The sequence below is a fragment of the Pyrus communis genome, chromosome 9 (genome assembly GCF_041283825.1).
Source record: "Pyrus communis isolate YQ-2024b chromosome 9, ASM4128382v1, whole genome shotgun sequence".
NCBI classification, from domain to species: domain Eukaryota; kingdom Viridiplantae; phylum Streptophyta; class Magnoliopsida; order Rosales; family Rosaceae; genus Pyrus; species Pyrus communis.
In genome coordinates this window covers 16,815,357-16,887,445 of record NC_142573.1, presented here as the reverse complement: position 1 = coordinate 16,887,445, position 72,089 = coordinate 16,815,357, and the positions used below count along the sequence as shown (strand labels likewise).

The 72,089-nt window shown below is 36.4% G+C and overlaps 2 protein-coding genes, 1 non-coding gene and 1 pseudogene across 7 annotated transcripts in view; 2 read left to right on the top strand and 2 right to left on the bottom strand.

The window, feature by feature from the left end:
- The window catches only part of LOC137740882 (pentatricopeptide repeat-containing protein At1g80150, mitochondrial-like), a 4,105-nt gene extending 3,624 nt beyond the window's left edge, over positions 1-481 (top strand). For all 4 annotated transcript variants that reach the window (XM_088700784.1, XM_088700781.1, XM_088700782.1 and 1 more), the window contains one exon: positions 1-481. This exon is cut by the window's left edge and continues 54 nt beyond it. The gene's annotated coding sequence lies outside the window, so the exon portion shown is untranslated.
- A 21,532-nt stretch (positions 482-22,013) lies between these two features.
- LOC148694345 (small nucleolar RNA R71) lies at positions 22,014-22,124 on the top strand. The gene has a single exon (XR_015967092.1). It is a non-coding gene; the product is annotated as a small nucleolar RNA R71 (small nucleolar RNA).
- A 14,164-nt stretch (positions 22,125-36,288) lies between these two features.
- LOC137739691 (thaumatin-like protein 1a) lies at positions 36,289-37,659 on the bottom strand. The gene is made up of 2 exons (XM_068479357.2): positions 37,502-37,659; positions 36,289-37,126 (listed from the first exon to the last, which is right to left on the bottom strand). The coding sequence occupies exons 1-2, from the start codon at positions 37,566-37,568 to the stop codon at positions 36,447-36,449; spliced, it is 747 nt and encodes a 248-aa protein (XP_068335458.1). The 5' UTR covers positions 37,569-37,659; the 3' UTR covers positions 36,289-36,446.
- A 19,718-nt stretch (positions 37,660-57,377) lies between these two features.
- LOC137738796 (O-fucosyltransferase 13-like) lies at positions 57,378-61,761 on the bottom strand (annotated as a pseudogene). Its single transcript, XR_015966202.1, has 6 exons — positions 61,417-61,761; positions 60,966-61,045; positions 60,498-60,568; positions 60,315-60,403; positions 59,956-60,201; positions 57,378-58,330 (listed from the first exon to the last, which is right to left on the bottom strand). The product of XR_015966202.1 is annotated as an O-fucosyltransferase 13-like (transcript).
- Between the last annotated feature and the right edge of the window lie 10,328 nt (positions 61,762-72,089).

Below are 72,089 nucleotides of genomic sequence, written 5' to 3'. Positions count from 1 at the left end.
AGTCTCGGCAGGAGACAAGGCAGGCTGGGAGTCGATTCATTACACTTGATTTGGTGCATTCAGAGGGGAAAAGATAGAAGTTGAAAGTCTAAAGAAGGTGAGGAGTTGCTGCATACGCAGCTTCTCATGAAATCGCAGATCTTTCTTCATCTCTTGGAATTTGAGAGTCGGAGAATATTGTTTGATTGCACTGCAGGTTCAGATAGTTTGAACATTAAACTCCCTCCGACAGGTGAGAATGCGCTGCTATTGACTGCTCCCTATTCTTATAAATTCTAGCGCTTGGTCTGGAAGTTGAGTAGAAATTTGATAACTACTCTCCGATGTAACACGGGCTGCACCCCGTTTCTTTAGTGCCATTCAATTCAATTCAATTCAATTCAATTGTTCTAAAAAAACTACTGATATCCGACTATTGAGAACGTGATACGAAAACATTGTTTTCATTGGAGACAATTTATACATCTGAGCTTTTTCTTCACTTGATCTATGTTTTGCGAGCGAGCCAGTGACGAATTATTTGACTTGTAGAGAAAGGTTTGTATCAAAATATCACACTGAATTCTCCCCATCCAAAAAATTTCTATTTATATCCTCTTCTGTTTGGTTCGTGGAATGAATTCTTTGAGAATGTAGTTCCTAATTTCCTATACATATTTTCAGACAACTGATCAAAAAGCAATGCTTGTTGAGTGTAGGGCTAGGCACGAGCCAGGGACAACATATTTTAACACAGAAACCGGACCTAACCCGGCCTGGTTGACACGAGTCGATTCGGGTCGGGTCCACAGGTTGTTTGATTTTTATTTATTTTTTTATTATTTTATGTGATGATCGACTAGGCACCTGAAGATGCTTGGGGAGGTATTCAGCACTGGTTACAAACGTCCACAATGTCCCCTTGGCAAACGACTCAGAGCCTCCTTGATTTCCAAATCGTAGTAGGGATCGTACAGATCGTCGTATCGAAGCCCTAAATTTTCATTACCAATTTAGCATAGTTCAAATCTAATACAATCAAATCGGTCTATACATACACATATACATATAGAGAGAGAAAGAAATTAGGGTTTGTGAAAGAGGAAGTGTACTGTAATGGCGGAGGCGTTGGGAGACGGCCTTCATGTGCTGGTGGGCGAACCAGTTTTTCCTTGGATCCACCAAAGATTTCAGCAATGACGCCATTTTTTCCTTCTCTCTCTTGCTCTCTATCTATTTCTCTCTCTAGGCTGAGTTTCTGAGGGCAGCGATGTTGCGGCAACTATGGCTATGGCTAGATGGGTGGTGCCGTTGTGTTGGTCTTGACTCGCGACAGCGGTGATGGGCTGGGTGGTTTTTGTGAGGTGAGGCTGGAGAAGATGATTGAGATTTGAGAGTTGGAGTCAAGGTCAAGCCATTGAGGGATCAAGGGAGGGGCTGATTCCTAGACTCGGGATTTCTGATAATTTTGTGAGAATTAGGAGAAACGGGTCCAAACAGGGCCCTATTTCCTAAGTCTTTTGCACCCGCCCCGCCCCAATAATTTTGTGAACCCACCCCGGCCTACCCCATTTTGTCTTTACAAATTTTAAACCCGCCCCGTACCCGCCCCGAACCGCGTGGAACCAACCCGCCCCACGGGCCTAGGGCCCGTTTGCCCACCCTTAGTTGAGTGTTTAGAAAAGCCATGGTTCACATTATATTTCATAGTAAAAATCATTTAATAATTAATTAAAAAATAATTTAAAGTTGTTGTCAATTTTGGTAGCAAAGGTGGAGGCAATCCATGCCATGCCAGATATTTATTGTTGGAAATACTGTTGCTGTCATTTTTTACAGTTAATGTTGATTTGAATTTTTTTATATCTCTTTCTTTTGCTCTTAAAGCATCTCCAAAAGAAATGTTAAATTTTAGGAAGCCTTACCTATAGAGACAAAAACATATAACATATTTCACATAACTCCACTAGTTTTTAAACATTTTAAAAAGAGACAAAACCCAAAACAGCATAAAACCCAGCCCAAAGACAAGAACCAAACTTTAACAAATCCCCACACAGATCCATTAATAAATGGCCAACGTTAACAAAAAAAAGAGACAAATAATTGAAATGAATTGTCATTACCTCTACAAAACCTCCAAGCTCACGTCATTCTTCTTCATCCTCCACATTTTTCGAATCTCTCTCATCAAAAGCTTCAATTGCTCATACCAAAAACCAATAAATACACTGCCTAATTTTTGAGATTTATGCATTTGTCCGAAATGACAGCCGAAATTCAATTTACACAGCAGTTTTCTACAAAATCAAAGACGACAGAGCTGATCGTTTTTCAACCCAAGCGACATTTCTGCAGCATCAATTCTCCCATAAAAAGGTGACAACAACTAATAGCTTGTTTATTTACATATTCCACGTCTCCCTTAAAAAAATAAAGATCCACTGCCCTCGAAAACACAAATTATTTTGCAAAAGAGTTTGGAAAAAAATTGGTTTAGAAACTAAAAAAAACCTACTATTTCATAAAAAAAAAAAAATTAAAAAGAAAAAAACTGAACTCCTCAATTTATGCAAGAGCACTTTCATTTCTGCATTATAAGGTTAAGTTTCAGTAGAAACTAAGCTCCTCAAGATATACCTTGTTATTTTACAATTTATATTTTTTTAAAATCAGTTTATCCTTTCAAATTCAATTTGTGTAATTGTGACGACCCGTCCCTAATTTTATGTTTTTACAAATTTTAAAAGCGTGATTTTACGAAAATGCCCTTAGAGGTGAGGGTTTTGACTTTCGTTGATCAACGTATAGTGAGGTGTATGAATTAATCCTTTAGCGTTTTCCTGAAGTACTCGACACTACGGACTTGTAGGCGCAAGCAGAAGAGGATTTGGGGTTACGGTTAAAATTTTATGGAACTGAAAACTCGAGAAGTACTTTTGTTTTAGTCACTATTTATATATTTTTATAATGTTTATATTTATTTACCATTTAGTTATTTTTTTTAAGTTGAAGAAGAAGAGAAAGAAGAAATGGGGAACGGGAGAAGAGAAGAAAGAAGGGCTACTACCCAATCAGAAAGAAGAGGGAGTGAGTGACTAACCAGAAGAGGGAGGTGAGGAGATAGCCAATCGGGAGGTTGGAAGAGAAGGCCAAGGATGGAACGAAGAACAGGGGATCAGGAACCCTTTCTCCTTGACCCGTTTCGGACAACGATCCGCATGTAGACCCGGCAGCTCCAATCCAAATTCTGGGGTCCTCTAGCAATTTTTCAAGCGAAATTCACCAAGCTTTCACCTGGGAACTTGTTCACGACCTCTCCTTTCCTATTTCTACCAAAAACCTGGGTCAATTAGGGCTCCAATTCGTAGAAATCGAACCGGGAACCCGATGGGTGAACGATGGTGAATCCGCCATTCCTACAACCATTTCCTTCGATTACCACCATAGTTAGCCTTCCCTTGGACCTAGGAATAAGACCCAATCGGTGGTTGGGTCGGTGGAGCTTCGGAGACGACGAATCGACAACCACCATTTTCTAGGGTTCTGGCGGGTTTGAGCAAAATTGGAGGTTTTCCCAGCCAAATTAGACTTAGCCACATGTATAAAGTTTACTCTACTCATTGAATTGAGATCTTCATTCATGTAAATTTTGGTAATTTTTGAAAATAGTTGGATTTTCCGACGGGTCGGGGCGGCCGACCGCCACCCACAACGGCGCATGGCCAGGGGCCATCGATGTTATTCTTAGGCTAAATTAGATTTCTTGAGTTCAGTTTTGGTAATTGTATAACATAGGTTTGATCGTTTGGACCTCATTAAAATACGTTACTTGGTAAAGATGTGAATCGATGATCTGACCGTTGGATCGTCACCAAACTTTAATACGTTATAGTACAAAATATTTGTTTACTATTAGATGTTGTTTAGTATCGCATTTCTACCCCTAGACTAACCATTAGTCTGAAACGAGTTATTCAGACGTTAGTGGACGAGTTGTATCTTGTTTGTCCCACCATTAGCATGGTTGCAACATACCATTATCTCTATTTTAGTTGCTTGTAACTACGGTTACAATTTTGGGCTAGCTATGTTACCATTGGAGTTGACATACAGAGACCTTATGCATAGTGCATATTTGGTAGACGTTTACTTTTGTTAGAGTTACGGGTAACTACAGTTACATTCCTGATTAGGAGTATGGCATCATTTGAGAGATAATATAAATATTGTATGCGTAACTTGTGATTTACAAAAGAGTATTGCAAACAAGTATTTGAATGATTGAATTTGTGATGTAGAAAATTTTATGTTATTGACGATGTTGCCGAAGAAGGTAGTGAATGAGCATAATCGAGGCGTGTATGTGCATTTCCCTATGAGGGGCAAGTTGGTAATATTACACCCACGGGGATTGTTACTTGCTTATCGAGAGAATAGTGGGTTGTCGGTATTGTGGGCTGCAGACCGTAATATCAATAACTTATTCGTTGGGTTCGTTAAGCAAGTAAACAAGTAGGTCATTCTATGTTAGTATTTGTATTTACTTATTTAAGTAGTTTTTTGTTGTTTCGGCTTGATCCAAAGATATTACATGCTTAGTTTCGAAGTATGTTATACTATGAGTGCATTTGTGAAAATATTTTATGTTCGCTTTTGATTTCAGTACAACTATTTTAATTTTACTTCACTACAAATGTATTCTGATGTTATGCTTTATACGTCTATTTTTGGATCCCATGTTTTATTAAAATATTATATTTTGGCATGGTACTGAAGGAGAAGGAAAGGTTGACCTTGGAGGCATAAAAGAGGAATCACTGCACTCTGATCACGATGGAATGACATTCTCTTTTATGCAACCGCTCTAGTTGATTGCTTCTTTATGTGTACATTTTCTTACGATCTTTCGGAGTATTTTATGTATAATTAGTGATTTCAAATTTTGGGGACGAAATATTTTTTTAGGGGGGTAGATTGTGACGACCCGTCCCTAAATTTATGTTTTTACAAATTTTAAAAGCGTGATTTTACGAAAATGTCCTTAGAGGCGAGGGTCTTGACTTTCGTTAATCAACGTATAGTGAGGTGTATGAATTAATCCTTTAGCGTTTTCCAGAAGTACTCAGCATTATGGACTCGTAGGCGCCAGCAGAACAGGATTTGGGGTTATGATTAAAGTTTTACGGAACAGTAAACTCGAGAAGTACTTTTGTTTTAGTTATTATTTATATATTTTTATAATGTTTATATTTATTTATCATTTAGTTATTTTTGTAAGTTGAAGAAGAAGAGAAAGAAGAAGTGGGGAACGGGAGAAGAGAAGAAAGAAGGGCTACTGCATAATCAGAAAAAAGAGGGAGTGAGTGACTAACTAGAAGAAGGAGGTGAGGAGATGGCCAATCGGGAGGTTGGAAGAGAGGGCCAAGGGAACGAAGAACAGGGGATCAGGAATCCTTTCTCCTTGACCCGTTTCGGACCACGACCCGCATGTAGACCCGGCGTCTCCAATCCAAATTCTGGGGTCCTCTAGCAATTTTTCAGGCGAAATTCACCGAGCTTTCACCTGGGAACTTGTTCACAACCTCTCCTTTCCTATTTCTACCAAAAACCTGAGTCAATTGGGGCTCCAATTTGTAGAAATCGAACCGGGAACTCGATGGGTGCAAGACGGCGAATCCACCATTCCTACAACCATTTCCTTCGATTACCACCATAGTTAGCCTTCCCTTGGACCCAAGAATAAGGCCCAATTGGTGGTTGGGTCGGTGGAGCTTAGGAGACGACGAATCGACAACCACCATTTTCTAGGGTTCCGACGAGTTTGAGCAAAATTGGAGGTTTCCCCAGCCAAATTAGATTTGGCCGCAGGTATAAAGTTTATTCTACTCATTGAGATCTTCATTCATGTAAATTTTGGTAATTTTAGTTATTAAAATCATACTTGCAGTCAACCATGTTGCAGGAAAGGTTAAATGTACTTGCTTTGATATCAATTGAAAGTGATTTTTTAGACAAAATTGATTATAAAGGTTTAATTGATGATTTTGCAGCAAAGAATGCACAAAGAGCCATCTTTAAGTGAAGCTTCAGTGCCAAACTTTTTTTAAGTTTTGTTTATTTGGTTTATTTAGATTGAACTTATTGTTGGTTATTAGTACTATGGTTACTATGTAGCTTTCTTTACATTTAATAATATTTAGAAACAAATGGTTAGTTAGTTTTAAAGTTTATTTCGATATTGCTTTTTAGCATCAATATGTTCATTTTTTTAAAGATGTCTTATAAGAATGGTCCTTTTTATGAATCTTGCATAGAATCCTCGAAATCTCAGAGACCGCCCTGAGTACAAGAGGAACCACATGCTTGTCCCATCAGGTTTTCCAAGAAAATTATTTCAATTTCACAAATATTTCTCTCAAATTTAGTAAACTTTCTAGCCCCTGAAAGGGATGGATAACCGTGGCTTGCCATCAGCTGTTCCCTTTAAAAAAAAAATAAAAAAAAAAACTTTTAGTAAACTTTAAATTCTTGCCTGTATTATTAGAGATGATAATCGCCTTTCTTTTATATTTCAAAAAGGGGATAGTTTAGTTGCAATTCCTGATCCCTAACTATCATAGACTCAAACCTTATGCATTTTATATTTTTGATTGAGGTCCCTCTCCAGCTACATAAATGACATAAAAGAGATGCAATAGTACCAATGAAGACTCAACCATTTTTTTTTTTTGCTTTCATTTACACTGCCAATTTAATTATTCAAAATTGCTAATGGGTTTTGATTAAAAAAATAATAATTGTATATGGGTGCTTTCTAGTTATAAAAAAAAAAAAAAGGATTTTATTTTAGTACATTTATATAATAAAATTTGGCTACATTTATATATAAAAAATTGGTACATTTACATAAAAACGTGGGTACATTTAATATAGTAAACAATGGGTACATTTTATATTAAAAAAAACAATGGTACATTTTAGATTAAAAAATAAATAAATTATACATTAAAAAATGGGTACATTTTACATAGAAAATGGTATTTACAAAAAAAAAATAGGGATACATTTTACATATAACAAAGTGGTACCTTTGTTAAAAAAAAAAATGGTTACATTATAAATAAATTTATGGGTACAAATAAAAGGTTAAAAAAATTATGAGTACAAATAAAAGTTCAAAAAATAAGGGACAAGAAGAAATTAATATGTGGGTACAAATTAAAATTTAAAAGAAAATTGGTAGAGTTTAAAAAATAATTGCAAATTAAAAATGGGTACAAACTAGAAATAAAAATATATGATAAAAAGTTTAGCCATAAATATAATATATCAAATGTAACGTGACACACCCCGACCAAGATCAGGGCGTGCTGGCCGTCACACGGAGGTGACGTAACCATGTGCACGTGCGGAAGCTAACAAAATAGTAATATAAAAAGTACGAATAATTAAAAACTAGCATTCAAAGTACTAAAACGAGTGCTAGCGTAAGTGAGACGCTAAATTCAGAGCAATAAGTCTACAGCAGTCCAAAAGAAAAGATGCGACAATAGTACACCCGAAGGTGACCCTACGCTGGTGAGCGTCTGTCAGAAATGCCGGGAAAGCCCTCTGGGAAACCACCAAAACTGCTAAGCAACTAGAACCTGGAGGGGCGCAAAACAAAAGCGTGAGTGGGCAAAAACAAAGCTTTTCAAAAACCATTTAGTAAAATACGTTCTAACCCCTCGCTGTAAAACCTGTATACTTCCCAGAAAATAAACATATATACGTATGTATAGATATGCCAACCATGCTCAAGAATATGCCATGTCAAAATCTCATAATGAAATGCAAGTGCTCAGGTATAAATCATAATCATAACATATAATCTGGCAGCCGGAGTCACCTAACGTGACCTGTACGGCTGCGTATAGAGCTCAAATCTCAAACTCAATAACTGAACCTGCCCACGAGTCGGAACCACCTAAAGTGGTCTGTACGACAGGCCTGGGTGTAATACATATATACGCTCTAGTGCTACGATCACGTGAAGGCTGTGCGAATAATCGCAGGTCACCTACGAGTCGGAACCACCTAAAGTGGTCTGTACGACAGGACTATGCACCTAACTTGGATCCAAGCTGAGCGTGTGGTGCGGGAGGTGAACATCACGTGAAGGACTGTGCCCTACTCTGGGTAGGAGCACTAACACCGGGGGTGCAGGTTATGAGCTCTCTAAGCATCTCAAACCACTACTGAAATATAAACGTGAATACCACTTACCTGGCACTTACCTGTGCGTCCACAGCACCAAATATGCATATGTAAATGTATGCAACTAATAATGCGGCTAAGGGTGCATAATCAATAATAATAATATGCATGGCATAAGACAAATAACCCTTTTTACTCAATTTCTAGGAAAATAATTGTATATAGGTATATACGAAAAACCAAAAGCCCACTCACTGGTATGTGGAAGGGTCGTAGCCCCCTTGCCTCGAGTGACCACGCTCGTCCTCGGGGTATGTATCACCTACATGCGAAACAACTATAAAAACGTCAATTTTAAAGCACATAACCAACTTCTCGTAATAACTTCTCATACATTGCTCAAATTGGACAAATGAATATACCAACGTGCTCTACACAACCTCAGGATCACACCCATATTTTTAGAAAAATTTTCCACCGTCGCACGCGCCCCCACGCGCCGGCCAAGACACGGCCACACGCGCAGGCACGCTGATGGCGTCAACTGACGCCGTAAGGAATATTCCGTCAGTTTTGACAGATTCCGTTAACGACGTCAGGAATATTCCGTCAGACTTGACGGAATATTCCGTCTCCTTCTCCGACGAACCTCCGGTGGCGTCGCCGGCGCCGGAAAACTGGGGAATTTTAAAACTTCGATTTCTTCCTCATTTTTCAACCATTTTTCACGATTCTTGTACCAAAATGACGCCTAGAACTAGGAGAACATAAATATACTACATTTGAGGGTCAAAAGCTACTCGATCATACCTGTCCAAACCTCCCAACTCCGGCCAACTTCAAACGCAGCGATTCCGACGTCAAAACTCTTCCAACGAAGCACTCCGAGACTCCTTGGGACCTCACCAAGTCACCTACGAACTTCAAAATCCCAAAAACGTGCTAAGTTAATTTTGCATGAATAGTACTCAAATCGGACCTTTGTGAAATCTGTTGGAAATGTGCCCTAAAACCAATCATATGATGATACTTTACGAACATTTCACAATGTTAAACTAATGTAGTTTAAATGTAAAGGGCAAAGATTATTGTTTGAGCCGTCTCATATAAATGTTATATGCTTAAACGATAAGTCCAAGGAATATGTGATTGGAAGAATGCGATCTAAAGAAGTTAGATTCATGAGACCATTCTTTCGTTGACACATCCTAAACGTTCCTGATCATAGGATTGTCAATTGGGCATTGACAGTCCGTTAAGATCAGTACGTGCTATGTCTTCTCTCAGGGAGAGTGACTAGTCTCGAGTCATTGGTGTGTGTGACATCAAGACAAGTACGTAAGTGCTCAATAGAGAATGAGTTCACTGAACACGATCAACGAAGAGTTCTCATATTCATGTCACATGAGAACTCATGGTTGGGATAATGCAAATTAGTCTTTTGACCTGAGGCATCACAGTTGTCTTGTGGTTAGGTCCTTAATCTTTGATTATGTCAAAGTCACTCCATCAGGAGGGTGTCCACGGCATCGTTGGGGTTAAGCCACTTAGCCATGGAGGCAAGTGAATGCACAACAAGGGATCTCTAACCTTCAAACTGTTTGAGGGAGAATACTCTATGATATGATTAAGAATCTTTGGCCAAAGTATGAATGAGATTTAGGAATGTGTTCCAAATCACATTCAAGGTAATCATATAAGCACAAGACTCACATTGGATAGTAGACATGAATAAACTATCAAACCAAACAATGTGGTCAAGAGTATTGTATTAGAGAAAGACCGTATTGCATTTGTAATCCTAAAACTGAATAGGTTCTCCACCTTTTCTGATTAGCTTGGGTAACCATGACATGCTGCTAGGCGTCAACCATGGTTTGTGGAAGCCCTAAAAGTGTATTATCACTAACGGGAGAATTGAAAGTAAGTTTCAATTCACAATCGATTTGAAAGAGTTTGAATCGCCCACTGCCTCGCTAAAAGGAACCTAATGGATCGTACACCGTGTAAGGTAGAGATTGAAGATTCAACGGAGATGAGTAAGAATAATTAAATGGTTTAATTATTTATGGCAAGGATTAATTAATATGATTATTAATCAAACGAATAAGTTCGTTAAAAGACCTCGGGATAGTTTTGGACCTTAAGGCCCAATGGGCTTCGAACGTCAAGTCCATTGACTTAAGTTGTGTGACAACTTAATGAATAATGATTCACAAAGGCCCAAATAGCCCAATGAATACCCTAAGGCCGGCCATTTAGAGAAAGAGTGGGTTTTGGACTTATTTACAAGTTTGCCACTCAAATGAATTAAGGTACAAGTATGACTTAATAGCCAAAATTCATTTAGGGTTGTTTTTGGGGAAATTGGAAAAACACAAACTCTCCTTTCTCTCTAGAAATGGCCGGCCACCCTTGAGGAAAACATCTAGCAATCTTACTTCCTCAAGGTCACTCATTTTCTTCTCCAATCTTACCTTGGTGTGGAGACTTAGAGGTTCTCAATTTTGGGAACTTGGAGAAACCTTTTCATCCATTCAAATCCATGGATCTAAGATGCAAGGAATGAAGGCCCTCTCTTTGGGTGATTAGCCTTTGCTTATGCAAAGAGGAATCTACAAAGGTATTGATTTCTCAACTCACTTTGTTTTGAGTTGAGTCTTGGTTCACCTATCTACTAGGCTTTGAAGTTCATGGGTTAAGTTTTGTTTTTGAGTGCATATAAACATGATTCCGCCTTTTAATTGTTAATTGCATGTTGTTGATGTTGCTCAAATGAACTTGTTTTTCAAAAATCTTCCTTCAAGTGGTATCAAGAGCCTAAGTCTAGTAGTTGGTGAATCCTTTTGGGTTTTGTAGTTCATAGTTTGTGATTTGAATGTTGTAATTGTTACAAGCTTTATTCTTGCTTCTTTGAATGTAAATTTTGTTAGAAAATTTGCCATCTCAAATGTTGTAGATGTAGTTCATATGAGCATGAATTTTGGAGCTAAAATTTGGTGCCATGTTTTTGGGGAAATTCGGCCAAATCCAAAGGGTGGATTTTTGGGTTCTTGTTTGACTTGTTAAAAGTGTTTTAAAGTGACTTTTGGAACCCCTATGTACCCTAGTATGGTTGTATGTTATTTCCCTTAAATTTGAGTGGTTTTGGTATGTTTTTGGGTGAAGAATGTTCATGGAGCTCTTATGGGTTTTCATGGATGTTCTTCATTGTTCTTGATACGTTCTTGCCAAGAACAAAAGGTTTGGTGTTTTGATTTATTTCATAAAGTTTTTGTTTTGAAATATTTCTTATGTTTAAATATCTTAGATATTTGTTTTGAAAAATTAAAGAAATTTTAGTGGGTAGGTGTGTAATGATTTATTCCATTTCACACACCCCACTTACAAAACTTTGAAATTTTTTTATATACTTTGCTTCAATGGCCGGCCACCCTACTCAATTAGGGTCCTTGTGGGGCTTTTATGCAATTACATAAAGTTTTGATACTTTTGTGTATTTGTAGTTTGACCCAAAAGTTTACGTTTTTACGTAAAGGTCCAAAATCACTAAAAGGACAAATTGTTTTGCTCCTTTAATGAAGTTTTAGCTTTTGTGGAAATTTTTGGGTTCTAGTTGTAATTACATGAAGTAGTGGACTTTTGTGTTTTTACAAAGTGACCCCAAAAGTTTAAGTTTTGCAAAATGGCCCAAAAGTTGAGGTCATAGCATTTTGGCCCAAATTAGGTAGAGAACAAAATTGTTTTGTCTCTTTAAATGAGAATTGGATTTTCATTTCATTTAGCTCCATTTAAATCAATTCTATGGATACAAAAACCAAATGAAAATGTTGCATTCAAGTTTAATTAGTTAAAGCGTTAATTAATTAAAGAAAGGGTGATTATGAACCTAAGCCTACTATAATTGAGCTATGTGAAAGGCCGTTTCAAATTTGTTTGAACCATGGGAATGTGTAGATTAAATTTTGGTTGTAATTTGATATGATCAATTGTTGTAAAAGAGCATAAGCTCTTCTTTACTTTAAAGTAATTTGATTTGATCAATTGTTGTAAAAGAGCATAAGCTCTTATTTACTTTGAAGTACTCCTTTCTTGTTTTATTCGATATGCATGAAATTGGAGTAGTTGGGTCCAACGCCCAATAAGACAACACGCCTTAATGTGATTAAACGCGTAACTAAAATCAATCACCATCCCTAGACCGAGATTCAACACTAGGCTCGTGTTGAATCGAATCAAAGGTTCATAGTCATCCTAAGGCCCTAAGGCAACTATATAGTCCATCAATGAATGCAAATCTTATGTTAGTAGTACCATATAGTCTTGCTTTAAAAACCGTTTTAAAAGCATAGTGGGAGTATTATATACTACTAAATCAATCATATGGACCAATAGTTGTAATAGGACCAAAATGTTTTAATTGGATTAAAATATATGTTTATATGTGATGAGACCTAAAACCCTCAACAAACCATTATTAAGTTGATAAACGAGAGATGTTTTGAACATTTCTTCGTAGGCCTTCCACCGTGGTGGGCTCCAATCGTTTGTGACTCATGCACCGGCTTCACCCTATAATGGGGAAGTACAAGTATGTGCTTACATCCAAGAGGAGTCCATAAACATATGATGAGGTGAGTGTAGACAACGAGTATGACCAACATGATATAATTCTGAGGTTGTGCTTGAACCTCTACATAAACTAAGCATGGTGGGAATAACTTAACTAAGTGCAATGGTGCCAACATGATATAATTCTGAGGCATTCATTCTCTAGAGGCCAAACTAGATGGGTAATTACAAGAGTTGTAAATGACTAAAGTGTTATTCTCTCATCATTATTTTTGCTAACCAACATGATATAATTTTGAGGTGGGCTTGGTAATGGTGAGTCTCCCATGCCCCGCTAAGAGTTCAATATAACTCTCGAATTCCGATGAGGGATATGGAATTTGCCAAAAATAGTGGGTGGTGCTATTTGATTTAAAGACCCGAATCAAATGGCTTAAAATCAATCAATTTATATTCGTTATGTATTTGTTTACCAATATATTTGCAAACGTTATCCAAAACTTGACAAAGAAAAGCCGAATGCTTTAATTTCCGGACTTAGTTCTACAATCCCATAGATTGTCTTTAATGGCTTGTAGATGTAACTAAGTAGTCTCATCCTCACAATCTTCCTATTGATAATGTATCATTGGAAGAATATGTTAGATAAGTCTAACATGAGAAGGACAACACTTTTAATGTCATAATTCTTCAAATACAAATTGTTGTATGAAGAAATGAGAGTTGCCTTGAACAACTCTTGAAAGTTTGTAATTATGTTTAGAACATAATGGTTGGTTGACAAAAATAGTCCATCAACATGGACTTATGATGATTTTGAATCATTGAGTGTTGAAGTGTTAAACCACTTAACGAGACGGAAATTAGGCAAGGACTTCACCTTTGTGTCCCTATCCTAATGGTTCACTAAGTTTATTGTAAACTATATAGTGAACAATAACCACACACTCTCCAAATTGTTTGATGTGTATTGTTGATGTATATTTCCTTCCTAATGCTAGAATATATTTAGTATAATGGCATAAGCAAGGGTGTCGAATCCACAGGGACTAATTGGACCTATGTAATTACTTGTTTTGCAAGAACTCTAAGAAATGAATCAAACTAAACAAACTAGGCAGATTTGGAAATGAATCAAACTAGTCTAAATAGACAGATTTGTTGTTGTAACTTGAAAGCATGAGAAAATGAAGTAAACACAAATAAATGAATCAACAACTAATGTAATGGGATAGTATCAATGGAAATGAAGCTAGGGATTCGGTTTCACCATTGCTCAACTAAGTCCATGTTTGTCAAGTTAGTTTGTACTCATTCATCTACCTATTTCTTGAGTTTGTTTCATTTGGATATGATCAACCATATGATGTGTGGATTTGATCAAATGTCTCTAATCATGAACCTAATTGTGATGTGCAACTTTGGTTCATAATCAAGATTATGTAATGTACAAGAAACTTTCATAAAACCAAAGGGAATAACTCGGCAGGATGTGTGCAAAACACTCCCTTCATTCATTCACATATCTACCAAGATTATGCATGATGTGTGTTCTAATCTTGGCTACACAACTTTGTGCTTAATTCAAATGATGATCAAACATTAAAATCAACACACTAAGTCACCATTAAAACAGAAAATGAAACAAGAAATAGATGGACAAACTGAGCATTCTAACTTAATTACATGGCAAACTTTGCAAGGTTACATCGAATCCCTAGAGGAAGATTAGTTACACTTCATGTTTACAAAGGTTTAACATAAAAATAAATAACATGAGTGAACATAAGATTAAGAAGGAGAAACCCTTGAAGCAAAACTGATGTTGAAGTCCTTGAAGAGTTCCTTGGTGTTGCTTCTCCAAATGTGGTGCGGATGAAGGTAGAATGGCTTGGTTGGATGGTTTTTGCCCTTGGGACAGAAAATGGACAGAGAATGGAGTGAAATGGGAGAGGTTATGGGTGTGTAATGGACTGGTTGAAGAAGAAAACTTGCGGAACCCCCCTCTTGGTGAAGTGAGACTTGTTTTATAGAAAGGAATGTGTCTCCAACATTCAGATTGGATCTGGAATATGTTTAATTCAGATGGCAGTGCATAAGTCAGCTAGAATGATGGGTTTCTGAGGTAGTGGACGCATGGCATGGACAAGATCTGCAAGTATGTGTTAATGTATTCAAAGAAGCATGTGCCCTTGCTGCAACAAGTGAGTGGAACCTGCAAAGGTGAATTGGATCACCAGAAATTGTTTGTACAAATCTGGAAAGGGGAATAAAGCACACGGCATGAACAAGGAATGAGTGAATTTCTGGAATAATGGGTGAATAACAAAAGGGAGATGTGCAAGCATGTGGATTTCTGCAAAGATGAAACATGAGAAAGATAATGGAATGCACGGAATGGATGTGAGCATGCATGTGAATGCATGTTTTGGTGTTTAGAAATGCATAATCTGACTTGGAACCACATGGGATTTGCATGACATGATTGTGTTTGTTGGTGGAAATATGGCTGAATGTTTTAGTTAATGGGAATGGGTGTGGAAGTGCACGGGATGGACATGAATGAGTTGGAAATGCAAAGGGAGCTGGAAATGCATGTGAGTAGTGCTCGGCAAGGTGTTTGAACATGCATGTGAATGCATGTTTTGGTGTTGGAACCACCCAATCTGACTTCAATCTTTTTGCCTTGTTTAGATTCACCCAATATGGCCGAATTGCACCACATTCCTTCATTAGCCTTCCAAATGATCTTATTACACACTTGGCTGCACACTAACACCAAACAATGTAAAATGCAACTAGTTTAATCCAAAACAATCACAAAGACGCCAAATAAGGAGGATATAAATGCATGCAAAGTGTGACTTATCAAATACCCCCAAACCTGGTTTTTGCTAGTCCTCGAGCAAACTTAAAACTAAAACACACAAAACACAAACATCTAACTAAACCACTTTCGCTGGCCAAACGATTGCACTGAGCATGTGCAACAAGCCTTTGAACCCCTAGGTGTCCCTAGTTGGAGGAGTTGTGTCTCCTGAGGGTTTACAGTGATGACACCCACAAACATTTACAAAATCTGCAAACAACTTGGTTAATACATGCTTTAAACAAACTAATAAGAACCAATGAAGATTTTGTCATTCATTCAACTCAAAAGATTGCCACTTCCAAGAATCGTATCAATTGTAACGTATAAAGATATTTCTCCATATCTTACAACTTCAAAGTCACCATACCCAAATGTTTAAGATAGAATTCGCCTCAACTCTACTCCTCACAGATTTCACTCAAATTTTTCACTCAGATCCTAAGGTTTAATCCCTCCACAACCATATATGAGTGAAATTATGTAAAGGGAATCAAAATTCTCACATATGAAATCTGGAATGGAAGCACAATTTCTGAGTAGATCTCATGAAATGAATCAAATGCTAAAAATATAGATAACACACACATTTACCATCACCCATGAATACATCCTCAATGATCAGCTAGGTCTTTCTCAAGATTGTAATGTAAGGCTTAGGTTATAGGTTACGAGAGAAGTGATATGAAATACTAGAGTTTGGGGCATACCAAAGTGTTCTTGAGGATCATGCTCTTCACTTGCATTTGTTTTCTTTCTTCTTTGTTTTTGGCATCCAGGCCCTATGTCTTATAATGAGGAGATTTGGAACTTGTATCCATTTTAATTCTCTTTTTTTTTTTTTTTTTTTAGAAGCATCTTCAACATAGGTGCCCTCGGTACATGCCACAATCTTGTTCTAAGCTCAATTTACCTTTAGTCTTCATCACCTTGGTATTCCCCAAATTATAAGGTATGGCTTGTAATGGGCTAGAATGGGTAGAGTATGGTGTGGGTGATGAAAGAGTTAGGCTAAAGTGTTTGGCTGCAACGAGGGTGAATGGAGCACACAAATGGGTAGGATTTAAGCCTTTTAGTAGTTAAACATGCATAGCCTAACATCATCTCATTGAGTTCATTCATGAATGATACTAAATACATGGTATCAGCAAAGGAGAATGATTCTTAGCATCCAAACGAAATAGAAATAATGAGATCATTTAAAGTGAAAATGAAAGAAAAAGATAGGAGTAGAAACACTTTAAACCCTCTCAAAGAAGCAATTAGGCTCAAAATAACTCACTAGGGTAGTCTCCACTATTCTTCTTCCAGAATTTGAGTATGGTACCTCTATCATCATAATTTCAAGAGTTATAGTTTTATAAATGACAACAAGATGCAACTCTTTTCCATAGCAACCCAATCGTTTGTTTCCAAACATAGTCCTCATATACATTCGTATTAGCATGCAAAAACACTCTTAACCGAAACTAACACCTCAAACAAACATAACACAAAACAAACCTTCCATCCCACCCCCAAACCTAACCTAAACATTGTCCTCGATGTTTTAAAATTGTATGCAATGCAATTAGGCAAAGAATATGGAATGGTAATAACATAAACACAAAATAAGGAAAGAACACAAACCACACTAGGTTGCCTCCTAGCAAGCGCTTTATTTAATGTCTAGGCAAGACATGGTAGCTTGTTCATGGTGTTGTAAATTCAAGAAAATCTACAACTTGATACACTGGCTCTTCCTCCACTTTATCCAAGTATGGTTTCAATCGCTGCCCGTTGACTTTAAAAGAAGTGCCATTCTTCATGTTCTCTATCTCCACAGCTCCATGGGGAAATGTTTGCAGCACTTTGAATGGTCCCACCCACCTAGACTTCAGTTTTCCTGGAAAAAGTCTCAAACGTGAGTCATACAAAAGTACCTTCATACCTTGGTGAAACTCCTTCCTTAGGATGGCCTTGTCATGATAGAGCTTAGTCCGTTCCTTGTAGATTTTGGCATTCTCATATGCCTCATTTCTAAGCTCTTCTAACTCATTAAGTTGGAGCTTCCTTGCTACTCCAGCATCCTTGTAATCAAAGTTGAACTTCTTGATGGCCCAATATGCACGGTGTTCAAGCTCCATTGGCAAATGACAAGCTTTCCCAAACACAAGGCGATAAGGACTCATGCCAATGGGGGTCTTGTATGCTGTTCTATATGCCCATAGTGCATCATTTAACCTCAATGACCAATCCTTCCTTGTAGGGCTCACAGTCTTCATCAAAATGTTCTTGATCTCCCTATTGCTAATCTCCACTTGTCCTGAGGTCTGAGGATGGTACGGGGTTGCCACTTTGTGGTTGATGTTGTACTTCTTCATCAAGGATTCAAAAGGTTTGTTGCAGAAATGGCTGCCACCATCACTAATAATAGCTCTTGGGGTTCCAAACCTACAAAAAATCACATCTTTAAGAAAATTCAACACAACCTTATGATCATTAGTTCTTGTAGCAATGGCTTCAACCCATTTGGATACGTAATCCACAGCCACTAATATGTATAAGTAGCCAAAAGAGGATGGAAATGGTCCCATGAAATCGATTCCCCAAACATCAAAGAGTTCCACCACCAAAATGTTGTTCAATGGCATCTCATTTCTTCGACTAATGTCCCTCATTTTCTGGCACCTATCACATTTAGAGCAAAAATCAAAAGCATCTTTGAATAAAGTAGGCCAAAAGAAACCAGATTGTAAAACCTTTAGAGATGTCTTTTTGGCACCAAAATGGCCTCCACATGCCAATGTGTGGCTAAATGTTAGGATGCTTTGTTGCTCACTCTCTGGGACACATCTCCTAATGATTTGATCAGGGCAATATTTAAACAAATATGGTTCGTCCCAAACGTAGTGCTTTACCATGGCAAGGAACTTCTTTCTTCCCTGAAAAGAAAGATCATTTCTCATTATACCACAAACAAGATAATTAACAAAATCTGCATACCATGGTTCTTTTTCTTGAACAACAAGGAGTTGTTCATCTGGAAATGATTCATTTAGGGGCAAGGGTTGTCCAACTCCATGGTTTTCATTAAGCCTGGACAAATGGTCAGCCACAACATTATCACTGCCCTTCTTATCTCGAATTTCCAAGTCAAACTCTTGTAGTAAGAGTATCCATCTAATCAAGCGTGGTTTAGCATCCTTCTTTGTCATCAAGTACCTAAGGGCTGCATGATCAGAAAACACAATAACTTTAGATCCCACAAGATATGACCTAAACTTTTCTAAGGCAAAAACAACAGCAAGCAACTCCTTTTCAGTTGTGGAATAGTTAAGTTGAGCATCATGCAGAGTCCTACTTGCATAGTAGATCACATGTGGAAGCTTGTTCACCCTTTGCCCTAAAACTGCACCAATAGCATAGTCAGAGGCATCACACATTAATTCAAAAGGTAACGACCAATCTGGTGCCATAATAATAGGGGCCGAGGTTAGTTCATATTTCAAAGCATTGAATGCATCCATACAAGCCTTATCAAAATGAAATACAACATCTTTAGCTAACAGATTGCATAATGGACGAGTGATCATTGAAAAGTTCTTAATGAAACGACGATAAAAACCCGCATGGCCCAAAAAACTTCTTACTCCCTTCACAGTGGTGGGGGCTACCATATTGGTGATGACGTCAATTTTGGCTTTGTCCACCTCCATTCCTTTGCTAGAGATTACATGTCCTAACACAATTCCTTGTTTCACCATAAACTGGCACTTTTCCCAATTGAGAACCAAATTTGTTTCCTGACATCTTTGAAGTACTAAGGAGAGATGGTTAAGACATTCATCAAAAGAGGAACCAAACACTGAGAAGTCATCCATAAATACCTCAATGAATCTTTCTACCATGTCAGAAAAGATGGCCAACATGCATCTTTGGAATGTTGCTGGAGCATTGCAAAGTCCAAAAGGCATTCTCCTGTATGCAAATGTGCCAAAGGGGCAGGTAAAGGTTGTTTTCTCTTGATCCTCCGGAGCAATTGCAATTTGATTGTAACCTGAGTAACCATCAAGAAAACAATAATGTGAGTAACCTGCCAATCTCTCAAGCATTTGATCTATGAAAGGCATAGGAAAGTAATCTTTTCTAGTGCTAGAATTCAACTTCCTGTAATCGGTGCAAACACGCCAACTGGCCGTGGGCTTTGTGGGCACAAGCTCATTGTTTTCATTCCTCATCACAGTGATTCCCACCTTCTTAGGCACCACTTGAATAGCACTCACCCATTTGCTATTAGAAATGGGATATATGATCCCCACATCTAACAATTTCAACACCTCATTCCTAACAACCTCATTCATGTGTGGATTGAGTCTTCTTTGTGGCTCACGGCTTGTTTTTGCTCCTTCCTCCAAAAGGATCTTATGCATGCACATGGTAGGGCTTATTCCTTTGATATCTGCAATAGACCAACCAAAAACTGATTTGAACTCTTTTAACACCCTAATTAGTTTATCTTCTTCATTTGGGGTGAGGTCAGAAGCTATGATAATTCGAAGAGTTTCAAGTTTAGCTAGATATGCATATTTTAGATGTGGTGGAAGTGGTTTAAGTTCAAGTTTTGGTGCCTTAACAGTGGAAGGAGTTAGATGTGACATTGATAGTTCTAAAGGCTCTAAAAGAGGTGAAACATTCAAAGGATACAATGCTAATGCTTCCAAGGCAGCTACTTCTTCCATGAGTGCATCTTCTTCATCAAACTCATCTTGAGATTGACTCAAAACAGTTTGTAATGGTTCATTCGATTGTGCCTGCAAGAACTTAGAGAATACCAATGAATCAAGTACATCAATGGCATAACAATCAAGAGATGAAGAAGGATGAGAAAGAGATTCAAACACTTTGAATTGAACTGTCTCTCCTAACACTGTCATAGTGAGGAGTCCATTTTGCACATCAATGATGGTCTTGGCCGTGGCCATGAAAGGTCTCCCAAGCAATATTGGCAACTCACGATCATGTATAGGAGCTTCTTCCATGTCCAACACTACAAAATCTGCAGGCAAGATTAGTTTATCAACTTGAACTAGAATATCTTCTACTATACCTCTTGGATATTTCACGGATCTGTTTGCAAGTTGTAATGAAATGGTGGTGGCTTTCAAATCTCCCAAACCTAGTTGAAGGTACACTGAATAAGGCATTAAGTTGATGCTAGCACCCAAATCAAGCATCGCCTTCTCTACTTTCTTGTCCCCTATGGTGATGTTGATAGAGAAACTTCCTGGATCCTTGAGCTTTGGTGGAAGTTTTCTTTGCAAAACTGCACTTACATTCTCAGACACCACTACCTTCTCATGTGGTCCATACTTCCTTTTGTAGCTGTTTAACTCCTTGAAGAACTTCCCATGCATGTTCCTAATGACATCAAGCAAAGGTAAGTTAACATTCACTTTGCTTAGTATATCAAAAATTTCCTTAAATGACTTATCCTGCTTGCTCTTGGCAAGTCTTCCAGGGAATGGTATTGGTGGAGTGTATGGTTTCTCGATTTGGTGCTTCAAATGAGGAAGTAGCATGGCTTGGTTCCTCATTTGGTTTCTCATTGTCTCCTTGAGTAACACCTGCATTCACATGATCATATTCATTAGTAACTTCATTGCCAACTCTATTATCAATAACCTTACCACTTCTAAGTGTAGTGATTGCTTTGGCTTGTTCTTGGTTCCTTTGGAGTATCACGGGTTGGCTTGGAAACTTCCCAACCTCTCTTTGGTTCAAGGCATCTGCAATCTGCCCCAATTGTGTCTCCATTTTGGTTAGGGCTGCCGAATGTTGTTGGAGAGTGCTATTTGTGGAATGTTGGAATTGCAAGGTGTTTTGGGCTAACAACTTAACCGTATCCTCTAGAGTAGTGGCAGGTTTTGGTTGGAAATTTTGGAAATTGTTGCTCTTCCACGAAAGATTGGGATGGTCTCTCCAACTTGGGTTATAAGTATTGGAATACACATCATTCCTTGGCCTTTGATTGTAAGAATTCATGAGGTTCACTTGCTCTTGAACATACTCGGGATAAGCCTCCCTAGATGGACATTGGTGAGTAGGATGGCTTGGTATGTTGCAAATGGCACACACTTCATTTGCTTTTGGCACCATGTTGAGCACGGATTCAAGCTTCCTTTCTAGGTTAGCTACCTGCAACAAAAGCTCATGATTAGAACTTGTTTCATAGACTACAACTTTCTTACCCCTTAAATCTTTGTGTTGAGCATTAGACCCCAACATCTCATAAATGTTATATGACTCTTGAGCATTCTTTTTCTTCAATGCTCCACCTGCTGCATTATCCACAGTTGATTGACAATTTTGGGTTAGTCCATCATAAAAAATTTGCATTTGTAAGTGAAAAGGTAACCCATGGTGTGGACATTGCAACAAGAGGCCTTTAAAACGCTCCCAACACTCATTGAAAGGTTCTCCATCATCTTGTTTGAAGTTGAAGATTTGTCCCCTTAATGTGGCTGTCTTTTGAGTGGAAAAGAACTTCTCCAAGAACTTCTTAGCCACGGCATCCCATGTAGTGAGGGAACCTGGTGTTAGAGTCATCAACCAACTCTTGGCCTTATCTTTCAAGGTGTAAGGAAACACTTTTGGTTCTCAATTGGGAAAAGTGCCAGTTTATGGTGAAACAAGGAATTGTGTTAGGACATGTAATCTCTAGCAAAGGAATGGAGGTGGACAAAGCCAAAATTGACGTCATCACCAATATTGTAAAATTCTTTAATATGAGCTAAAGGGTCTTCATTAGGTAAGCCATAAAATGAGGGAAACATATGAAAATGTGAAGATTTGAGATCATAGTTTCTAGCTTCTGTGGGCAGCAAGATGCATGATGGTGAATTTGGTATGATTGGTTGAGCAAAGTCCTCCAAAGCTCTAAGTTCATCTTGGTTGCCCGCCATCTCTTCCTCTCTTTCCCAATCAAATTGCTCAGATCCTTTACTTGTTGAACTAGGTGAAGTCCTTTCCTCTTCCTCACGGATTAGGGATGAACTTGATGGCAGAAAGTTGTCCACAGTGTGGCCTTTTAACCGTTCAATTCTTTGGCCTAACTCAACAAGTCTATTTGACATATACTACCTGAAATAAAATACACAAGTGTGAATGAAAATCAACTAGCAAACAACAATGAAATGAATAAAAATAAACTTAAAAACGTTTGAAAGGACTCAAGGGACTCAAAACAGATTCACAAGACTCAAAACAAGCTAAAAACTCTCAAAACTGCCTAAAAACACAAACTGGGCAGTTTTGACACTAAACTCAATTTTGGACGAAAATTAGGTTTGAGCTTGACTCAAAATGCTTCAAAACACAAGATAAGACAGATTCTAAGCCTAAAACTTAACAAAATATGGGGAGAAATTGTATTTGGACGAAATGCAATTAAATGGACAGATTATAACGAAAGCAGATTGTAAAGCAAATTGATGTAAACCAATGAATAATGGAATGGCTAAGGGATTCTTTTCCACACATGAAATGTATGCAACTTAAATCAACTTCCAGTTATCAATTTGACAAGTTATGAACCTTGACACTAATCAAAATAGCAAACAAGCAATTACAAGGGACTGAAATCAGTCCCCGGCAACGACGCCATTTTTGTTGATGTATATTTCCTTCCTAATGCTAGAATATATTTAGTATAATGGCATAAGCAAGGGTGTCGAATCCACAGGGACTAATTGGACCTATGTAATTACTTGTTTTGCAAGAACTCTAAGAAATGAATCAAACTAAACAAACTAGGCAGATTTGGAAATGAATCAAACTAGTCTAAATAGACAGATTTGTTGTTGTAACTTGAAAGCATGAGAAAATGAAGTAAACACAAATAAATGAATCAACAACTAATGTAATGGGATAGTATCAATGGAAATGAAGCTAGGGATTCGGTTTCACCATTGCTCAACTAAGTCCATGTTTGTCAAGTTAGTTTGTACTCATTCATCTACCTATTTCTTGAGTTTGTTTCATTTGGATATGATCAACCATATGATGTGTGGATTTGATCAAATGTCTCTAATCATGAACCTAATTGTGATGTGCAACTTTGGTTCATAATCAAGATTATGTAATGTACAAGAAACTTTCATAAAACCAAAAGGAATAACTCGGCAGGATGTGTGCAAAACACTCCCTTCATTCATTCACATATCTACCAAGATTATGCATGATGTGTGTTCTAATCTTGGCTACACAACTTTGTGATTAATTCAAATGATGATCAAACATTAAAATCAACACACTAAGTCACCATTAAAACAGAAAATGAAACAAGAAATAGATGGACAAACTGAGCATTCTAACTTAATTACATGGCAAACTTTGCAAGGTTACATCGAATCCCTAGAGGAAGATTAGTTACACTTCATGTTTACAAAGGTTTAACATAAAAATAAATAACATGAGTGAACATAAGATTAAGAAGGAGAAACCCTTGAAGCAAAACTGATGTTGAAGTCCTTGAAGAGTTCCTTGGTGTTGCTTCTCCAAATGTGGTGCGGATGAAGGTAGAATGGCTTGGTTGGATGGTTTCTGCCCTTGGGACAGAAAATGGACAGAGAATGGAGTGAAATGGGAGAGGTTATGGGTGTGTAATGGACTGGTTGAAGAAGAAAACTTGCGGAACCCCCCTCTTGGTGAAGTGAGACTTGTTTTATAGAAAGGAATGTGTCTCCAACATTCAGATTGGATCTGGAATATGTTTAATTCAGATGGCAGTGCATAAGTCAGCTAGAATGATGGGTTTCTGAGGTAGTGGACGCATGGCATGGACAAGATCTGCAAGTATGTGTTAATGTATTCAAAGAAGCATGTGCCCTTGCTGCAACAAGTGAGTGGAACCTGTGAAGGTGAATTGGATCACCAGAAATTGTTTGTACAAATCTGGAAAGGGGAATAAAGCACACGGCATGAACAAGGAATGAGTGAATTTCTGGAATAATGGGTGAATAACAAAAGGGAGATGTGCAAGCATGTGGATTTCTGCAAAGATGAAACATGAGAAAGATAATGGAATGCACGGAATGGATGTGAGCATGCATGTGAATGCATGTTTTGGTGTTTAGAAATGCATAATCTGACTTGGAACCACATGGGATTTGCATGACATGATTGTGTTTGTTGGTGGAAATATGGCTGAATGTTTTAGTTAATGGGAATGGGTGTGGAAGTGCACGGGATGGACATGAATGAGTTGGAAATGCAAAGGGAGCTGGAAATGCATGTGAGTAGTGCTCGGCAAGGTGTTTGAACATGCATGTGAATGCATGTTTTGGTGTTGGAACCACCCAATCTGACTTCAATCTTTTTGCCTTGTTTAGATTCACCCAATATGGCCGAATTGCACCACATTCCTTCATTAGCCTTCCAAATGATCTTATTACACACTTGGCTGCACACTAACACCAAACAATGTAAAATGCAACTAGTTTAATCCAAAACAATCACAAAGACGCCAAATAAGGAGGATATAAATGCATGCAAAGTGTGACTTATCATGTATAACACAATTGAAATAAGTTTCAAGAGAGATAGTGGGAGTTTAGGGACCATGACTATTGTAGTCAAAAGAGAAGTCAAATGAAGAAGGCAAAATAACTCCAAGGGAACAAACTTTCTTTATGAAATGATGGACATTGGAAGGGGTATTTACAAGAAATGTCTTGCAAGTGTCAAGAACACACCTTTCGAAGGTGTTGTAATATGTTCTTGAAATAGTTCAAAACAATTGGTTCTTCTACTTGAATGTTTGATTCCGTATTAGTAACTATGTTTTACAATTGTTGTAAAAGTGTGCTAATAAAAAGTAGAAGATTAATGAGAGAAGAGAAAGTACTTCACATTCGGAAAGTGAATAAAATATAGATCTCTGCGAAAGCGGATTGTACTTACTTCCTCATATGAACTACCAAAGAAATTGGAAGATACTAAAGATTGTCTTTACACTCCAATTTTAAGGAACTTAAATCCGTCACTATAGTAGAGATGGATAAATGTTTTGTTTGACAAAACATTGTTCTTTATTAATCAATAATTAGATTATTGTAATTTAATTGGTTGTCTCTATAGTAGAGATGATGTGGTAGTTTAACTGTTTAGAATATGATGATGCTTAAAACCCAAAAGGTTGCAAGGTAGTGACTAATCCCAACTGAGTTGTGATACCTCTAAAACATAAGTTACGAGTTGGTCATAGATGGATGCTTTGGATCGTTAGATTCGGATCCAATACCTTCTTGTTAAAATTGTATAGAGACGAAATGTTCGAATCTTTATTCTTTTTGAAAGAAGAAAGAATCACAAAGTTGTTGAGGTTAATTCACTTAGATGTTAGTGGCACTTGTCCACAACATAATACTACTCATGTTGTATGACATTCACCGAAGATCACTCTCGGTTGGACTATAGTTTATTTTGAATAAACACAAGTCCGAATACTTTGCAAAAGGTTTCAAAGAATTCAAGAAATGTAAGTAGATGAGTAAGACGTCTAAAGTATTTACCTCCTTAGATTTGATCCAAGGAAAAAGTAACACTTTAGATTAATTTCCTTGAAAAATATCAAGGAAAGTAGCATCGTAAGATAATGAATTTCTCCATTAGGAGAAGAATGAACATGAATAAAGATTTAGTTCGTTGGACATTATCAATTACCCATATATATATGATATATACTTCTAAGACAACCTAGTTCCTATACCACAAGCTCCAAGGTAGTCCAGAAGGATTTATAAACCGTCTCAGTTGAATGGTTTGAACTTTATGACTATGTCATAGAGTTGCACCTCTTAATTCGAAAGAAATAAGAATGAAAATCCTTATGACTACATTGAGTGTATATACGATATATACTCAAGGAAATGGATCTTAGCAAGCTAGTGGGAGCTATAAGCGTCTTATGAGAAAAGATCAATTGTTTGATTTCTCATAAAGATGTAAATAAATCTTTTGTTTACTAGGTTTACAAAAGATTAGTGGGAGTTAATCGTATTCCTAAATTGAATATATATATACATGATATATATTAATTTTGAAAATGAAAGGAATTCTTCATCGTTAAAGTTATGACTTTAAACATTCTATAATGATAGAATGTATATGGGAGACATAGTCTATATACATGGGATGGAAATCTATAATGATAGATTTCAAGATATAATTGGATTATATCAATCCCTAAAATAGACAAGAGATGCTAGGAAGTTTCTCATATGATGATAAACTTAAATTAGAATGACAATTCTAGTGAGACTAGGAAGTTGTTCTTCTCAAAGGGAATGTACCCTTTGACTTCCAAAGAAATAATGCGTAAATAGAATCCTTTATGCATACGCAGAAAGGTGATTTATGTATTTCATGATATAAGTTGTACCTAGAACGGTACAAGATGATATCAGTGCAAGCCCAGGATCAGAACCATGGCAACTGTCAAGTGAATCCTTAGGTATTTAAGAAATACTAAGGATGGATTCCTCAAGAATGAGGAAGAATTAGAGTAACGTAATGGAAGCGTAAATGTATTAGATTATGAATCTAATCCATCATAGAATATCTCTTCATTATGAATGAAGTGATAATGAGATATCTCTTTATTATGACTAAAGAGATATTTGGGTGGAAACGTTAAAAGTAATGACTTTAATGTGTTCCATCATGAATGCAAAATATATTGCCATATAGAAGTTTACAACAATGTTGTTTGGATGGGAAAGTTCATTTATGAACTCTCTATTCGGTTCCAACCAGAAAGTGTATAACACTAATGGGGCGATAGCTCAAGCCAGGGAATCAAGGTCTCATCAAGGTCCGAACTCAAATGAGAGACTGAACCACATGATTAGGAATCATGAATAATGGTGACGTCGTTATTCTCAAGGTTGCTTCTATGGATAACATATAGATATCCATCTTGTTTAGGCCTACTACTCAGCCATTTATGAAATGAATTACAGAAGAGGTATCATCACTGATAACCAAGCTGATTGGCTCTAGTGCAAGTGGGAGATTGTTGGAAATGTGCCCTAAAACCAATCATATGATGATACTTTACGGACATTTCACAATGTTAAACTAATGTAGTTTAAATGTAAAGGGCAAAGATTATTGTTTGAGCCGTTTCATATAAATGTTATATGCTTAAACGATAAGTCCAAGGAATATGTGATTGGAAGAATGCGATCTAAAGAAGTTAGATTCATGAGACCATTCTTTCGTTGACACATCCTAAACGTTCCTGATCATAGGATTGTCAATTGGGCATTGACAGTCCGTTAAGATCAGTACGTGCTATGTATCCTCTCAGGGAGAGTGACTAGTCTCGAGTCATTGGTGTGTGTGACATCAAGACAAGTACGTAGGTGCTCAATAGAGAATGAGTTCACTGAACACGATCAACGAAGAGTTCTCATATTCATGTCACATGAGAACTCATGGTTGGGATAATGCAAATTAGTCTTTTGACCTGAGGCATCACAGTTGTCTTGTGGTTAGGTCCTTAATCTTTGATTATGTCAAAGTCACTCCATCAGGAGGGTGTCCACGACATCGTTGGGGTTAAGCCACTTAGCCATGGAGGCAAGTGAATGCGCAACAAGGGATCTCTAACCTTCAAACTGTTTGAGGGAGAATACTCTATGATATGATTAAGAATCTTTGGCCAAAGTATGAATGAGATTTAGGAATGTGTTCCAAATCACATTCAAGGTAATCATATAAGCACAAGACTCACATTGGATAGTAGACATGAATAAACTATCAAACCAAACAATGTGGTCAAGAGTATTGTATTAGAGAAAGACCGTATTGCATTTGTAATCCTAAAACTGAATAGGTTCTCCACCTCTTCTGATTAGCTTGGGTAACCATGACATGCTGCTAGGCGTCAACCATGGTTTGTGGAAGCCCTAAAAGTGTATTATCACTAACGGGAGAATTGAAAGTAAGTTTCAATTCACAATCGATTTGAAAGAGTTTGAATCGCCCACTGCCTCGCTAAAAGGAACCTAATGGATCGTACACCGTGTAAGGTAGAGATTGAAGATTCAACGGAGATGAGTAAGAATAATTAAATGGTTTAATTATTTATGGCAAGGATTAATTAATATGATTATTAATCAAACGAATAAGTTCGTTAAAAGACCTCGGGATAGTTTTGGACCTTAAGGCCCAATGGGCTTCGAACGTCAAGTCCATTGACTTAAGTTGTGTGACAACTTAATGAATAATGATTCACAAAGGCCCAAATAGCCCAATGAATACCCTAAGGCCGGCCATTTAGAGAAAGAGTGGGTTTTGGACTTATTTACAAGTTTGCCACTCAAATGAATTAAGGTACAAGTATGACTTAATAGCCAAAATTCATTTAGGGTTGTTTTTGGGGAAATTGGAAAAACACAAACTCTCCTTTCTCTCTAGAAATGGCCGGCCACCCTTGAGGAAAACATCTAGCAATCTTACTTCCTCAAGGTCACTCATTTTCTTCTCCAATCTTACCTTGGTGTGGAGACTTAGAGGTTCTCAATTTTGGGAACTTGGAGAAACCTTTTCATCCATTCAAATCCATGGATCTAAGATGCAAGGAATGAAGGCCCTCTCTTTGGGTGATTAGCCTTTGCTTATGCAAAGAGGAATCTACAAAGGTATTGATTTCTCAACTCACTTTGTTTTGAGTTGAGTCTTGGTTCACCTATCTACTAGGCTTTGAAGTTCATGGGTTAAGTTTTGTTTTTGAGTGCATATAAACATGATTCCGCCTTTTAATTGTTAATTGCATGTTGTTGATGTTGCTCAAATGAACTTGTTTTTCAAAAATCTTCCTTCAAAATCGACGTGAAAACGTCAGAGTTCTTACCTGAAAATGGTACGATTGTGCTCCTCTCAACCTCACGAGCTCGAATATGGGTTTAGTTCCCTCGATCTGCAAAGATTTGATGCGTTCTTGGTGTGTCCGAACGTATGTGTTTGAAAGGGGAGGAAAGGGAGCACGGGAGAGAGACAGGGAAAGGGACAGAGAGAAGTGGAGTGTGTGGGAGTGTGTGTATGGTTCCAAACATGCCAACAAGGCTCCCAACGACGATTAAACGTAAAAGAAACGAACTAGGGGTAAAAGTGTCATTTCACACGCACGTTTAGATAATTTCGGGACGGGATGTCACATAACGTTTTTAAAAACTTAATTATCTTGACATGTAAATATTTTGTTTTTGAATAATTAATGGTGTTTATTAAAACCGAAGAGCCTTGATCAAAATTTGAAAATGAATAAGGTTTTAATCAATTGAGTAGAAAAAAATGAGGATGTGAACCTAATTTATCCTTAAAAAAATTGAAGCAATCCATATATCTAAATACATTAAAATGTATAAGTGACGAGTTGCGCACCATGATTAAAAAACAATCTGTCACATGCTCCTAAGAGAGTGGATAATTTATGTTAAAACCAAATCTTAATTAATTATTTGAAAACAAAGTTTGGAAAAAAGATGGTTTTATAACCTAAAATATTAAAAACAAATTTAATTAAAAACAATTAAATAAATTGAGAAAGTAAAGAAAACAAAAGAAAATAGTTTTCAAAATAAAGTTTGGAAAAAATATGGTTTTATAACCTAGATTATTAAAAACGAATTTAATTAAAAACAATTAAATTAATTGAGAAAGTAAAGAAAACAAAAGAAAATAGTTTTGAAAATAAATTTGAGCACTAGGGTTATGCTGTTACCTTAACAATCCTACGCAGTTCTTCCAGTTACTTATGAATTACGCATGCATATTTTGAATGTTAGGTTTAAAGTATGTCCTACTTAGAACCAAATCTTAATTAATTATTTGAAAACAAAGTTTGGAAAAAAGATGGTTTTATAACCTAAAATATTAAAAACGAATTTAATTAAAAACAATTAAATAAATTGAGAAAGTAAAGAAAACAAAAGAAAATAGTTTTAAAAATAAATTTGAGCGCTAGGGTTCTGCCTTCACCTTAACAATCCTACACAGTTCTTCCAGTACTTATGAATTACACATGCATATTTTGAATGTTAGGTTTAAAGTATGTCCTACTTGGCACCTTCAACATAGAATGTATATCTAACATGTAATCCGTTCGTGGTGTCCATATCAAATGTGAACATGTAAGACTCATTAAGTTTTGTAAAACTTTTGAAAAATCATATAACTCTTAAGACGTGTCATCCATCCTAAGAAGTTACACATATTAACCACAAGAAGCCTTAGTCAATTCCATGGACAACCCTCCGCCAAAATTGCATCAAATTACTTTTCTAAATATCCTAATTGTGGCCAATCACTAAGACAAATAGATAGCTTTAACATGATGATTAATAATTGAAAACTTGCATGCATAATATCATAAGCAAATTGAAAAGAAACTACATATTTTTGATAAGGCTTGTGGTCTTGCCCTAGCAAAAGAAATTAATTACGAACAATCATAAAACAAAATATTATTAAGAATGTGGATAGAAAACACATTGAAAATAAACTTGAATTGTCAAAAGTAGTGCCTTCCCCTAAAGTAATGCGTTCTTCCTTCTCTAATGGATATATAGCCTTATTTATACTAATACAAAATAAAATCCTCCCTAGAAAAGGAGAAAAGCTTGTGTGGGGCTTGGCTTGCTATTGGATTTTGCTGAGTGACACTACAATCCAATCAAAACTCACCGCATGACAATTCTACAATATAAAACTTTTATTACTTTTTTATATTTAAAGGTCTCATAATTATTTTTTCTATTAATTAATACACACCATGAGATTAATGTAATGTTTTTTTTTCTTTTCCTACTCGTGTCTTCCTTTCCTTTCTTCATAAGAATATGATAAAAAAAAAAAAAAAAAAAAATTAAGCCATTAAAATTTTCTTCCCAAGTCCTTTCAATTGCTGGGAAAATGGAAAATTGGGCTGGAAGTTTGTTCCTTTTTCCTTTGTTGTGTAATATTTTTCAAAATCTATTTTTCCTTTTTTACTTTTCACCTTCCTCAATGTATATATAAAAATATAGTTTTCTTCAGGTATGTGATTCTAACTCACCTTGTATCAACAGTCGGTTTTGGTCGCTGGGTTTCCAACATTTGCAATCTTAATCACTTTAGTAAGTTTTGTGTTTAAAATATCAAAATGTTCATTATTATTTATAATATTGTTAAAAATATATAATTAAATTTGAAATGAACGAACAGCTCTTGTAAAAATACAGCTTTTGTAAAATATGAAATATGTGTTGGATTTTTTTTTTTATCCATTTCATGATAGTGGGAGAAGATGACTTAATTGTTTTTTTCCCATATTCATATGAAGAAAGGAAAGACAAAGAGTGGGGAAGAAGACAGTAGAGAAAATTTGGGAAGAAAAAAGAGAGAGAGGAGAAGAGTAATAAAAAACCATTAAATTATTCTCATGGTGTATATTAATTAGTAAGAAATTTTTTTTATAAGAGCTTTAAATTTAAAAATAAAAGATTATATTTAGACTTACCATGTGGTGAATTTTGATTGGATTGTAATGCCACTCAGTAAAATCCAATGACACACCAAACCCTACACAAGTTTTTCTCCTAAAGGTCTTCTAAAAACTAGAAAACATAATAGAATAAGATAACTAAGAAATAAAAAGTTTCCTAGTTAAACTGAAATTCGGATTGAAGAGAAAATCCATCTTTTAACCAACTAAATAAATTCCGATTTGGTCCCTAAAGGTCTATTTTTAAAGCTTGAGATGTCCCTAACAAGTTGTCAAAACGAATCTTTCTCAAAATATGCCATCTTGACCTTCAAAATACCCAAAACGTCCAGAAACATCAATCTGGAAAAACCGCGCGCTGAGTCTTTATTTCATTGCCATAGTCAAATGGCTTGCTAAAAAAATCTGGAATTTTGTTACAATCATCTTAAACATTGATGAACATCCTGCAATTGAAATCACTTCAAAATTCATCCGTTTGATCACTTTTTGCTTAAGAGAAGTTGAATGTCCTACAATAAAAATACATAACAAAGTATTAAAGTTCTAACAAAATAACCAATAAATTATAACTAAGATTAGGGTAAAATATAAAGTACAAAATCGACTCATCAATTATATATAGTGGATAGTTTTTTGCCTGATAAAGTGCTTGTGGACGTTAATTTCTCCAAGTGGTGAGGTTTTACCTTGTTAAATCATGCTCACTACGAGTTAATTTGTTGCTCCGTTTACTGTTATATAATATAGAGAATTGAATCTATTTGTTGTCCAATTCTCATAAACTAACAGAAGACTAGATTGTAACGCTATTTCAATCTTACTACCGGATTTGAACAAATTGGTGTATCATCTCACTGCGTTTTCAATTGGCACCAAACCCATCTTGCAAGTATTTTAATTCTAATGGACGTATGAGGTGCATATATCCAGTTAGGGTTATGTACTCTATATTTGTGTTATAAACGTTATAAGTGGTATCTCCATTCAATATTATAACCTAATGAGTAGAAATTATTTGTACCCGAATTTACGCTATTCGGTAGTTCAATTACCTAATATGGGAATGTACGACTTACAGAGGGTTAGGGCTGAGATCCCAGGCTAATCTAAATTGAAATACACTGTGGGCCGAAATGACTTTAATGTCGTCATGCCATTATTAGAGTCAATGTGATTTTGTGTTTGCCCATGTTCAGGGTTAATGCAATAGTGTGGCCGCACCAATTTATGCAAGTGTAGAAAAGATGAAAATAAAGGGTTTAAGGTAAATTTAGAATTATCTACAATCTCACAATTCTCAAATACTATTTCAATTCTTTATTCTTCTTCAAAAGGAGGTATTTATTAGATTACAAATAAGCAATATTAAGAAATAAATTAAAACAATCATTTGTCTACATGACAAGAAAACCTAGACCAAATCAAATCATATCAAAATCCTAATTAAATCTTATAAAATAAAAAAATATTGTCCGTTTTATTTTCCAACAAGAAACAACTCGTTCGGATCCAAAAGTCACAAGCACGTAGAATGCCATGATAGCTTAGAGAAGATCCTCGTGTTGAAAATCTAAAATTGGCAAGGACCAAGGTCCACAGAGTAATTGATGTCCAATCCCAGGCAATCAAGGTCCATGATCATTCTATATTCTCTTCAATTCCTATCATACCATAGTGTAGCCGTAGTCTTTTTTTTTTTTTTTTTTTGGGTAAAAACACCATGCCAAAAACATGGTGAAACATTTATTTCAAACAAAACAAACTTACAACGAAGGCCCTATACATGTACACAAAGCAAAACGGGACCTTCCAAACAAACTAAAAAAGAGCCCAACTAAAAGTTGGGACCCAAGAAAATAGAAAACTAAAAACAACCGAGGGTTCGCCACAACCACCGCAGCAACCAACGCTACTACAACAGTGCATCCCATCCCCCAATCGAGTCGAACCTCAGCAATTCCATCAACCAATTCCAATCTTCAGTCCAAGCACAACCACAAATTACAAAGAACCTGCATCAAAGTGAAAGAAGCGCATGCAAATGCACGAGCAACATTGCCATCGAAGGCAGACAACAAAGAGAAGGTGATGGTGTTTGGAACACCCGACCCAATGGAAGCACTAGGTCAGAACTCATCGACTCGACCAGCCGCAAATCGCGGCGAAACTTGACTAAAAATCGGAAATTAGAGGAAGGAGGAGGAGATACACCAGTGGGATGAGAAGAGGGTAAATTGAACCAGGAGCTGTAGTCTAGATTATTTTGTTTTCATGCAATTTACTTCCCACACTTGTCTCTCAATTTCTTTACATTATGTAATTTTATCAACGCATTGTATTTCAATTCTCTTTTACTGTTGCAAATTTAATTCAAGCATTCGTTTTTTTTAGTACATCGATATTTTTACACTAAGGGGAGGGGGAATTTGGCAAAGCCATACAATGGGCAACCTAATTTGGTATCGAATTCGTCATCCACGAGATTCAAACCTAAGACTTTTTACTTTTAAGTGAAGAGGAATATCACTAGACCGTATTATTGAGTGGCTAGCACTCGTCTTTTGAATTCTTTAATTTAGGCACTTTACTCTCAGTCTTGTCTTAATTTTATTTAATTTCTAAGCACCTTTATTTTTACGCACTAGTTCTTCATTTAATTTATACTTTCTCATAAGTGGGTTATGTTTAATCTTGTATATTCTATATTCCTTTTTCTCATTCCATTTTCCCTTCCTCCCATCCATTTCAACACTTGGTTGTTCGACCAAAGCCTTTGAATCTGAGGTAGAGAAAAAACCTAAGCTGAGAAAATGTTCCTTGCTCGGCCGCTTACATTTTTTCTACGTCGATCATTCTAGGCCACGTGGTGGCACACTCGCACATCTAAGTCAAAGAAGGATAAAAAATCCTTCTAGGCAATCCTGCCCGGCCAAAAAGAGGAAAATAGAAATCAACAGAACTACTCTTGCTAACACTTGGAGAGATTCAACAAAAAAAAAAAATGTTTTTATATTTCCGATCCAAGCTAGTACTCTAGCATGTTTTAATTAGTAGGGTTATTATACAAAATAATCTCTGAGATTTGCATGATCAATAGAAATGGTCTTGAGATTGAAAATCAATAGAAATGGTCCCTGAGATTGTCCACCATCTATGATTGTGGTCATTCTGTTAAAAACTTTTTGGGCAATTTTCAAAACTTCGTAACTCAATTGATTCTTAACCAAATTCGACTCATAATATATCAAAATGAAGACAAGAAAGTGTAGAACAAGATTATACCTATTTAGAAGCCAAATGATTGCCGTAGATGGTCGAAAAATAGCCTGAAAGGTGACTAGTCAGTGGGAAAATTGGAAAACTCGCTGGAAATTGGGTAAACTTTAACCATTCATAACTTCTTCAATACTCAACTAAATCAAGTGATTCAAAATGAAAATCAGACTTCTCGATGCGATGAAGAGAATGGTATCTTTCTTTACTGCTAAATTGCGATGGTTTTACCAGAAAAGTGCTCGAAAATGGTTAGCCATTTCGAGCCATTGTTCGACCAAAACACGGCGAGTTAGCCTTCGAAAAAGGTACCATTCTATTCGTCTCGTCAAGAATTATTATTTTTGTTTTAGAATCACTCGATTTGGTTGAGTATTGAAGAAGTTATGAGCGTTTAAAGTTTACCCAGTTTCTGGTGAGTTTTCCAGTTTTCCCGCTGACCAGGCACCTTTCAGGCTATTTTTCGGCCATATCCGGCAACCATTCGGCTTTCAAATAGGTATAATCTTATTCTACACTTTCCTATCTTCATTTTGATATATTATGGGTTGAATTTGGTTAAGAAACGATTGAGTTACAAAGCTTTGAAAATTGTCCAAAATCGTTTTTAATAGAAGGAACAAAATCATGGATGGTGGACAATCTCAGGAACCATTTCTATTGATTTTCAATCTCAGGAACCATTTCTATTGATCATGCAAATCTCAGGAACCACTTCTATTGAACATTTTATATTAACTGTTATTTCTGTACTGTGTTATACTTTGGAAGTTCCAACAATAAAAAACGGCAGATTTTCCTTTCAAATAATATTTGGTGGAGATACATAATATAAAGAGATGATTATAAAAAGGAAATAAAATTCTAAAAATAATATTTGTTCCTTTATTTGATCGTGTAATTAGTATTACAAATTCTTGACAACAGCAATGTGTCAAGCTCCGCGGAATTTATTCTTCTCCATTATTGTTACATAAAGAAACAGATATCATCATCTGCATATATAATCCCATTTCGTGCTTATGGGCAAAAAGTAATGACGTAGTCAGGTCCACCACTGCAGGTAAATGTGCTGTTTTTATCATCATAAGCGTAGCTATAAGCTTGAGGGCACTGTTTCTCAAAGATCTCAGAGTACTCTGTGGGAGGACATGTCTCCGGCGTATTATTCGGCGGAGTGCAGCAGTACTTCGAATCACCAAACGCAAGGCAAGCGCTTTTGCAACTGATGACAGTCCCATCAGCCGCTTTCACTTGAAGTTGAGCTGGGCACGCCGCGTTAACATTGGCAGGGCAAGACGAGGGCTTGCACTCGCCCGTGCCACCTTGTGGGGCAACAGACATAGGCAAGTTGAAGCCGTCAACAAGGCTAACATCGTAAAAATCTTGACCCCCGTTTGCTGCAATTGTGATTTCAACTAAAGTTGCTGGTGGAACTGCACCTGCCCCGTTGCATGCGACCTGGCCAGAGCCACAGTCTGCAGTTTCACAAGTGAATTTTCCAGCGGCATTCGTGGAGCATCTGGTTCGAGCCCAGAAGCGACCAGACCATGGAGATGGAGCGTTCACTGATTGGCTAGCTTTGGATGCTAGTTCGAAGCCAGTGAGTGATAACTGAGGTTTTTGGTCACCGGTTAAGGTTCCTGGCCAGACAGTGTTAGGGCAGTTGTTTGTGAAAGTGATTTTCGCTGCGTGTGCACCTGCATTTATGTTCAACATAGAACTAGATACTAAGAATATTGATACTGAAAAATCTGCATACAATTATAAACATATCTAATCTCATGTTCGCCGCATTGGTTAGTTCACTTATATGTATCCGGATTGAGAACTTTTACGGTATCCTTTTATAAAGTACTAGTACTCCTTGTTTTAATAAAATTATTAGTAGACGTCACGGAATTATCCATCATCATTATTCTCTCTTAGACTTCCTACTTTCACTAACAGTATTACAATATGGTGTGGATTAACCCCTCTCATATTTGCATCCGGCAGGCATGCATACAATATACTAGTGACTAATATGAAACAAAAAGAACAAAAAATATAATGAGAAGTTTGTATAATATTACCTGAGAAGAAGAGCATGGCCAAGGTGAGGCCGAGGAGGGAAGCTACTTGGCTCTTCATCATCGACATTGAATATGTCTTAATTGCCTGTTTGCTGCTAATTAACTTACTTCTGAGTTGATGATAAACTTAGGAACGAAGGGGGGTTTATATAGGCTTAGAGCGTGCCTAACTTCTTTGATCTTTTGCACGAGTAAGAATTACGGGTCTAAGCTGCAATGGGAACTAGGAAAACGAACGCACTGACTAACAAATAGATGACAGTATTTGGTCTTGGAATGGTATGGTTGTCATCCTTGACCTGCAATTACTCCCTCCAAAAATTCATTTTTAATCCAAAAATTAAGAGTCATTTGATAATCATTTCATTTTTAAATTTTAGTTTTTTGTTTTGTGTTAAAAAAAGAAGAAGAAAAATATGGATGAAATGAAGGATATAGGATGAAGAAAGAATGGCGTGGGTTCAAAGTTTATCGGTGACTAATTTAACATCTAATCTAAAAAAAAAAAAAAATAAGAATTATGTTAAGCTTTCACTTAACTATTCATCTAGTATTACAGTCTAATTAGCTGTATTTCTCTTCACTTGTTTGTATGAGATTTCAAATTTAACTATTCATCTAGTATTGCTTTCACTTAACTATCCAATTTTTATTTTTATTAAAGTAGAATATCTCTCTCTTAAAATGGAATATCCTTTTTGTTTTTTGTTTTTTTATTTTTTTGTTTTTTTGTTTTTTTTTCTTTCTGGTACATGCAGTTGTATTCGCAGTACGTCTCTTAGTTAATTAATATGATCCTAAAGAGATCAATTATAATATCTAGTTAGTTGATGAATGACTCGTTGTGCGGGCTATCCAATTTTTATTTTTATTAGAGTAGCATATATCTCTCTTAAAATAGAATATCCTTTTTTTTTCCTTTTTTTTTCTTCTGGTACATGCAGTTGTATTGGTAGTACATGTCTCTTAGTTAATTAATAGGAAACTTTAACGAAAGCTACTATTCATTTTAACGAAAAACCACATTTTTACATTAAAAAGTCAATCCTGATACTATTCAATTTACCTTTTATTTTGTCCTTATCATTAAAACTTAAAGTTTTCAACTATTTTCATTAATTTTTCTTAATTAATATGATCCATAAATGTCAAATCCTAAAGAGATCAATTATAAGGTTTGATTAGTCATCTCATGATTTGGAATTTTTGACAAACAAGCCACACAGATAGCTAAGCTTGCGCCATTTGTGCACCGTGATAGACGGATCGGGCTGCCGTGAAGGAGATGACCAAGTGCTGGAATGCTTCGGTTTTCCTCATCCCCTCCATTTTTAATAATTTTTATACATAAAAGGAGGAGCCCACTGATGACGTGTTTACATAATGAATTATAACGAGAAGAATGAGAATTGCACTCAATCTCGTTTATTGGCAGTGACTCGAATTAAACATTTACAAAAGAGTAATGTTAGGAAAAATAAAATAATAGATATAATTTTATAAACTAAATAATATGAAAATTAATGATTGAATTATTATTTAAATGTTAATATATGTGCTTATTCGTATTGATGACATATCATTTAACTTGCGAATTTTATTTACAAATTTAATCTTTCTAATGTTAGCTTTTTTTTATTTTTTATTTTTTTTTTAATCGAACCTAGCATTACTGTTTACAAAATCAAGAATAGGAGGAGAGATAGAAAGTTGTTGGGGGCAAGAGAGAGTGCGCAAGGGGAGCCGGCTGGTGGTGACATGTGAGGTGGCTCGTGGTGATTAGTGACAAGAGTGGCGGTGGCCATGGGTTAAGGGGCATGGTAGACAAATGGGGTCACGATGAAAAATGAAAAAATGCCATCACTTGATAGAAAAGAACAATGGACAACTACTCAAATAAAATAAAATAAAGGACAAAATAGTATTTACATGTTTGAATGCATCTTCAAACTCACATTGTGGATGGTTAATTATTCTTCTTCTATTTTTTATTTAAAAAAATGTAATTAAATCTAAGGCAACATAAATAAAATTTGACTTTAAATTTAAAAAAGTTCAATTGCTACGCGTACAGTACTTCCAAGTAACAGATGTGGGAATCCGTAGACTATTGTGTTTGCTCTTAAATTGCTTGTGTGACATGTTTACTAATATAATTTGAAGTAAATTAGTGGTTTGCATTACTAATATTAATTCTCTGTCTACATTCTCCTTATTTATTTATGGTTAAATAGGCTTTGGTGCAGTAAATTAGTGGAGCATTCAAACAGAATTACTGCATTACTAAGGTATTTATCTACCACACTACGTATTCAGTTATGGACAATTATACGTGGCTTTATCAAGAGGAGTTTCAGCATCTACAACAAAATCTTGGTAAAGAAAGAAGAATTATACGGTCCGGAAGGAGTCTTCACAAGAAATGTAGTGTACAAAAATATTTTGCTTCCCTCGAATTCATGATGGTTACAGTCTTTCTTTTAATGTTTAATTCCATTTTTCAATTTTTAATGCAAATCTATTCCAAATAATGCTAATATTTGATTTTAACCGAACTCAATAAATTTTCAACAAGATGGAACGATATGACTTAATATGTTTTGCCGTCATGTGTATCAAGGTCGATTAAAGTTCTTGGATTGTTATAATACTTTTTATTTAGCTTTTGATTGCAACTAAATTATAAGGATTTTCTCTCTTTGGTTTAACATATTCTAGGCAAAAAGAACATGAATAATTTTAAGAATGCATCTCTTCTTAAATATATTGTTCTAAATGTTTAGGATACTATTTTTCATGCTTTCCGGATTTTGTCCCACTAGGTTTACCACGAACATTGTTTCAATTTCACAAATATTTCCCTCAACTTTAGTAAACTTTAAATTCGTGCTTGTATTATTAGAGATGATAATTGCATTTCTTTTATGTTTCGAAAAATTGAAACAATCCACATATATAAATACATTTAAAATGTGTAAGTAGATCGTAACGCGCCGTGATTAAAAAACCGCCTTTCACATGCTCATGAACGCTTGCAGGAAGATGAGTATAATTATTAGGATTCGGATCTTGTATTTTTGTGAATGGTTTGCATCTTCATATTATTTGACAGTTTTGGATTTGTGGTGTGTGGCTTGTGACCACCAACGTGCACTCTTTGTCTTTGAAATTTTGTGACAGTAACTAGTCACCGTGTGACTTAGTCGGTAGGGTTAATGCATATTATCTATAGGTAAAAGAGGAACCACATGATTTTCACAAGGAAAGTTATTTTTGAGCTCATATAATTTCTTTCTATATTCAACTTACTCTTTGTAATCGTATTAATTTAATTAAGGAATAAATATCCAAGGATGAGCAAAATACCTACGTGTATGGCTAACCACAGTTACCAATCTATTTAAAACTTACGTTTACGGTTATAAATAACTGTTTACCCATAAAATTTAAATAAATATTTATAAATATTATCCGTGATTATAATAAAGTACCTATTTAACCGTTTATTTAATATATGAAAAAGAAAATACATAACTAATTATCCTAAAATTATTTGATTTTAACAGACTCCCGCCGCTCATTTTTCTCTCCTCGGTTCTGTCTTTCTCACCTCCAACTCTCTCTCATCTTCGGCAAAATAGTTGGATTTTCCGACGAGTTGGGGCTGCCTATCGCCACCCACGGCAGCGGATGGCCAGGGGCCGTCAATGTTATTCTTAGACTAAATTAGATGTCTTGAGTTCATTTTTGGTAATTTTATAATGTAGGTTGATCGTTTGGACCTAAATTCATTAAGATACGTTACTTGGTAAAGATGTGAATCGACAATCCGACCGTTGGATTGTCACCAAACTTTAATACGTTATAGTACGTAATATTTGAGGACCATAGGAACTTATGGATCAGGAATCCGATATACGGATCTTCCCAAATTTGATTTGTAAGTTCATAAAATAAAATGTTTACCGCCAATTGGTTTTGGCAATTGGCGGAAATCCGACTGTTGGATCGTAATGGAACTTTAGGATGTTGTCTAGAAGTATAATGTAGATCTTTGGAAGTAAAGGATCGGAAATTTGTGATGCGGATCGTCCGAATCAAACTACGTACGGATGTGTGTTATGTAAGTTACATATTTTATTGATAAGAATTATGAGTTATGATTTGATAATTGTTCTAGGCGCCAATCGTTCGTGACGCCTCTATGGTTATACTAGGGAGTTGTAGCATGAACTTTAGGTGAGTGGGCTTTTGTTTTCAGTATATATATGTATGGTTGGTATTTTTCCCAGAAAATGCGTTTAAATGGAATTATGTTTTGAAATGCCATGCCTCATGATTTATGCTTAGATTATGAGTTAGTATAGTATGCATATTGTGATTTGACGCTGTGGACGCTTAGGTAAGTACCAGGTGAGTTATAGATTGTTAATGTGAGTTGATGAGTATGTTGAGATGCATTGAGAGCTCATAAACATGCACTCCGGTGTTAGTGCTCCCGCTCGTGGTTAGGGCACAGTCCTTCACGTGATGTTCACCTCCCGCACCATACGCTCATCTTGGATCCAAGTTAGGTGTACAATCCTGTCGTACAAATTCACGTGATCGTATCACTTGAGCGTATTTATTTACACCTAGTCTTGTCGTACAAACCACTTTAGGTGGTTCCGACTCGTGTGCAGGTATATTTGTTGAGATGTGGATTTGAGCTGTACAGGTCATGTTAGGTGACTCTGGTTGTATGGATGAGCTCTAGATTCAACCGTACAGGTCACGTTAGGTGACTCCGGCTGACATATCATTTGCATTGATTGATATCACCTGGCTTACATATTTTATGCTGAGATATTTGACATGGCATATATGTGGATTTTGCTAATTCGAGTAAGGTTTCGATATATGTATATATTCTATTTTCTGGGAAATTATACAGGGTTTACGGCAAGGGGTTACTACCTTTGATAATTGAAATGGTTTTTAAAAAGCTTTGTTTTTTCCCACTCACACTTTCTATTTTGCGCCCCTCTAGGTTTTAATTGCTGAAAATTCATATCGATGAGGATTCTTGGCAAATCTCAGGATAGGTGGTTACTTTTGAGGGTATAATTTTTATTCACTTCACTGTACTTACTTATGCTCTAACGTCACGTGTGAAGTGTCACCAGCGCACTCTGGTATTTAGGCACTCTTAGGTTTGAATTTATTCACATTTTTCCACATCATCACACTTTATGGCTTCGTCACCTCCCAAGTGTCGACCAACATAGCTTGATTCAAAGTCCTAGTGGACATTTCGGGTCAGGGTGTGTCAGTTATACTATCCATATGTAAAATTCGTTTATGTAATTATGTAGAAGCAGTTTGTGTGTGATACTTTTATGATTATTATTGCATTTCTGTGAAAATTAATTTTCAATATAAGTTGAAAAAAAATATATGCAGAATAAGTTTGCGTATAGATCATATGTTAAATCAAATTGTGTAAGATCAATTTCAGATATTATGTTTTTAGTTCATTTTGCAAGATCTAATTCAGACTTTTTGCAAGATTAGTTTCAGATTTTTGCATGCTCAATTTCATATTTGTGCAAGAGCATTTTCATTTCTCAATGATCAGTTTGTGTTAGACTATCCGTATGTAAAATTAGATTGTGTAAGATTAGTTTCAGATTTTATTTTTTAATTCATTTTTCGCAAAAATTAGTTTTCAGATTTTTGGCATGATCAGTTTCAGATTTTTTGCATGCTCAGTTTCATATTATTTGAAAGATCAGTTTATCTTCTTATTTCATTCATGTAATATCAATTTCTTTCATTCAACAATTTCATATTTGTTGCAAGATCAGTTTATGTTCTTAATTCATACTTGTAATATCAGTTTTATTGAATCAATTTACCAACTTTTGTTTATTTTAGGAAGATTTCACCACCGGTTAAGCACTGTGTAAGCAAACAAAAAACCAGTCCAGACGCTAGTGCTAGTAAAAGATGGGGAAGACCAAAATCCGAGGAGCATCGAACATCATATGAAGAATATGCACAGATGAAAGTCAACATGATGGCTTTCAGAGAGAAAATTGAAGAACTCAAGCCAAAATTTGTTAAAAAAAAAACCCAATAGTAACACATCTATGGAATGCCAAACAAAGGGAAAAAGTCTCGTAGTCGACAGAAGACCCAGAAATCCCAAAGTTGGTGAAAACAACTTTATTGAGTGTAAAAAAAATCAACATAAAATTTCTCTTTGATTATTGCATTTGCTGCTAGTATAGAAAAAGGGGATGAAGCAGCATGTTTGATAATTTTGTATTTGTTGTTCACCCTCCTCCTTTGAAGTTTAGCAGCAAAACTACCCTGGAGTTTTGTCAAAAGTTGGGCCACAGTTGAAAACATAGATGTTGTAAACATTGAAATTCTTAGCAATTGGAAGAGGTATAAACTAATTCTGATAAACTGATTTTGCATATATCTTTATATAAATTCTCTATGTACATAAACTAATTTGCATATATATTTTTTGTGTAAATTGATTCCGCATATATCATTTTGTGTATGCTGACTCTGAAATAAATTTGAAACACCAAAACTGATCCTATTAAAAATTTCTTTGTTAATTCTACATTGGTTTATTTTGAACCATCGGAAACCATCGGAAAAGGAACAAGCACATGAGCACAAGCAGAAATGAGGATCACTTTGAAGTTTAAGGTGAAAGTCAAGATATATTTGGCACACAACTCCCAGATGAGCAAACCCCAGATATTCTTGAACAATTCAATAATTCAAATCTTGAATCCGAAGAGATAATAACATATTTGAATGACATAGACTTCAAGGACATTGAAAATGTAATCGACAATGCAATTACATTCAGAGAAGACGACGAAATACAAAACATGATTCCAAAGACAGCAAATACAGAGTCAGTTTCTGAATTATCAAAAGGCACTGAACCTGAAGGAAATAGGATGGACAAAGTGCCCCTCAAATGCCCATTCAACCTAAGGAACTAGTGGAAAAAACAGCTGAAAAGGAAAATGAAAAAAGTGCCTCTAAAGGGCCAGTTTTAAACCAAGGAATTAGTGATCAAGTCAAAAGGAAAGAAAAAAGAAACAAGAAGGCAACAAAAATTCTATGAATGCCTTCTAGAGCCACTGACGAGTGAACAAATATGGGAGGACAAAAATTCTCACGAAACAATCCAAGAACTGGCTGACAACCAAACTGATCCTATTGAGTATTGGTAGAGGAGTGCAAAACTTCGTCTTAAAATGTTGCACAATGCAATTACTAGCTGCCACTTCCAAAACAATGTCATCACAAACCTTGTTGATGAGAAGGATAAATTCAATAAAAAAAAGAAAAATGAATTTAAAAGGAGCCAAGAAAGATTATACAAGAAAATGTGTGAAACAAACAACAGACTCAAAGAAAAAAATAGAAAAGTTAAAAGACCAAGTGCTAGTATTGAAATGGAAGAAAATGTCTCTCATTGACACAATAAAAAAGAACGAATACAATTGATGAACTGAACAAGATATTTAGGTTTATCAATGATGATGAGGGCTGCAGTAAGAAGAAAGATGAATCTGAGCAAATTGTTCATCATGATGAAACTGTTTTTGAATCAGATGCAGAAAGTTAAAAAAATGATTCAATGGAGAAAATAATAATTGGCTTAGATGAAAAGGCAAAAAGTGAATCTGAAAAACAAAAAAAAGTGAAACTAATTTGAACAAAGGCCTACAGTTGAAGAAGACATCACAACAGCAAGCACAAAATTTTCAGGATACTCCAGGAAATTGGACCAATAAGTCTCAAAATCCTATTGAATGTCAAACACCATCGTTGGTCGGAAACATTAAGAAGAAGTATAGAAAGCTTAAGGCGAAAAGAGAAATGGATTATCTTTATACTCTCATAAGAAGGAAAAACCAAAAGCGTGGAAAGGCCATCATGCATATTTTTTGCTAAATAAATTCGACAAATAAACGGTCAACCTTTTATGGGAAAGAGCACTAGGTGTAAGAAAAAATTTGGTAACACTTAATCTATCATTTCTATTATTTTCTTCATTACTGATTCGATATTAACATATTACTATGTATGTTATATTTCACGGACACATACTAAAAGTACTCGTCATCTAGAAAAATTTCTCCATAAATGCATATGCACTATTAATGAATTATCACTATTAATAAGAGTGATGGTTGGTAAAACCAACTTTTTAGACCAAGTTTACAAACCATATAATATGTCACCAATAAGAAATAAACACATTTATCAATAACTACATGAAAATAAATTTTTTAGGGTTGGTCAATTAGGGGCAAATTAAAAGAAATGACGTTTTGATATAAACGCTTTATTTTTAAATGTCATAGACTAAACATCTATTCTTTTTGCAAATTTGATTAAACATTTTCCCTACAATTTTGGTAGTTTAATTTTATTTCATTTTATTTCATTAGAAGTCTATTCAAGTTAGCATTCCATTTTTTCCTCCTATTTTTATGCATCTCTTATTATGATGATTTAAGATTTTTTTTATATTTTATTAAAATATTTATTTTAGTAAATTAAATAGAATGTAACAAAACTCGTTGGTAGGTACGTATGGTTATATCGGTACAATTGATTATAATGATACATTTAGTTACTTGGTACATTTGAATTTTTGGTCCATTTAGCTTCTTTGTACATTTGAATTTTTGGTACGTTTGTTTTCAAAACATAAGTTTTATTACTTTTCGTCCTAATAATGAGGAATTACTTTAATTAATTAATTTTTTTTTATAGAAAGAGTCATTAATCAACGGACAATAGCCTTTTTATTAATTCAAAATTATATGATTTATCATTATTATATAGCATTATCTACAATAATAAGGATTTATCTCCGATCAACAAAAAGTTGGTTGGGGAGACTTATCTACCAAAAAACAAGACTATCTAGAGCATTGTGTATGAATCAAACATATTTTTAAACATTCCTAAAAGATGAATATGCATTTTAATATAGTTTATAATTGGGTACGTTTTAATTTGGGGTTGATACGTTTTCGTTTGATGTTGGTACGTTTCATTTAATGTTGGTAGTTTCCATTTGACGTGGGTGTACATTTAGATTTGAAAAGTTTTAAATTTTTAGACTTAAATATAGTTGAAATTATTTAAAATATATAATAGATATTTAAATGTAAATTAATTTCAATTAATCTGAAGTAGTTCAAGTCTGAGTATCTTAATCAAATGTTTCAAAAGCTTAATCAAAAACTCAAAAAGCATAAATGCTTAGTCTACAATGGTAGTGGGCTCTGTGTGTGTGTGTACACACAATAGGAGCTGAGAAACCACAACCAAAACAAATCAGAACTTACCACTCATCTTCTAATTAAAGTAATGATAAAAAATAATTCATTTAAATATAAATAAAGACCAAAATAGAAGCCATAGTTTTTCACAAGGCTGCGATTCTAAATCTTCATTAGGAAGGATTGAATTAAAAAATATTTTTGTGATGGAGTTAGAATGACGAATCGGATCATATATGCGCTTGGAGATTAGATTTGTTTTTTTTTTTTTTTTTTTCCTCTTTTCCGCACTGCTTCTATAGCTTTTGCCTTTTCAAGTCTCTTTTCCACACTGCTTGTATAGCTTTTGCCCTTTCAAGTCTCTCACTCCGCTTAAAACAATGATTACATTACATTAGGTTGGGATGAGTATGTTTGGGTCTTGTAGGACTACGTACTTGCGTATATAATATTGAATGTGTTTCTAACTTGTCTTGTGTAGGTTAATTTGGATGCATTTCTAACTTGTACTCTTTAGGGTCAGAAATAAACCAAGAGGATTGCTTTGTATCTAGAAAGTTGAAAGCTTGTTTAAGGTGAGTTTGATTTCTTCTTAATTGGGAAGGTGTACATTCTTCGCCATGTTTTGATTTTATTTTATCTATATATGTTGTTTTACATAGTAGGAAAATATGAATAAAAGTTGGGCACATTTGGATCCCTCCACCGATAAGTATAGTGTAGGGTTGGATTTGTTTATAAATGCATCCGTTGCTCATTCTAATCGTAAGGATAAGATAATATGTCCCTGCAAACAATGTTGCAAGATATAATAATTGTCAAGGGGCATCTTCCTAGGAATGGAATGGATCCCATGTATATGACAGCTCGTTGGACGCATCAGGGGAGACGTACATCAATTCTGAAATAAATACAGTCCAAACAGATTCTATTAACAAAGAGGAGACTTGTGAAATGTATGGCCTCCTTGATGAGGTGTTTGTGTAACCAATTATTGGAGAGAATGTTGGGTCGAACACCTTAGGCAGAACTATTTTATAAGTTGCTTGAACATGCTGATAAGAAGTTGTACCCCGGTTGCAAGAAGTATAAGAAACTAGATGCTGTTGTGAAATTGTACCAAATCAAGTGCTTGGGAAATGTGACTAATATGGCTTTCTCCATGTTTATGGAGACTTTCAGCGATACCCTGACGAGAATTGTTTGCCAAAATCCTCAAAACAAGCCAAAAGAATTATTGATGATTTGGGACTTAAGTATGAAAAGACCGATGCTTGCCCTAATGATTGCATGCTATTTTGGAAAGATGCATAAAATCTGGATGTATGCTCGTGTTGTGGTGCTTCGAGATATACAATAAATAAAATGGCGGATGGTTTTAGTAGTAAAGTATCGGCTAAAATTCTTTGGTATTTTCCGTTGACACCAATGTTGAAGAGGTTGTATATATCAAGGCACACTATTGAACATATGAGATGGCGTGCAACTGAATGTCCCAAGGATGGATATATGAGATACCCATCAGATTCTCCTGCTTGGAAGCATTTAAATGCTTTATATTCCGACTTTGTGTCCAAAATTCGTTATGTACGTGTAGATTTTGCAAGCTTGACCAATCTGCATAGCACTTGGCCTCTGTTTATAATTTGCCTCCTTGGATGTGTATGAAATAACCCTACTTATTTTTGTCTCTATTGATTCCAGGCCCTGATGCACCTGGTAATGATATTGACGTATACCTAAATCCCTTGATTGATGACTTAAAAGAACTATGGAAGGTTGGTTCCAACACCTATGATGTTTTTTTTTTTTTCCAATCAATCATCCAACATGAAAGCTACTGTATTATGGACTATTAATGCCAAACTCTCAGAATAGAGAACAAAGAGTACGTTTGCATGTTCTCATTGTAATAAAAAAACATGTTCAAAGCGTTTCCCAACTATCACAAGCAATGGTACTTGGGTCATCGGAGGTTTTTTCCTATTACGCATAGTTTCGAAACATGGCAACATTATTTGATGGCAGTTGTGAGAAAAATGCAGCATCAAGAATGCCAACGAGGTCTAAGCATTTAGCTCAGCTGTCTACTTTGACATTTACTTTTGGGAAAACACCAAATCCTGAAACTTATGGTTCAAAGAAAAGGCAAAGAATGTGTACTGATGTCCCAAAAGAATCAAGAACTTGTGCTACTAATCCATGGGAAAAGAAAAGCATTTTCTTTTCTTTACCATTTTGGAAGCATTTGTTGATACGTTATAATTTAGATCTAATACACATGGAGAAATGTATTTTGGAGAAAATTTTACACACGTTGTTGGGGCTGGAAAGGAAATGAAGGATGGGACTTGAAGCTCGTGCCGACCTTGAAGTTTTAAAAATAAGAAGAGCTCTTCATCCTATTCAGCAAGGAGATAGGACATACTTAACTCCATATATTGTTTTATGACAAGTGAAGAAAAGATGTTTTGTGAAGCACTATCAAATGTGCGTGTTCCTGATGAATATTCATAAAATGTTTCTCAATGTGTTAATGTCAAGGGTATAAAGATGTGTGGTTTAAAGAGTAATGACCATCATGTTATAATGCAACATTTGCTCCCACTTGCAATACAAAGGATATTACGAAGACTTATTACTTTTGTTTTCCTTGAGTTGAGTGTTGTTTTAAGATGGTTAACTAGTAAAAAAAAAAAATATGAAGGATCTTTCAAGCAGTTGAAAAATCGGGTCATACTGGCTTTTTGTCTAATGGAGAAAATGCTTCCTGTTTTATAATTTGATATAACTAACTGTTCACGTACTCATTCATCTAGCTCATGAGGCTACAATTGCGGGACCAATTCGTTAAGGATGTATCCTATTCAAAGGTAAATAATTTTTTTTCATTAAGTTTGCTTCCCCATTCTAAATGCTTCTTTAACTCATTTTAATGTTACTTTCACTCAAGGTACTTACAAATATTGAAAAGATATGTTAGAAATAAGAATTACCCCGAAGGAAGCATTTGCGTAGGGTATCTTGCAAGAAGTTCGACTTAGCCCGATAAAGTGAAATCTTGCTCGAGTTTCTTTGTTTGTACTTTTATTTAGTAGATCTGTCACTTAATGTACTTTTCAGCATGTATTCAAGTTATTTCCAACTGTTTTCTACCTAAGAGTCCCATTTGCATTTGAATCTGATTAACTTAATAAACCTATTTTCATTTAGAACAAACTGTGTTCGAGGAAATGGTTAGGAGAGCCCTGAACTCCCTTCATTTTGGATGTACAAGATTATGAACTAAAAGTCTTTGTTTACAAGGTAAGAAAAAGAACCTAATGCAGACTTAACCCATCTATGACAATCCTTTGATAACAAGAAATTTAAGTAACTTGGGGCACAAGTAATTAACTTAAATCATACCTATTCAACATATGTTATACTAAGAAAACAGTAGCACGCCTAAATCCTTGTTAGCTTTGATTGCAAGCCTTAAGGATTACACCAAAGGCCCTACAAAGGCACCTTTCAAACTAACTATGAACTTTTCTTGCAGCACACCAAGCAACAAGAGCTTGCCCGACAACACATCCAAAGTACCACTACCTCAGGGAGCTATGCAAGGGAAATCCTTATCCCGAACATAGTTTTGGCATGCCCAGTGGGACACAATAGTATTGTATGCCAAGAAAAAAAATGGAATGAACGAACTTTCAGGTGGACTACAGAGTACGGGCAACCTCTTTGTCCAACAAGATCAGATATGACAGATCACCCAAACGACTTTCCATCCCTACGAAGTCTTGCCATTCTGGAGAGCCCAACTTCTTCTAAGAAGTCGAGCGGAAAGTTACAAATGAAAACTTGCAAGCCACCATGGTGCAAGTTTTGAGAAGTATGGAGAAGATCACTCTGGAGACTAGAGGAGAAGTTGGCAAACTTTGTTTCATGATAAAGGAAATATTTGTGAAAATTAGTTCATTTGAGCAACATCTATGCATGCAATTAACAATTAAAAGGCGGAATCATGCTTTTATGCACTCAAAAATAAAACTTTACCCATGAAATTCAAGGCCTAGTGGGTGTGGTGAACTAAGACACAACTCAAGAACAAAGTGAGTTGAGAAATATTATACCTTTGTTGATTCCTCTTTGCATAAGCAAAGGCTAATCACCCAAGGGCCTTCATTCCTTACTTCTTAGCTCCGTGAATTTTTTGGATGAGGATGGTAGAATGGATTCTCCAAGTTCCCAAAATAGAAAATCTCTAAGTCTCTACACCAAGGAGAGCATTGATGAAGAGATGAGTGACCTAGAGGAAGTAAGATTGCTAGCTATGTTCCTCTAGAGTGGCTGACCTCTGAAAGAGAAAAAGGGAGCTTGTGTTCACATGTTATCTCCAAAAGAAACCCCTAAGGATGAAATGGCTATAAAGTAGCCTTTACACCACCTCACAATGGAGTGGCAAACTTGCAATTAAGCCAAGTTCACTACCCCTTTCTCTTATGGTCGGCCATGTTAGGTTATTTGAGTTTTGAGGCCCTTTGTGTTTCAAGTTGTCATACAACTTGAGTTATTGGACTTGACATTCAAATCCCATTAGACCTTGAGACCCAAACTAACCCAAGGTCTATAACGAACTTATTCATTTAATTAATTAACATATTAATTAATCATAGCCATAAATAATTAAACCATTTAATTATCCTTACTCATCTCTATTGTTTATTCAATCTCTACCTTACACAGTGTACGATCCATTAGGTTCCTTTTAGCGAGGTAGTGGACGATTAAAACTCTTCAAATCAATTCTGAATTGAAACATACTTTCAATTCTCCCTTTAGTGATTATACACCTTTAGGGCTTCCACAAACCATGAGTGACACTTGATGTGAAATATTCTAACACTCAAATTAAAACCCTATGATTGTAGTATATGAAAGTAGGGATCGTTTTAGACCGGAAATTAGAAGGGATGCTAATCAACACAATTAAGACTCAAAAACACTAAACTAGACTCTATAGACTCTAAACTAACTTAAAACACTCAAAACAACAACAAACACTCAAAAAGACTCAATTTTAGACCTAACAAGTGTTTTGGACGAAAATAAACCTTAACTTGACTCAAAGGACTCAAAGAAAATAGATTTTGACTCAAATAACAAGACTAAATGAAAGGGGGATTATTTTTGACGAATTTTAAACTTAAAACAACAACTTTGTAGAAAATTCTTTGTAAAAACGAATTTGTGTGAAATAAATGGGTGAAGGGCTAGTTAGAGGGTCTTCTCCACACATGATATATGCATATAAACCAATGTCCAGTTATTATTCCTTTAGACTATGAATGACAACGCCCCAAATTAGTTGCATCGCACAACTAACCCTCAAGTTTTCCTTATTTCATTAAATTAGATGGAATACGCATCTAAACCAAATTATCTTTTTCAAGTTTTTTATATGAGACGCATAACAAAGATACATATCAAAAGTCATTAAGTTTTGTGAAAACTATAAGCATTGACAAGGCATTCATTACTATGAAACACATGAGACTCATACCAAGGATTTACTTAACGTGACTGTGACTAGCAACCTCCACTACTTGTGAATATAAGTGAATAACTATTACGTGAAACCCCCTTATATTCTAGCGTCAAATTCATGCATGCAAATTAAGTGTTAACCCCCAACCCACATACATAAACCAGTTTTAATAACTTAGATAAGCAAATCACATTCATGCCTTAAGAAATAATAACCGGACGTAATCAATTCATATAAAACATATAATCATGGCTTCGAATTCACCTCCAACTAAAAAGAAGTTAGTTCCTCATGTTCGCAAAACAAAGATAATTAAATTTAAACATTAAAAACAAAGATAGAATACACCTAGAAACACTCCAGGTGACTTCTCCTACCTTCCTTGCTGCCAACAATGGGGATTTGTGTGAATTTAGGCTCTTAAGGTGTGGTGGATGGTGTGGTGTGAATTTGTGGTAGAGGGTGGTGTAGGGTGAATTGTGGTGTTTGATGGCTGAAAGTATGAATGAATGAATGAGTGAATGGATCGATTAAATGGTGAGGCATTGGCTGTTTATATAGGCTAATTATGCACACTTAGTGAAGGACAAGGATTGCACAATCCCATGGAAAAAGGGTTAAGTCTTTGTAGAAACCGAAAGGGAAAGGGATAGGGAATTTTCGCCAGAAATTAAGGGCTTCTAGAAACTAGGTATTTTTTGGCAAAATTTAGACTTCTACAAGGGGTAAAGGGTAGATTTCTGGACCTAAATGGATAAGGACTCATGATATAGGTGTAGGGGAAGGATTGCAACTCCTAAACCTACCAGGAATGGTCCACATGCGGCAAACAAATGGATAAGGCTTCTAGAAACTGAAATAGGTGTTTAAATGTGTAATTATTCCCCTCTAATTAGCTAGATTTAAGTCCTAACCTGATTTGGATAGGATAGGATAGGATAATGTTAAGGTTGGATAAGCTTCCTTATTTCTTACTATTTCCTTATCTTCTTTGCATTAGGACTTCATCCACCAGATTTGTAGCCTTTCCTAGCCCTTCTTGACTTCAATTTCGTCCATCCTCTATGCTCCATAGTTAAGCTATCCAATCCATGCCCAAAAATGCTCCATTTACTCCAAAATGCCCTTTCTTGCTCCTTTTGCCATTAGGACCTAAAAACATACGAAAATAGCTTAAAAGACTAAAATAAATAGTAATTAACTCACTAAATGCAAGGAAACAACATAACTAAGTAGCATAAATATGCTCCTATCAACACTTAGCAGTATGTCATGGCTACCCAAGCTAATCAGAATAGGTGGAAAACCTATTCAGTTTAGGATTATAATGCAATACGGTCTTTCTCTAATATAATACTCTTGACCACATTGTTTGGTTTGATAGTTTATTCATGTCTACTATCCAATATGATTCATTTACCTATATAATCACCTTGAATGTAATTTGGAACGACTTCCTAAATCTCATTCATACTCTGGCCAGAGATTCTTAATCATATCATAAAGTATTTTCCTTCAAACAGTTTGAAGGTTAGAGATCCCTTGTTGCGCATTCACTTGCCTTCATGGCTAAGTGGCTTAACCCCAACTATGTCGTGGACACCCTTTGACGGAGTGACTTTGACATAGTCAAAGATCAAGGACCTAACTACAAGACAACTATGATGCCTCAAGTCAAAGGACTACTTTACATTATCCCAACCATGAGTTCTCATGTGACATGAGTTTGAGAACTCCTTGTTGATCGTGTTCAGTGGACTCATTCTTTATTGAGCACCTACATGCTTGTCTTAGTGTCAGTCACACCAATGACTCAAGACCAGTCACTCTCCCTAAGAGAAGACATAGCACGTACTGATTTTAACATCCTATGATCAGGAACGTTTAGGATATGTATACGAAAGAGAATGATCTCATGAATCTAACTTCTTTAGACCACATTCTCCCAGTTACATAATCCTTGGACTTACTGTTTAACATATAACATTTATATGAGACAGCTTAAAACAATAATCTTTGCCCTTTATATTAAACTAGATTAGTTTAACATGTGAAATGTACGTAAAGTATCATCATATGATTGGTTTTAGGGCACATTTCCAACTCTTAACAATAACTCTCCAGAGAAGACTAGAGTTAGAGTACTCCACCCTAAGAGATAGTTATGCTACAGAGGTGATCAAGGAAGCAAGCCCTGAGAAAGAACCAATGATTCCTCTATTCCCCTTGCTCGAGGAAAATAAGGATAAGGGGAAGAAAAATGAGGATGTCGGAGCTAGTTGACCAGAGGAAGAAGAGATCCAGGAAACGAATTTGCCCGACCTTCTATTATTCCCAATAGACAGTAAGAGGTAGATCAGGCTAGATGGAAGGAAGTATGGAATGAGTCAGCAAGTTGGAGATTCCAATGGAAAAGGTTTGCCCATAACTACGGGCAAACCACATCCTTATAGACCACCACCATTGGCTAATAAAGGAGAGGAAGCTAGCTGGAGATAGCCATAGCCATAGAAAAAGGCTTTCTCGGCAAATGAGCGTAGCCTGAAGTGGGGAACTCCTTATATCCCACACAACAATACAGCTAACCAGCAACTTAGAAATGAGTTGGTCGAGCTGAGAATGATGGTGGTCCAGAATGCCCAACCACAGGCTTGCCCGCTGTTTAGGATCACATACCAGAAGCCCTACGTTGAGTATATTGATGAGCATAACCTTTTTCCCCTTAACTTCAAGATGCCTGCATTTCCAACCTCCAGTGGTGAAGACTGTAATGTGTCTTCCAGATACCACATTTTCAAGTTTTCCAACTACTGTGTGGCGTTTGAAGACAATCCTAATTACAAGTTAAGGTTGTTTAAGAATTCATTGGTCGAATTAGCATCTTAGTGGTACTCTTTATTACCCCCTAATTCCATTGTTAATTGAGGACAAATAGAGATGGCTTTCCATGAGCAGCTTTATAGGGTGGAGCCCGAGATGACCATCAATGACCTAGTAAAGGTAAAACAGTATGAACATGAGTCTACAAAAGACTTCATGATGAGGTTTAGGAAGACAAGAATGAGGTGCCTGTTCCCAATCAACCATGCGCAGCTCATAGCTATGGCCCAGAAGGCTTTAGGCTACCTTTGAGGAAAAAGCTCTATGATATGCAATTTAATGAGCTTTAAGAGTTAGTGATTACTGCTACCAAGTATGAGAAGTTGTTGACTGGGGAGCAGCACTTGAAACACTCGTCTAAGGTGCCCATTTTCTACAAGAACAAAGCCCCAATACATCAATTGGAGTGTGAAAGCTTAGAACCAGGAGAGAATGACAGCAATATAATAAAAGATGTTGAGTTGTGTGCAATCGAGATGACCATTCCTTTCAAACCTTTGATGGTGAAGAGTTTGGTCCAACTTGTCAAGGACCAGAAGGTTGTTATGAATGATGGAGGGTTTGTGCCTTTGAAGCCCCTGAAGTACTAGAATTATTCTTTTGATCTGACCAAGGCAGCTGACATTTATGAGGAACTAGTGAGGGCTAGAGTGATTGTGCCTCACAGCACCAAAAAGATGCTAAACCAAAAGAGTTGCGAGGAAAAAGGTATTGCAAACTTCACTACACATTCAACCATTCCATAACTAACTGTGTGCAGTTTAGAGACTGGATCCAGGATCTCATAGTCAAAGGGAAGTTATTGATAGAAAAACCCCAAGCTAACGTGATGATTGACACCGAACCCTTCCCAGAAGCCCCCATTAACATGATCAACCTTACTTGGGTTGAGAAAGGAAAATGAAGGGCTACTTGGGAAGAGAAGAGTAAGAGAAGGCAAGTTGTTAGACCATCTGAAGGTGTTAAAAGATTACCCGACAGACCACAAACAGCTGTAATTAAGGGAGTGGTCTTATGCAACAAATGTCAATGTGAGTGAATTGGAGATACAAGCATTGGGAAACATTATTGACCAAGAGTTAGTTAGAATAAAAGAAATAGAAGAACAAGATGGCCGCATAAATGTTATTCGAGCAGCAAAGAAGGAAACTTCCAAGAATGTGTTCCAAAGATTAGGAAGAGATTCTGAACCTAAAGGTCTTTCTGAGGTATTCAGGAATTATAAGGCCTCTGAAGAAGCTGAGGACAAGGAAGCCAAGATGCCAAGGTGGATAAGAGTGAAACCTCCCCAGCCAAGTTATCACGGCAGTGTAAGGTAGGGATGGAGAGAGAAAACCATGAACCTAGTACCCTTAGTTACTAAGAAAGATTCAGCCCAACTCGACCAAAAATGGTATGTGCTTAGGAAGGATAGAAGACCAGTTAAAGAGATAGGGGTATCTATAATCAGGAGAGTTCAAAGGCAACATAAAAGCCCATACGAACTCGTTCAAGATCCCTACCATCTTAGAAGCTTCAGGGAATGTCAAGTTTGATGAGGTCACACAAGGTGGAAGTAGACAACTCCAATGGAGAAGCAAAAAGAGATAGAAAGGGCTAACAGTAAAATGGAGGGTGAAGGAAATCATGTACCTCAGAATCCTCATCTAGGAAAGTATAAAGTTTTGAGGAGAGCTCAGGAAAATGTAATGATGATGCCTACACTAGGCTGGAGGCCAGAGCCTCTTTATTTTGGGACCATCTCCTCTGAAAGGGGATACCTTCACCTATACTGGAAGATGCACCTTATGAAACCCCAAGATAGTTGCTTAACTTTGATATAACAGTAGAGGAAGAGGTGTCCGAGTTAATGCTAACCAAGGATGCTTAGGCTTGGATGGATTTGTGTATCAGATTGGAAGAAAGAAAGAAGAAGTACCTAGACCCAACAACTTCCATTTAAACATGACTTATGTTTTATCAGCTAGGTTTTGTGCCGAACCAGATCAGCTAGCCACAATTTAGGGTGATTATTTGGCAACAGAACCAATGATGGCACTTATTAGTGTTAAAGAAGCTGGGAAAGAGGAATCAAGTATGGCGGACTTGCCCAAACCTGCACAAAGGGAGCCCGAGAAGGTGTATTCGGACCAAATGGTGTTCAGTAGACCAAGCCTGGCCTTGGCAAACCATCTCAAGCCCATATATGTGACAGCTCATCTGGAGGAAGTGCCCTTCAAGAGGGTGTTGATATATGTGCCAGATAACGTGGACATGTTATTAAAGTTTATGGAGTCAAACGATAGCTTCCTCTTTTCTCTTTTCTGTTAATGTGTAATAATAATTTGAACGCAAAAATAATTATCAAATTAACATCTGAAATCATAATTTGAACTCACAAAAGCAATTGGGCAAAGCAGATCCTTTCCCCATGACAAAATCATCTTCACGCGCCTTCCATAGAGATCGCATCAATTCTTTCCCCCTTAAACCTTGACATGTGAACTCTGCAAATGCTCTTCTGCATAAAAAAAAAAGTGTCTTGTACATGCTGTTAAAAGCTCGCTTTGCTGCAACCATCTTATCCATATTTCCAACATACGTTGCTATAGATGAATCGCTATTAATAGACACATAGTAATCCAAGGCCGCTTTCGTGTTCCCATGCATGCTTTTGAAATCCTTGCCACTGAGAAGGCTAGACTTGGTAACTACATTTGTGTAAACAGAAGTTAACCCTTCAATTCCATCAGACCGTCCCCAGCTGCCAGATAAATGTTTGTGTTCGTTGGGATGGAAAGCACTTTGAGTATGAAGGCTGTCTCCTTAAGTGTAAGAGGGCATTTTCCTCGTTTCCTCCAAATCTAGGCAAGCTCTCCAGTCCATGGTTTTCTATCTCCTCGCGCAGCCATAATGGCTTCAATGGAGGAAGGAGAAAGGTACGGGTATTCACATTGACTGTAAGCTACCATATCAGGCTCAAAATGAAGATGCAAAGAGAGGACTGGTTTGGGTATGGCTTCAAGAAGCTTAGAAGCTTTCTTCTCCAAGGATTTGGTGAGGCATAATGCACTGTAGCAAGCTTGACAAAGGGAAGTTTTTGCATACTAAGGATACCTACACAAGCCAGAAGACATCTTAAGATTGGTAGATTGTTAGATCAAAACGCCAAGTCTTTAGGTTTTAGTGATCAAACTTCTTAGACTTGTTTACACAGTGAAGGGCAAAAATATAAGGGCTTGTTTTGTTAGGATCCAGAAATAAACTTTTGTTCTAAAACCAAGGGATACATGCAATCTACAAAAATGTGTTGCCAGACTGCATTTATAAAAGATTTCCACATGCAATCTTGAAAGCAAAATAAAGACGTTTGCAACAATTTCTAAAAGACTGCACCAAAGAACTTAAACACCAACATCAAATAAGAAGTCCCCAACCCCAAATATTGAACCCGGTCAAAAGCCCTTGTGGAACACATGGACACAAGAATTAAACCCTAGCCCCCAAACCGCACACTGCACTATACTGCATTATAGACCTCCGACTATGCCCGAGCCACAAACTCCTCACTTAGGCCCCGAATCCCAGATTCCAGCCTATAGTAGATGTGGGGTACTTTAAACAATTTATTACATTCATATATTCAACATGGGTATATTAAGGCCTGGTTTGGTATTAAGGTGATTCTGAAAAAAGTTGGTATAAAAAAAAGCTGGGAGTTGTTTTTGTGTTTGGTAAACATCCAACTTCAGCTTTTTTTCACAGTTTTGGGTGAAAAAAAGCCAAAAACAAGAAGCTGCAAAACCCAGCTTTGAAAACAGGCTTTTTTTTCACATCTGTTTTACATAAAAGTTTACCAAACACTATAATACTGTTTTTTTTTTTTCAAAAGCACTTTTACAAAAAAGCTTACCAAACACTCTGCTATTTTATTTCACAGCTACTTATTCTCACAGTATAGTAGAAGCAGCTTTTTTTTAAAGCACAGCGATACCAAACCAACCCTAAGTACCCTCCAAAATTAACCAAACCCCAAACCTAAGACCTTAACTCCAAGCGCCTACCCCAAACACAAGTCGTACCTCGGCTGTGAGTCCTCAAGGCCCAAATTTTGGACCTGGTTCTCAAGCCTAAGAAACCAAACTTAGTTCCCAAGCCAAGGGACTCTAGAGTATAGACCTAGTCCACGAGCCACAGATGCCAAACCTCTGATCTAAACCTAAAACCTGAGTCACACACCACTGTCACAAACTGCCCCGAACCCAAGCCTTCAATCCAACCCTAAATCCTATGCTCCAAGCTCCGAGGCACAGTCCTATGGTTGAAGCTCATACCAACTGGATTATTATAATTCTGAAACCCCTATAACTCATATTCAATACATAACTTGTTTCCAGATGTTAAAAACCAAATATTTCTTGATGGTATCTTAGTTTTTGATACTTTCTTTCTGATCATGAACCAAACAAGCTCAAAAACATTCACAGAACTAATCAACTTTCAAATCCAAATCTTCGGACAACAAGATACTAAACAAGAAAATAACAAACCCTTACTTTCTAATGGCATTTAGGTTCACAAACTAAGCTACACTTTTTAGTTTACTTTTACACCTTGATGATAAAGCTTTAGGCCACATGTACTGGCCTTCACCACAAAGGTGGTAGATATCCACAGTAACAATTCTTCGTATGTAATTGCGAACTCATAGAGAAAAAAAAAAAAAACACGTATTTAAATACCTATCCCTTCTCTGGCTCATCGCTGGTGTAATTGAAATATAATGATGCTCTAATAAGGCCGGCAGAACAGTTTCTATATAATCAAATTGGCCTTTGCGTTTGCTACAATCAGCATGGACAGGTTCTTTTGAAGCAATCTCCGATGGCAGCTTTTTCGCAACTTTGATGAAGCCATTCAACTGTTGAATGAAGTAAATGGAGACATTGTTTGCACAAACAAAAAAATAATAAAAAATAATAAAAAAGCTGTTAATTCTTCTAAATAAACAAAAAGTAAACATTAAAGGAGGTCCATATTCAAAATTTTGAGAATCACGGGCAGTTATATTCCAGCTGTTGTATGGTAAACAACAAATTACCTTGATTCATTCCAATAGGCAGCCACCTCAAACTTTGGCAAAACCAGGGTTGCATTTAAAAGACGGGCAATACCAACACCGTCACATAACTGCACTCCACACAAATAATTTTTCACGCTAAGCAAAGTGGCAACTTAAAATCCAACATTTACAAGCAATAACAAAGTTTCTTCGATCATTCACATCTCTTCTCATTTGATTAAGGCCCCCATAGCAATCCACTCGAATAAATCCATTACTCTTTGATGGAAGAGCTGCAGAAAACCAATGCAATTGTCTGCAATGATAGTCAATTAAGAGTGACTCAGAATATCAAAATGCTATGCAGTAACTTCAACCCAATCCTAATTCTATTCCCACCACAGACAAATACAATATATATGTGAAAATCTTTTGGCGACCACATTTTCACATGACAAACAAATTGCAAATAAAATGTATGAAACTAAACACTTCTCAAAATACCACGAATCCTTCCGGGGTAACATTTCAACTATTTTAATTTCAAAATGCATAATTGCTTCCTTATGCTAGTTTCTCAATGTTCAATTCAAAAGCGCAACTTCCCACGGTTTTCCGAACAATCCAAAATTCTAAATAACCCAATGGCGGGCGAACATAGACAATTATATAGCTGAGATAGGCAAATACCAGTGAGGTGTCCTTGTAGCCACCACTCGCAAGGTCTCCATTCTACCATCCTCCCAACACTCCATATATCCAATTTGCTCCTGCATTCACAAATTCAATCAGACACTCATACTTTACGCAGTTTTTCGTCCCCAAAGAACAGAAAATCCACACTTCAAACTAGGCCCAAATCACATTGTAATTCTCGTTTCTTAGATTTTAACAGCAACGCAACTCAGACACCATAAAAAATGCCAAACCCAAGAAAAAAAAAATCCCCCTTTAATACAAAAAACATGGAAGAACTTGGAATCTACTTCATTCCCATATATGTGTATATATATACACACACATCTTCAAGATCTAAAATTTCTGCTATTTTGTACCAGTAAAACCAGTCGAAAAATTAATGATACGAAAGTAAAAGAATGGCAAGAATAAGTAGTTGCAAAAAGAGGTAAGGAACACATACATGGGTGAATTGAGAAGGAGAGGGTTTTTGTAGAAAGGGAAAGTGGGCGATAAGAGAAGGACGGCGAGGACGAGAGAGAGGGTGAGGACTCCAATGCTGAATACGGGCTTCACTGAAATCGCCACCATCTCATTTCTCAGCTCTGCAGCTCTGCTGATTCGATTTGGATATCGGGTTAATGGCACTCAGAAAAACGAGCGGAGAAGAAGAAGCGCACTGGTTTTTGCCTGCTTCGTATTGCTGTAAGATTGAGAGATGATATATCCCGATTTCTAAGGTGTGGACCGAGTTTTGCAGTCCATTTGTGCGGACAAACATAGGTGGTTCGATTTTATCTCAACGGTTGTTATCAAATTAATTAATTAGCATACGGAGAATTTGGGTCGTAAATGGCCTTCATTAAAACCTATTGGACCCGACAACAATTATTATTATTATTATTATTATTTTTTTGAACTTGTATTAAACTTGCCGTCTCTTAAGCAAAACTTTCCCGGAACAGTTTCTAAATAATTTCAATTGACTTTCACAGTGTTCGACAAATCAGTCTAAATTGTTCGATATTGTTTTTGTCTCCGACGCAGCTTTCGAAACTCAGGCATAGTTCGTTCAAAATTGGTTCGTAATTTGTTTAGTGGGCTCGACATCAAGGATACGGTGCTTGCTTCCTTCTAGTTGCATTCAAAGTCCTTACTTCCACAATATTCGACGTCATACTTCCTTCCGTCAAAGTCAATTTGAAATTTGGTGAGTTTGGAAATTTGGAAACTTAGAAATATTTTTTTATTTTTTATTTATGTTACATTTGGTAAGTTAATTTAGTGTTTACGGTTAATTATGCATGTTCGTTAATGAAATTACTGAAAATTGGTGGATATATATGAAATTTTGGGCAAATATGGATGCGATTTGCTGAGTTGGGATGATTTGTGTTCATGAAATCTTGAGATTGATTTGTGTTGATGAAATCTTCTTTAATTTTATGAATTAACTCAAGATTGCTTAAATCATGATGATTTGCTTAGGGTTGATGCATTGTTATGAAAACTTGTTGACAGGTTGGGTTTAGGGTATATATTGTTAAATTTGGTTGTGTGTGAATGGTTGTATTGTTATGTGTACAGGAGATGGCAACTCAAGGGTTCAACTAGCAACATGATGCGAAAATTAACTTCACACACAAATTAAACCATTTTTTGACAATTGTAGTATATAAGTAAGTAGGGATCATTCTTAAACCGGGGATTAGAAGGGATTGCTAAACACTTTAAACTGACTCAAATAGATAAAACTAACCTTTAAAACACTTAGCTCAACTTAAAAAACTCAAAACAAGTTCACAAGACTCAAAATAAGCTAAAAACACTCAAAACTGCCTAAAAACACAAACTGGGCATATTTGACTCTAAACACAATTTTGGACGAATTTTGGTTCTAACCTGACTCAAAACACTTGAAAACACAATCTAAAACAGATTTTAACTAGTTAGACACTCTAAAATAATGGGGGATTTGGTTTTGGATGAAAATAAAGTAAACAAAACAAGACTTTAAACTAGGCAAATTTGCACGAATTTGGTGAAATTAGATGGATGATGGGCTAGCTAGGAGGTCTTTCTCCACACATGACATACTTGCATACTAAACAATCTCCAATTGCTTTTTCAATTAATCGTGAACCTCAACACCCCAAGTTAATTAGGTACGCTTAAATTAACCCTCGGATTTTCCTTACGTCATTGAATGGAATGGAATTAGCGCATTGCAATCAAATTATTCCTCAAAAGTTCTCTACATGAAAGCGCATAATAGAAAAACAATCAAAGATCATTAAATTCTACGAAAATCTTAAGTGTTGACGAGGTGTTCGTAACTATGAAAGCGCATGATACTTATGCCAAGAATTTACTTAACATGATTGTGACTAACAACCTTAACTACTTATGAATATAAGTTCACAACGATTAGGTGAAGCTTCCTTATATCCTAGCATCAGATTTATGCATGCAAATTAAGTGTGCACTCTCAATCCACATACATAAACAAGTTTTAATTCAATTAGATAAGTCAATTGAATTCACAATTCATGAAATCACAACTCGAAGTAATCAAATCATAATGCAAATATAGCCATGGTTTCGAAATTCCCCCTAGCCAAAAGGGGATTAGTTCTTCATACTCACAAAGCAAAGATTCTTGAAATTAAACATTGAAAAACACAAGAAAGATTACACCTAAAACGTTCCAGCAATTCCAAGTCGAATGGCATACACGGCTAGGGCTTTCCTTCTTCTTCCTTGTTGTGGCACAAGGTGTGGGTGATGGTTTTGGGGGTTATGACCGATGTATTCTTGCTTGGGATGATGAATGATGGCTGATTAGGGTGGAAGGGTGCGACAGATTGTGTATGGAGGTGTTAGGATTGAATGGATGATGGAGAATGGAGGCTAGGGCTTGCGGCAAGGACTTTCTGAATGGCATAAGGGGATTTTTCGAATTTGTGGCTGATAACATGTATTTATAGTTCGGCCAATCCCTCAGGTTAATTAGATTAGGGTTACAACTTAGCAGAATTTTATGGATTAGGGCCCTAGGGTTCGGCACAAGTAACTTAAATCCACTTAGGAGAGGGTTTGGCCCAATTAATTTCAGAAAAGGATTTGTACAACCTAAATCCACAAGGAATGAGACCCTATAAATCAAAATCCATAAGGGATAAGGCCTAGAGGGGTGCAGCACATATTGGAGAGAAAAAGGGAATGGCTTGCAAGGCAAGGCAAGGCCTTCTAGAAGGGAATAGGCGCCACCTTTGTAAGGTTTCTAGAAATAATGTGCTTTGCGACTGATTTGGGACTTCTAGAAGAGAATGCTTCTAGAAATAGGTTCTAGAAATATCTATTTAGGTCCCCTTGTAGCTCGGATTAAGGCATGATAAGGTTAGGGTAAGATAAGATAAGATAAGGTTTTGGATAATGTTGGATAAGGTTGGATAAGGTTTTGGATAATGTTTCCTCTTTTGAGCTAATTCCTTATCCACTTTGTCTTGAGTTTAATTTCTTCATCTTCTTATCAGATTTCGAGCCTTTTGAACACCAAATTCGTCCATCCATGTTGGCCCATATACAAGCTATCCATTTCGTGCGCAAAATGGCACCAAAATGCACTTTCTTGGTACCTTAACCCTTTGGACCTACAAACACACGAAAATGAGTTGAAATACTACATTAACTAAGAAATAATAACACAAATGCACAAGAATAAGCTAGCTAAGTCGCCTAAATATGCTCCTATCACAACAAAAGAAGAAGAATCATATAGGGGAATGTTTAAGAACCTATCCCAAGTAAGTCATGTGCTAGGAGTCATGTGTCAAAAGTTTAATGATGCACATATTGCTATCTTAGGGCATCATTATTTGGCCACTTAGAGCATGTTGATAAACTGGCCTTCAGTGGCCAATTGGTGCATGAGTTGTCGCTCTATAGAGTGGCAAATCAAGGGGTGAAATACCTATATGGACTAACCTATTTAATCGGTTATGAAGTGACCCAGTTCACGAAGAAGGACTTTTGCCTCATTACTAGGCTTCGTTACGATGAACCCTATTATATAGATGTTGAGCCAAGGCTGTCTTGATATGGGCGAAAAGTAATGTGGCTGTGAATCGAAATACTTCCACCTCGTTGCGGACATGAGTAGGTTCAACAGTTATTTCTGGGGTGCAATATCCTTTTTACAACTTTATGACAACCTCTCTTTTGTTGCTTTTAGGACATGGAGATTAAGAGTTGATGGTGATGTGGAAGGAGATGACGAGGAGGAAGAAAAGATAGGGCAAATAGAAGGGTGCAGAAATCTGGATGAGGCTGTAAAGGCTTTACGCATGCTTTTTCCGGTACTATGTGTTGCTTTTGTTGCTATTATTGGTTATATATTATCTTGATTGAGTACTAATTTAATGTACGTGCAAGTGTGGGCATACGAAACAATTCCTCAACTAGAGAAGTCATTACATCATTATAAGATGACTGATCCATCAGTCATCGTGCGACTTCTCTGCTGGAAGAAAATGAAGAAGCAGCTCACTTTTGAGCAGCTGAAGATTTATATAACTGAGAGCTGAGAGGTATTATTGTTTATAGATGTATATGACTGTTTGCAAATGTTGTGAATGTTTATGAATGTTTAAGTATGAATATGTGTGGGAAATTAAATTGTGAAGATTGCTGCATTAATTGGTAGCCTGTGGGGATTCGAGAAATTGTGCCAACTAAATTGGAGAGGAATAAAGGCAACTGGACATCAGCGGATGAAGATGATCTTGTGATGCCCGACAACCTATAACCCAAAATGAAAGATGTTTATACCTCGAATAGCGCATGAGAAGGACATTTCATAGCGAAAAATGTGGAAGAAGATCGAAGAGTATGAATTAAGAAAGGAAGTTCAGACAAAAGGGGTGGAGGAGTTGAGTGAGGAAGACTAAGCTATTGAAGAAGAAGGTCATGAGGAAGAAGAAGAGGATAGGGAAGAAGGTGGTGAGGATGAAGCTGAAGAAGAAGATGGTGAGAAAGACGATGACGAACAAGGTAGTGAGGAAGAAGGTAAGGAACAAGGAAGAGGATACAAATGAGGAGGAAGAAATGGAGGATTCCAAAGGGGAAGAAACTGAGGAATCGAGAAGCAAATAAGGTGAGAATGGAGGGAATGAGATTATGGCTAAAAAGAATAAGAGCCTTTGAAAGTAGTGCGTGAGTTTGTGATTGGGATATATGTATGTGTGAAGCTCCTTGAGTTGGTTGGAGAAGCAATACCAGACCAGTATGAAGAAGTCGATGGTTCCAATGCTAATAAAGATGTAGTGGTACTCACACATGATAGATAGCATTTGGGAACTAAAAGAAAGGTCCGCTATACAAGGGCGACGGCGAAGTTTTTGCCATATAAAAAGGAGCAGAAAAAGAAATGCAAAGTGGTAGATCATATTGTTGGAGTCTTTGACCTCAAGAAATGCCCAAAACTCCATGTTGTCTAACCCTTAGAGGATGTTGTGTAGAGAGATTCCATACTTAAACCTGTAGAAGAAAAGTGCGTGCTTGATATGATTGAATTTTTCTATCAATTCAAGATGATGGAGAACGACAATGAGTAAGATACCCTATAAAGTTTGGTTTTTATTTATTGAAATTGGTACTAGGCAGAATATTCTATCATTTAAAATTCGATATATGCTTGACTAACTAGTCAGTGTCACCAGTCAACTAAGATTAGATTTGTCAGTTTACCAAACCAAGAATAAAAAATTATACTTGGTTTACTAATGTAACCCTAATTAACAGAGATCTAGTTTAGTGCACATTTAAACTTTGTTATGTAAGTTCTGAAGAAAGCTAAACAGTTGGATAGATCTTGTTGGACACATGAAACTATTAGAGATTAAAAATAACCATGTTTGTAAGCTAATAAGGAATATGTATTAAGGTTTATAGCTTAAACGGTCATGATAGGATTACAACTATTATATAGAATATGAATGATAAGTGATAACAGTGATAAGGTTAGATTAATAAGGAGTCACATAGTGGGTAGTGTCTTTATTGATTACTGTTGTTGATATTATAATAAATACTTGGGGTCCCTGCACTTTCTTCTAATACAAGAAACCCTAAAGCTCAGGCCCCATTCATTGACATCTACGTATTTTTATTATTGAGATATTATATTATTTCTCGAGAATTTATTTTAAATTGTTTGAATTTAGATTTTAAATAAACTAGTTACAAAGTTTGAAGTTCGAAAATTAATTGTTTAAAATCCGTAGACCTTTGGAGGTCACAATTTATATTTTCGAATAGATCTTGAAACCACGAACGTATAGGTGAAAGCCGTTTGTGAATCCGATTTATAACGGTATAGTTACGGACATTTGAAGTTGTCTTACTAAACTATAGATTTTCAATCGATTAAACTTCCACAAGGAAGAAGCCTTATCAGATTTAAGCAAAAATAAGAGGACCAATCAACTTAAAGGAGAAGGACCAATCAACTTAAAGGGAGGAAGGAAAATGGGGCTGCTGCTAACCCGTTTTGGGGGCGAATTGGACCCGTTAACCCACAAACTTGACCCACTTGTATCTCCTTCATCCGAGCTCCGTTTTGGGTGATTTTGGTGTCCATGGAAAGCTCTTAACGAGCCCTACATCTCTATAGTGTTAGATTTCCCATTTTGTTTTCCATCTGTGCAATTCGAAGCCACAAAGTCCACGAGTTTTCCGGCGGTTTTGTCATTTTTTCCGGTGATTCCGGCAACCCTTTCCTTCGAGTGAGGTATGAAACTTCATCTACTCTTCATAATCTTCAAGTTGGTATGCTTAATTTGTTCTTTCGTATTCATTTTAGAGTTGGGTATTTAGAACCCTAGAAATTCGGTTTTCTTCGGTGAATTTGGACGGTTTCCAGTTAGAATTTGTCATTGGCCTAGTTGTGGAAAGTGTTTCCTTTTTTGAGCTCTAGCTACCATGTAAATTTGAGCTCATTTAGTTAATGTTGGAAAATTCGGGGTTTCTAAACCCTCCACCTTGACTACCACCGCGTGTGGCGGTGCGTGGGACCGTCCACGAGTGTTGTCCAGGTACCAAATACCTTCTAGTGACCCTATAAACCTATGTCTAACTCGGTTTCCCAAAATTCCATTGTTTGGTATGGTGATCAAATTGGACCGCCACTTGTTTGGGTGATTGACGATAATCCGACCATTCGATCGTCACCAAACCTCAATGCATTATAAAACATAATATTTAGTTAAAATTAGTATTAATAGACCTACGTTTATTAAACATGATTTGGCTTGTGTACTGATGATGATCGTGATATGTGATTTGACATGCATATTCAAAAGGTAGTTGATTTGCGTAGATGGTATGATATGATGAAATGTGAGTGACTTTAATATATGTGAATATGAAATGGTTTTATAATTATGTTTCCTATAAATTGTTAATTTTTATATTTAGCCATCGATGTAGTTATATGAAGTGGGATTTGACGTGCATATTGGAAATATGCTTTGTTTTGTATGATTGGCTTGATTTAATGAAAGGTGACAGTTAGTGGTGGACCGTTAACCCATTGTCATGGGGTTTGTTGCTTCGAAACGTGTTTCACCCCTCATTTCATTATTTCATTTCTTGTTCCGTTGAGCCTTTATAACTTGTGGAACTTGATTCATGTGTTGTTTCATTGATTGGTTGTTATGCATTATGCTCCATGATTCCGTTGAGTGATGGTCCGGAATCGTGTCCTGGTTCGGATTCCGTTGAGTGATGGTCTGAAATCCTTCCTGCTCCACTCCGCGATTCCACTGAGTGATGGTCCAAAATACGTCCTACTCTACTCCACGATTCCATTGAGTGATGGTCCGGAATCGTATCCTGGGTTGGATTCCATTGAGTGATGGTCCAGAATCCCTCCTGCTCCGCTCCGCGATTTCGTTGAGTGATCTGAAATCGCATCATTTGACTTGTGGGTTCCTTGGAATCGAGTTCAGCTTCAGAGTTGTAGGCTTCAGCCGAACTGTGTTGCACTAGCCTTGCATTTTGATGTATTGTGGAATTATGTTGATTGTGATTGTGGGCACTATGAATAGATTTGTTGATCAATATGGCTAGAGAATATGATTGTGCTTCGTCATTTGTTCTTTGAAATATTGCATGATATGCATTGTAGTATATTGTTGAGATATAGCGATTTATGTGGTAAAAATTTCGAGTGTAGTGAAATAATGAACTACGAATGGCTTGATCCCTATTTAGGGTACATAGGCAGTCTAACAAGGATGTTAGATGCAGCCATAAAGTCTACGAAGAAATATTGCGCAATTGGATCTTAAGTTGTGTTTTGCCATTATCCGGCGGCAGGGTATGTTAGAGATATGGGTATTTGGTGACGTCACATGTTGAGATTGGGGCGTGACAAGAAGAGTCGCAGAAGATCCTTTGTACCCTTCAACATGTCTCTAACAGATTAGTGGTTATCTTGGTTATGTGTTTGCATTATTCCGCTGTTAATATGTTATATTTGATAATAATCTTACATTTGGTATTAGAGCTTTCACATACCACTTAACCCAAAGATGGAAGCATCAAGAACAATTTTCTTTGACTACAGATTATGGACTAATGACAAGTCATCAGGGAATTCATGTATCGAGCATATATCAACTAAAGTTGTTTGTGTTCATATGCATGTCTTAAAAAACTTGGACATCAGTAGTTGCACTAGAGTTTGATATGTAAACACTGATCATCTAAAGATGAACCGTTGTTTATATATCAAATTTTAAGTGGCATAATGCTTTATTAAAACCATGAACGACCACCGCCATGGCCTCAAAACCACAAAGGTTTATAGTCATGATCAAAGTCAAGTTCGTTCATAGGGATATGCTGGCATTGTGATAAAGAAAAATTGCTCATAAATTTTAACATTCAAAGATGTTGAAACTGTGACATATGGATATGGGACTAAAGTTTAATCTTTTTGCATATTGTGGTTTTAAAGGTGTTAATTCAAGTCCCATGAATCTCAACACCATTGAGCCACTAACTAGAATGAATTATAAGAAGTGGAAGCAAGACCTTGACATTGTTCTTGGGGTGATGGACATGGATTTGGCACTAAGGAGTGATGAACCACTGTTGCCCGATGAAGGATGCATAGCAAGTCAAAGGTCTAAGCATAAGAAATGGTAAAAAGCAAACAGAATCTCTCTTATGATTATTAGAAGGACCATGACTGATGTTGTGCACGGGGGGTTTCCCAGAAACATCCAAAGCCAAGGATCTTATGAAATCCATTGAAGAAAAATACAAGGAGTCCGAGAAGATCGAGACAGGTAACTTGATGAATTCTCTCACCACTATAAGATATGATGGAGTGGAAAATGTTTGAGAATATATTCTCAAAGTGGTGGACATTGCTGGAAAATTAAAGATGCTAAAGGTACCAATTTCTGAGACCTTTTTGGTTCATGTCGTTATGAATTCTCTACCTAAAAGTTACACTCAGTTAAAAGTCTCATATAATGCATTGCAACCTAAGTGGGTTATCAATGAATTGATTTCCATATGTGTGGGTGAGGCAGCCAGAATTAAGAAAAAAAGGGCTGAGAAAGAAAGGGTTGAATTAGTGAATTATGTTCAAAGTTACACCAAGGGAAATAAGAACTACATACCCGATGCCAACTGTAAACTTTTGGATTCTCTTTATTTTTCTCTACAAGGTTACAAGGATTTATATACATGACTTCAAGTATCAAGATCAAATCACCCTAAATTAAGGGATACAAGTGTGTAGGTAGGACGGCTTATACTTTGTAGGTAGGACGGCTTATAGGACGGCTTATACTTTGTGGGTAGGACGGCTTATAGGACGGCTTATACTTTGTAGGTAGGACGGCTTATGACTACTAACAACCTTATCAACATCCCCCCGCAAACTTGACTCCGGGGAGGAGACAAAGTTTGAACACAGAGATCGAAAATTGATTATAAATAAGAGTGAGAAAAGTATTAAAGTGAGTAAAAACCTCTGACTTATTACGCATGGGATAAATCCATGTATACCGTGTGTAGTCATCGGTAAACAAGACATAATAACGAAAACCGGAGACTGACAAAATAGGAGACATCCAAACATCAGAATGAATTAATTCAAAAGGAGACTTAGCATAATGTTCAGAAGAATGAAATGACAGACGATGGGATTTAGCCAACGCACAATGATTACAAAAATTTTTATTTGAAACTGAAAAAGACGAGCCTAATACATCACTAGAGGCTAATACACTAAGAACTTGACGAGATGGATGCCCAAGACGACGATGCCAAAGTGATGACGACGCTAAAACGAAAACAAAAGCACGTTTGGGAGCTGACCAATTCCTAGAGGCAAGACCAAGCTTAATGGGATAGAGGCCATCCTCACATGGGCCCTGAAAAAGAACAACACCGGTTTTTAAATCACGGATGACAAAACCACAAGGAAAGAACGTTAAACTAACAAGATTATCACGTGTAAACTTAGCAACCGACAATAAATTCTTTTTAATTGCTGGAACATGTAAAACTTGGGATAATCGAAAAATAAACGACCCAGAAGTAACATCAGACCATAGGAGGAACCACCGTAGAAGTAACATCAGAATCAACAGAAGCAGTGGGGGAGGCAGCAGGCACAGGGGTGGTGATAAAGAAAGGAGGACAGGGGTGAGTTCCATCAACAAAACGCCAAAGATTTTGGCCAATCAGAAAAGGCTTAACCTGACTTTCCCAAGGAAGATAGTTGGTTTCAGAAAGCTTAACGGAAACGAGGGTAGAGATATTGGGGATTGAAAAGGTGGAAGATGAAGTTGCGGAAGCCATGAAAAAAAAAAGAGGATCAGAGGCTCAATACCATGTAAACTTTTGGATTCTCTTTATTTTTCTCTACAAGGTTACAAGGATTTATATACATGACTTCAAGTATCAAGATCAAATCACCCTAAATTAAGGGATACAAGTGTGTAGGTAGGACGGCTTATACTTTGTGGGTAGGACGGCTTATAGGACGGCTTATACTTTGTGGGTAGGACGGCTTATAGGACGGCTTATACTTTGTAGGTAGGACGGCTTATG

What these genes read in the sequence shown, in the direction of transcription:
- LOC137739691 (XM_068479357.2), bottom strand. Translation starts at nt 37,568, where the DNA reads ATGTCGATGATGAAGAGCCAAGTAGCTTCCCTCCTCGGCCTCACCTTG. An exon ending in GGCCATGCTCTTCTTCTCAG is followed by an intron (nt 37,127 to 37,501) that starts GTAATATTATAC and finishes ACATAAATGCAG; the next exon opens with GTGCACACGCAGCGAAAATC.